The 72,089-nt window shown below is 38.4% G+C and overlaps 5 protein-coding genes across 8 annotated transcripts; 4 read left to right on the top strand and 1 right to left on the bottom strand.

Annotated features, from left to right (window-relative positions):
- Window positions 1-2,290: 2,290 nt before the first annotated feature.
- Window positions 2,291-12,681, bottom strand: LOC107826921 (DEAD-box ATP-dependent RNA helicase 13). 2 transcript variants are annotated; one of them, XM_016653967.2, is made up of 15 exons: window positions 12,396-12,681; window positions 11,181-11,468; window positions 10,111-10,254; window positions 9,831-10,025; window positions 8,743-8,919; window positions 7,813-8,195; window positions 7,335-7,515; window positions 5,819-5,941; window positions 5,626-5,742; window positions 5,047-5,151; window positions 3,955-4,095; window positions 3,729-3,794; window positions 2,995-3,147; window positions 2,798-2,879; window positions 2,291-2,703 (listed from the first exon to the last, which is right to left on the bottom strand). In XM_016653967.2, the coding sequence occupies exons 2-15, from the start codon at window positions 11,196-11,198 to the stop codon at window positions 2,648-2,650; spliced, it is 1,941 nt and encodes a 646-aa protein (XP_016509453.1). In that variant the 5' UTR covers window positions 11,199-11,468; window positions 12,396-12,681; the 3' UTR covers window positions 2,291-2,647. The 2 variants fall into 2 exon arrangements, with proteins under 2 accessions (XP_016509453.1, XP_016509451.1); XM_016653965.2 differs by having other exon boundaries at window positions 10,111-10,283; window positions 12,396-12,677.
- Window positions 12,682-16,538: 3,857 nt separating this feature from the next.
- Window positions 16,539-16,877, top strand: LOC142168843 (uncharacterized). The gene has a single exon (XM_075230004.1). The coding sequence runs from the start codon at window positions 16,539-16,541 to the stop codon at window positions 16,875-16,877; it is 339 nt and encodes a 112-aa protein (XP_075086105.1).
- Window positions 16,878-18,625: 1,748 nt separating this feature from the next.
- Window positions 18,626-25,374, top strand: LOC107826920 (haloacid dehalogenase-like hydrolase domain-containing protein At2g33255). Of its 2 annotated transcripts, none has more exons than XM_016653964.2 (5): window positions 18,626-19,088; window positions 19,221-19,263; window positions 21,110-21,158; window positions 24,046-24,180; window positions 24,602-25,374. In XM_016653964.2, exons 1-5 carry the CDS (start codon window positions 18,743-18,745, stop codon window positions 24,764-24,766), a joined length of 738 nt encoding a protein of 245 aa, XP_016509450.1. In that variant the 5' UTR covers window positions 18,626-18,742; the 3' UTR covers window positions 24,767-25,374. The 2 variants fall into 2 exon arrangements, with proteins under 2 accessions (XP_016509450.1, XP_016509449.1); XM_016653963.2 differs by having other exon boundaries at window positions 18,628-19,088; window positions 21,110-21,170.
- A 4,339-nt stretch (window positions 25,375-29,713) lies between these two features.
- Window positions 29,714-31,052, top strand: LOC107826918 (uncharacterized). The gene is made up of 3 exons (XM_016653961.2): window positions 29,714-30,333; window positions 30,430-30,516; window positions 30,823-31,052. Exons 1-3 carry the CDS (start codon window positions 29,749-29,751, stop codon window positions 30,895-30,897), a joined length of 747 nt encoding a protein of 248 aa, XP_016509447.1. The 5' UTR covers window positions 29,714-29,748; the 3' UTR covers window positions 30,898-31,052.
- A 14,624-nt stretch (window positions 31,053-45,676) lies between these two features.
- LOC107826919 (putative folate-biopterin transporter 8, chloroplastic) lies at window positions 45,677-49,762 on the top strand. 2 transcript variants are annotated; one of them, XM_016653962.2, is made up of 2 exons: window positions 45,677-46,429; window positions 47,566-49,762. In XM_016653962.2, exons 1-2 carry the CDS (start codon window positions 45,949-45,951, stop codon window positions 48,720-48,722), a joined length of 1,638 nt encoding a protein of 545 aa, XP_016509448.1. In that variant the 5' UTR covers window positions 45,677-45,948; the 3' UTR covers window positions 48,723-49,762. The 2 variants fall into 2 exon arrangements, with proteins under 2 accessions (XP_016509448.1, XP_075085508.1); XM_075229407.1 differs by having other exon boundaries at window positions 45,729-46,429; window positions 47,577-49,762.
- The last annotated feature ends 22,327 nt before the right edge of the window (window positions 49,763-72,089 follow it).

Here is a 72,089-nt window from a genome sequence, read left to right as displayed (position 1 = left end):
CGTGGCCTCCACAGGATATTTTACTAACAAAAGTAACACGCAATTACAATAATTTGTATCCCCGAAAAGTCGTTGTGTCCATATTTTCTTTTTCATGATTTCATTTCCTGCCCATGACAAAAATATGTTAACAAATATACGATGTGTAAATTCCCTTTTCAGGGTAGAACCTAGAGTTTGAGAAACCACTTAATAAATCTTGCAACATGCAAATTACGTTTTGTAAAAAAATATTTTTAATAAAAGTTACTCTTCAAAATGGAAGAATAAAAAATTTAAGAAAATTTTGAAGACGATAAGAAAGAAAGATTGTCAAAATAAAGGAGACAAGTGAAGACTTTGCCAAAGCAAGAAGAAAATCTTAAAATAACTCCAAAAAAGATCTTTATAATTGAAAGGTAGAATTGTCAAAGCATGCAGACAATAATGACCTCTAGTAGTTATTTATTTATTTTTTATCTCCTTGAATTGTAAATTTAACCTTCTGTTATTCATAAATTTCGAATCTTATCTATCCATCAAAAGGATAATTATTTGCTATGTGTCATTTTCCTCTGGACTCAGGAGAAGCAATGAGCAACATGATTTTCCTTTATTTCTTTGTTATTTTTATTTTCTTCCTTTCTAAATTAAAACATAAATGTTTTCAAGTGGCTCATTTAAAGCTGACATTAGCTTCTTATCCAAGTTTTATTTCTGTTTTATGTTTAATTGTCTGCCAATAGTTTTATATAATCTTCGTGTCCAAATATGCATGACGGATCTTTATGTCTACTTCTCTCATATTTTATTTATGTTTTATTCTTAATTTACTGTCAATAGCCACTTCTAAGTCCGCTATATAAAATATATTCACAATTTACAATGTATTTAAAAATTAGCCAATTCACCCAAACTTAAGGACTAAGTATCCTGAATTTGGAAATTCAATTCAGGACTTAGTGTCTTAATTTTTAAGCTACTAATTTGAAACTCAGGACTAAGTGTCCTGAATTTCTGAACTAGTAATTTAAAATTCAGAACATAAGATTCGAACGTCTGGACATAATTTTCTAACTTTAGAATTCGATGTCATGAAGTTTGAACTTTGAGGTTTAAACTCTAGGACGTCGTGTCCTGAAGTTTGAGCGAAACTGGCTAATCTTTAAATACATTATAAACTGTAGATATATTTTAAACATGCTTAAAAGTGACTGCTTGGTAGGTAGCCATTCTAGAGGGCTGTTATTTAAAAATTAGCCCGTGTGTCATGAATTTTAGTTTTTCCGTTCAACTTTTCAGGACATAAAATCATGAAGTTAAGATTTTTAGTTTAAATTTTCGGTTAAATCTTAAATAGCAATCCTAAAAATTGCTATTTGCGTATTTCCCCCCTTTATTAAATCATAGTGTCCAAAAAAACTACATCACATAAAAACCGAAAGCAAATAATTCGTAAAACTACTAGTGAAACGCACTAGAGTTTTCCTTTTTGGTTGATAACCCATCGGAGGTGGCTGAATTTTACAAATAAGAAGTAGAAACAAAATGAATAAAAATGGAAGGGAACTAGGCTAAAGCCCTTTTAAAAATTAGTAGAGCTAGAGAGAAAAATGAGATATTATTAATTATGTAAATAAAAATGTGGATGCATGTTTACGTTCAAATTTTCGTATCTGAGTCTCAGCCGTCATCTTAATTAATCTTGATCTTCTGAGAACTTCTCACATTATTCGAGAACATAATATCATCAAACAATAATACTAATATCAACAAGTTCGGGATTTTCTGGGAACGTTTCACATAATTCGAGAACATATTATCACCCTTTCTATGCAAATTGAAAGTTGAATTTGTCTTCTAAACTTGGTAAGCATAATCCAACCAATAAAAATAATAATAGAAAACTTTAAATATCAAGCCCCTTGTTAGCTAAATTTTCTTATAAGACGACGAAGCATCACAAGATGGAAGAAGCTACCTTAAGAGTTGCGCAACAATTTTAACTTTTCCTTGTTCAATTCGAGACATGGTCACCTATAAAATATGAAAAACAAAAAAATATTGTATCTAATGTTCAATGAGAAAGAGATGTGGACCATAAGTTAGCCAAACGCAAATAAAAAAATCTAAGTATATAACCAAAAAGTTTATCAAAAAATATATTGGACATTTAACTGTGTGGAATATAACATGTTTGCAACTTGTCCTATTCTCGCAAGTTGATGTTTTACGAAAGGGTCAATAAGACAAGATAATCGACTTGAAGCGCGGAAATAAAATTGTAAGGAAATTTGTATAGCTAATGGTCTAAATTGTAATTTCATTTTTTGAAATAAATAAACACATACAAAGAAAACTTTTTACCTTGAGAAATACATTCAAGAATTTGACATGAGAATGAAGTTCCTCTTGAACATCTTACTGAGTATTGCTTCTATTGATGAATATCAAACTAAGCAAAATCAAAAGTGTAACGCTGCAAGAGCTTGCCCCTTTTAACTTGAGCTGTAACTACAAAATTTTGCTGATTGATCTACAGTTTCACTAATTTAGTCGCGGATGCTTATATGAGCATTGAGAATCTATACCTGCGTTCCACTGGGCTCCCGACAGGATAGATGAAGAATTACTCTGGATCTTCTTCTCTTTTTTTTACAAATCAATCCTACTCTTTTCCTGCTTGAAGCTTTTTCTTCTGTTTTCGCCGTTGTTCACGCAAACCTGTAAAACGGGAACAGGGCAAAAATAATGAGAATTAAGGTCAGAAGATTAAGGAAAATAAAAGACGTCAATAATAATTCTCAGAGGGAAATACGTTTTTTGGTTTCTTTTCTCTTTCTCCTTAACTCGTTTACATCTTTCCGCTTTTCAGCAATTCCCTTCAAGTTGAAGTTAGCCTGCGAGTGTAAAAGTGGATATTAGGCCTGAGTTTAGGAATGAAAGCAGCACATACAGAATATGCAAGAACATAATTAACGACTGTATTGTTGAGAAAATTCAGTAAACAACTACCTGTGGACCAGCACTTCTAAGTGCTTGGAGAGGCTCGACACAATCTTGACCAATAACCATCAACTTCTTCGTTTTAACATCTCCAGAATTATTTGGATTTTTCTGCTTAGCTAATTCCTCCAGTTGGTGCTGAAGGAGAGGTGAAACACCAGCCTGAAAAGAAACACAAAACCTATAAACTCACACACGAAGAGATGCAGGCGTCTCTAGATTAGAGCCATCAACCCCCCCCCCCCCCCAAGATAATGATTATGTTTTTCCACTACTTGAACTACAGTTACCATCATACTCGGTTATTCAGCAAAGAAAATCACACCTACCTTTTTTTAAAAATAATAAGTAGCTTGGAAAAGAATTTTTCCTGGACAAGTAGCTTAGAAAGAAATAATAGACAGTATATTTGTCTCATATCATCTTTTAGTTAAGAGAAGTGACGGGCTCTTTTCTGTTCCACTAAGCTTATATATGGAAGCATCGTGACGGGAGAAAAAAAAAGTAATTTCAGGAAACAACACATCCCCCCTCCCAAAAAAAAAAAAAGGGGGGGGGGGGGGGGGGGCACCCAAGAAAGAGAGTGAAAACTATTTGGAATAGAGGGTAAGGTGTCTGTTCTTCAATTTCAGTGGACATCCAGAGTTGAAGTCTTGTAACCAAGCAGAAAGATGATCAAACCACACCCTAAAGTATCGTCATATGGGATAAGCAACATATAAAGAGACAGAGAGAGAACTAACCCCAGCCAAGTAGCGTTTTGAAAATGTTTTAGGTTGCAATGGCCGTGAAAGAAGAATTTTGAGCTCCTGCAGTTTCAAATAAAAAGTTCAATATTATCAAAACATACATAAGACATAAGCGCAATGTGGTCCAGCCCTTCTCCGGACCCTGCACATAGCGGGACCTTAGTGCACTAGACTACGCTTTTTTAGATAAAAATATCAGAAATTTCATAATCAGAATGACCCCTTGTAGCTTGTTTAGTTGAGCAGACGTGGCTTTCTTTCGCTTATGGTTGTTCACCCTTTCCTCCTCACTATCATTATCTTCCAAAACTAGTCCCATTGATTCAGCATTTCGCTGAAGCCAATTGTTCTTGGCCTTGTCCTGAAAAAGGGAAATTAACGATGAACCAAATGTATAAATCTGAACTCATGTTACAAGCAGGAAACAGATGAAACAATATTCTGGAACTTTAAAATTAAGTTACTAGCCGGATACAGAGAAAATTTTGCTAAACAGGTTTTTTTTTCCCTAATTGTGAACCCCATCTATTAAATAGTAAGAATTCGCAAAGCACCCCTCCCCCCCCAAAAAAAAATCCTACCCAGGGGCGGGGCCCATCAGTGGCGCTTTCCCACTTTGCTATGGTGACCCGAAATCCCAACCATAAGGTTAGAGGTGGAGGGTCCTTACCAAAGCTATCCCTCTTTTTGCTTTTTGGTTGATGTAAACAAGTTAGTGAACACTTCTTTGTAAGGAAGAACCAACAAGGGTAGAAGTTTTCATAGTAAAAGAATTAAGAATGAAGAATTAAGAGTGTTATTTGTCTCCTAACTATTATGGTATGTCCCAAAAGAAAGTAAATGTATTTCACTGCACTCTAGCAAAAAAATCCTTCTTTTGAAGCCTCTATGGGAATTTAAAGTAGAATGCAACGCAATAAGATTCCTAAAAGGAAAATACCATGTTAATTTGTCCCAAAAGAAAAAGATAAAAGATAAACCAATGAGGTAGAAGTTTAAATTAAGTTTGCTGGATTCTTAGCAAAACAATTATAAAGGAAGAATATTAGTGTCTAATTAATTTGGTGGAGTATTTCCTAAAGGAAAAAATTACATATTTTCTGAGCATAATATCCTCCAACGCTAGCCATTCTATGAAAATTCAAAACAGTATGCAACCATGCTGGTATGTCCAAAAAAAATAGGAAAATGCATCTGAAGTGTAAATTAAAGTGCATTATAATCATCAGGAGTTAGATTGGTCACACATACTCGTGACAACGACATCGTAAGAAGCATTTAACACCAAAAGATATATGGACCGGAAAATCACCTGAGAGTCCTTTCGCGAAATCTTGTCTATTTGACGTGCAAGGGATAATCGCTTCATAACTTCTGGCATGTATGACATTTCTAAAGGAAATCGCTGAAAGTTTTCCTGGAAAATACAACATTATTCATTAGTGCAAAATAACACAAAGAGTTGCTACTCTAATAGCGCTCTCTCCAAAGTATAAATGTAAAGACAGGAGGGAGACAAATTATATTCCTTGAAATGGGTGTCAATCAAGCTAAGCATATAGCTACAGTTAACCAACAGAAAAAGATAGAAGCAAGAAACTGTAAAACGACGGAACAAGAGAAGCAGCAGAAGTAGTCTGCTTAGAGAAACATAATGTCACTATTTCATCTAATCATTTTGTAAAATAATCATAAAAATTAAAAACCAATTCTAAGTTGCATATGCTAAAAAATCTATACTTAATCGAGTTTACTTCCAAACTGAATGGTTTCCTCTCTCACGATGTACACCACTCAAAGCCAACACTTAGTATAGTTATTCTTTCATTTACAGAGGATATGTATCGATTTGATGAGTATCTGCTCCTTCCAATGGCTATTCAAAGATTACCTTCGAAAATGACTTGCATAAAGCAGCAAACTTTGACGTATCATTTGGTGTGATTAGAGCAATGCTACACCCATCAGAATGAGCCCTAGCGGTTCTTCCACTTCTATGAACGTAAACCTGCACAATAATTTTCATTGATTGAAATTGCAAACTTTTAACAAGCTATCAATAAGAAGGCACATTACAAACTTACTTCAGCTGAATGTGGTAGCTGATAGTGAATGACTGTTCGAACACCAGGAATATCCAGTCCTCTGGCTGCAACATCTGTAGCAATGAGTATACCATGCTCGTTTGTCCGAAACCGGTCAATTGCCTGCATTGAACAGAATGGCTAAGAAAAAAAGGCAGCAGAACATCGTGTAAAATACATGTTTAGTATTCAGTGTTCATGAAAAAGTAGGAGAGCAATTGATGTGATGATCGGAAAGAGGAACAAAATAACATATTTTCTCTTCTCAATTGGAGAATGAAACAATCTCATAGCAAGCGAATACATTGTCAAGACTGCAGATAGCAGGTTGTGATGCCTTTTTAGCGAGACAAAAAGAAAAACTGGTAACATAGGCACAACGATACAGCAACACGGATATCCCAGTTTTAGCACAATAAGGACTAGCAATCCATATTAACCTGATAACAATGTCTTAGCTTATTCCTGGTTTATTTTTGCTGATCGATATACAGATTCGCTATTGATTTTTATTAACTTGAATCATTTGATTTAGATTGATTTGATTCGATTCAAATAATCGCTGTAACTTGGCATAGATTAGGAGATTTTGATTCCACCAAATCAGCAACTTGACCAAGTTTAGTGAATAATCAAGCTTTCCCATTATTTCTCACTCTTTTCTCCCAGTCCTCGGTACAGATCCACGGAAGAACATACTCACTGGAAAAGCTATAGAGTCTTTGAAAAGCTACAGTGGTTGCCGAACTAAGTCACACTGACTACCAGAACCCTAGCTCTAATCATATGTCAACTTCTAGACCTCACCACCGCTCCAGGAAACTTGCAGTGCCCTGACAGCCCCATCTCCCATAACTCATCACCAGAAGCCTTCGCTGATCGCCATGCGCCATCAACCTCACCAGACCCGAAGTCATGTGCCAACGGCCTCTCTCGTGGGGTCTTTCACTTGACGACTTGCACGAGGTAGGTGAAGCCACTACACTGCACACCATTCTCTACTTCCTACTCTTCCTTCCCCAAACTTATCAGAAGAAACATTAGCTCTCACGATGTCAATTCCAGATGTAGCCCCATTAGCTCTCACGAGGGATTTTCTTTTTTGGAAGGAGGAAAATGAGAGCTTTTGAAGGAGTGGAAAATGGAAATGAGTTTGTACATCTGAGGAATAGACTCCGATATTGGTTACCTTTTTGTGCATCAACGAGGTCCCCATTTGTATAGATAATTTGGTGTATTTTTCGTCAAGGATCATAGTTTGTGTAGGTTCTCTGCACAAACTGCTAGTATATGGCAGTTGGTCCCAAATCAATAAAATTGTTACTTTATCCAAAAATATATTGCATTTTCCAATTCCGATTTTCTAACTAATTTGAGAGCAGATCTTTGGTGTACCAATCAAAAGACACTAGTCCAAACATGTCCTGCTTTTCTCCGCAAAAGATTTTAGCCAGTCAATTTCAAAGTAATGACCAAGGAGCATAACCTAATATGGAAAAGAAATCATGAAAGTGACCTTAAGTCGGGCTCTCTGCTGCATCTGGGCATGAAGTGTCCAAATATTGACGCCAAGGATGCGCAAGAGGGAGGAGATATGGCGTAAAGCTGCAATGGACGTACAAAAGACAATTGTCCGGCCTTGCCCGTGAACACTCAAGATGTAATATAAATAACCATCTTTATCTTCTTCGCTACAGCTGCAACCCATCAATGGACAATCAATTTCATACCAGGTTAGCATGCATGGTGAAAATAAGTATGCATTTACAGCAGCAGAATATGCACAATGCTATAAAACTATAAAAACAAAGGAAAATTATCTCAGACGAAATATATAAAAAGTTTGCAAATTTTGGCCAATGATAAAACTTCACCAGCACATAAGCATAAACAATCATTGAAAACATGTTCAGAGAGCTGAGTTGATGTTAGGTCAATGTCGGTAAAGTTGGACAAATTATTTTCAATAAAGAAAACAAGAAATACCGACTTACTCTATAAACGATTCCTCGAGCTTGTTTGCTAGAATTGATGCATTGGTCAGATCAATTATTGCAGCATCTGCCCTCATTCCTGCTCTCTCAGAAAGAGTTTCTATTGAATTCAACTCATCGTTTGCTTTTGATTTTTGTGATCCGCGCTTTAACTTCTTCCTGAAATCAGCAGACAAAGCAATGGTAGCAGAAAACACAAATGTTTGCCTTTTCTTTCTTTGGACACTGGAAACTGTTTCACAATTATGTGTTTTCTGCGAATCGCCATCAGTTGATTTACTAGCCATAGGAAGCATGTCAACTATAGACTGCAACTCATGGAAATGGCCATTTTCTATCATGCGATCCGCCTCGTCCAGCACAAAAAACGACAGTGAGTGTAACTGCAGAAGCAAAAAGAAACTAATATCATCCATTCTATAGAAAGAATAGAAACATGACAATGCATGTTTTGCCCTACCAACAACAAATGTGGAATAACTGGCAAGGACCATTAAGATTATCAGGTTTCACGAGACTTGACGGCCATAATTGACGGACAGTTAGTCTTAAGGACCACAAACCCTCAGTTTGAAGTTGTCCACACTTTTGCAATTATTAAGCAAACCAATTAATCTATACACCCAGTAAACAACCTTATTAGTATCCACATTCTACATTAGAGTTAAACCCCAACCAGTTTCAAAAGGGTTGTTTTTGAGGGGTGCGGAAACAGAAATAATTTTTATGAAAATAAAAGGCCATACAAAAATTTATTTCATAGAGTAAGAGGCACATTCAACTCTCTCTATCCTTTGCCTGCTTAGCCAACTGATAATTCTCTTATTTCTTTTTTCTCTTTCCATTTTCCTTTAGGCTGGGGAAGAAAGGAGGGAGGTTAGGAGTCGACTCGTGACAGAAGCCTGTTACATGTCATAAATTGCTACTAACCTCCACAAGATGAATTTCACCACCAGACATAAGTTCCCAGAGCCTCCCTGGAGTTCCAACAACAATTTCAGGCCTTGTTCTCAAAAGTCTTTCCTGCTTTTCACTTGACATTCCACCAACAATAGGGACAACCCTAAAATTGGAATGTCTTGCTGCTTCCTTCAAATGATCGGTGACCTGGAGCGAAGGAATTATTAAAAGATTAAAGGAAAAAAGGATAGAACAAGAAAGTGCAGATGAGAAGCCCCTCAGAATGGGCAATCAAAATGAGTTGTAGTGAACTAACCCACCAAGTCTAAACAGATAGATAGCACAGGCCAAGCAACATTATTGAATAACAAAAGGAAAAGCCAAGTGCATTAATAAGGACTGCAATGTAAATAAAGCATGAGGTCCACATTCCATTTTGAAGGATTTAAAACAGGAAAGTAACAGCAAATAGGAACACAGAAACTTAATGTGATACACCATTCTACTTGAGTTGAGCACATATCTTCTTATATCTCTATTTTTGTTCCCCTAGTGTTGATCGGTCAAGGGGGACAGGGACAAAATATCCTGAACTTAGTGCACCTCAGAGTAAGCCTCAGCATTAATACAATTTTATTTCTGTGACACCACCGCCGTCATCTGATGAAAGAAGATTTCCTTGGTGATTACTTGGCAATGCTTTTCTACTACCATACATATTTTGAACAAACATTTAGGGCAAGAAACATACATACCTATATATATGTATGTTTATATGTGGAGAAAACGACAAAAAAGATCCCTTATGTTTGGGGTAGGTGCAAAATAATCCCTTAAATATACCACTAAGCAGTTTCATCCTTTAAGTTTGCCAACAGTAAGCAGTTTTGGTCTCCCTCAAATATTTAACAGACTCTGGTTGTTATGTTTAACTGGAACTGTGAAAAAAGAAAAGATTCATGTACAAACATCACTTATCAGAAGAATCTTAAATAACAAACTTATGACAGATCCTCATACTACGTTGTTTAGAACAAGGCCTAAACAGCTGACAAAATATCAGCTTATTATTTTGAAATAATAAAGGAAAACAAGTTGTAAAATGAGAATTATCATACCTGAAGGGCGAGCTCTCTTGTAGGAGTAATAATTAGAGCACGGAGAAGACCTGTCGGAGCGACTTTTTCATCCATCTCTCCATTTTCTGTAAGCTGCCTTTCGGCCTTTTCTCGTTCCTCAAGCAGACGTTGAAGAATGGGCAGGCCAAAAGCTAGTGTTTTCCCTGATCCTGTCTCCGCAGCACCCACAACATCCTGGCACACAAACCAAGAGGCATAAATATCATTGAATATGACATTATCTCCAGCGAAATACTTTGAGTTTTATCACATAGCCGACCTTTCCTTGGTGAGCAGCTGCTGGAATACACATTTTCTGTATTGGTGTGGGTTCTTTGAACTTGAGTGCATATATTGATTTCATGAGCAGGGGATGAAGTCTCAGTTCATTCCATGCATAATATTCAGTTTCATCTACTGAATCCTGTTCTCGATCATCGTTTTCATCAGTGACTGTTTGAGTCAGATTTCAAAACCATAATTAATGCCAAACCAGAAGAGAAGTCTTTGATGTGACATCATGTTACAATGATAAAATCAATAGATGACGCACTAGACAGTCACTCTGAAAGATTAATTAACAATACTCTCGACTTACACCAGTTTATTGTCCAATAAGAATGGATTGGTCTACTCCAAACGCAAGTTAAGTAGTTAATGTTACCAATACATAAAAAAAGTTGAATGGAAATAGGTAAAAAAGCTTCTACTGGAATTTTTAAAAGGACTTGTAAAAATAGAAATATAGGAAAGTGTGCCTCTCTTTTTTCTTCATCGTTTTTCTTTAAATAATTAAAAGCATGATGAATGGCCAATACATTTAGCAAAAGACTCACATATTCTTCTGGCTCTGGCTTTTTGCATTTATCCAGCGTTCTCCCAACATTCAAGCAGAGGTAAAGTTTCTATTTTATAACCGAAATTGAATTAGACTGAAATAAAATCTATCACATAGACACATACAAAACCATTCGAGAACCCAAAACACAGAACTTTGCTTAGTAAAAAAGTAGGTCCAAATATTTTGTTTTGGAACAGGTAAAGTGGTAACAATAGGTCAAAATATTGATGCACCGCCAGTAAAATAACCAACAGCCAATGAAATTATCAAAAGGATACACAAATGTGATTAGCTGTTGTCTCTGCGTTGACCTTTGAACTTGAAGTTAAGTGACTGATATCAGAATTTTCTTTTTTCTTTTATTCGGATAAGGACTAGCATCAGAATTTCAGAAGTTATGAAAATATCCACAGGCGCAATGAACAAGTTAGCATTGAGTATTATACTAAAGTTGAAAAATGAGAAGCCTTTACAAAAAGGAAAATATCAGATTTTGATGCAGCACTAACCAGCTGATGACTCTTCATTTCCTTCAGCGTTATTTACAGCATCTTTATTGATCTTATCTTTCTTTTTCTTCTGCTTCTTCTTCTTGTTCTTCTTCTGTTTTGTGTCCTTTTCCACCTCCTCAATATCTTCTTTGCTCTCACCCTTAGCTTCATCATTCAATTCCTCATTCTTGGTATCTAATTTCTGTTTCTTCAGTGTTGTCTTCCCCTTTTTCTCACTTCCTCCACTTGGTTTGGCAATTTCTAAATTGTACTCTGATTCATCGATCTCTTCAAGAGATAGAAAACCTACACTCAAACACCAGAACCTGTATTAGTCCTTCGGACCAAAATTATTTTGTGCTCAACAATCCAAATCAACAAACAAACACAGGTTTTAACTAACAAAAGGGAAAAATCAAGAAAATACAATGAAGCTTAATGACTTAACACAAAAATAGCCAGAATTCAAGAAAGCTTACAAACCAAATAGTTATTGTTACATTAAGATTTGAAATCTCCTAGGATGTACAATTGTTTAAATAGCAAAAGTACCCTCAACAAAAGTTATTTTTTAGTAATAATTTCCAAAAGTAGAATAGGTGAAAAGATCAATCTTTTATCTCTGCCAAGAGAATACAACAACAATTATGCCTCAATCCCAAGCTAGTTGAGTTGGCGGTATGAATCCTCAATATCATAAATGCTCTATTCAGATACATAATATTGGCTAAAAATTCAATCGTTTAATATTTTCCAACAGAAAATATGCTAAAACTTAAATATTTTTATTTGTAGCTAAAAAATTCAACTTTATCCAATAAGAATTTGTATTAAACAGTGAGTTTTGTCTAAACCATAGGAAAACTTTCGAGTAAACTGATCCTAAAAGAAGTGAATGCAAAAAGGGGGAGAAACAAAGTGGCTTCCATCGAACTCGCTGGAGCCAATATAATTTAAATAATTATCTTTGCCAAGAATAAAACAGATAAAAATTCAATCTTTATATTATTGCTAAATGTTTAACTTTATTCAATAAGAATTTCTACCAAATAGTGGGTTTTCTCTAAAAACTATCAGAAATAATCAATACAACTGACACAACGCAAAGGGGAGAAACAGAGTGGCCTCTTTTAAATCATTTATCTTTGCCAATATGCTAAAATAGGCTAAAAGTTCAACTAAAAATCTAAATTTATACAATAAAAATTCAAAAATTGGGAGGAAAAAAGAAACCTCCTCCTTCGACGTCGTTAGAGCCAATGAGAAAGGAGAAAGCATCGTCCTCTTCGGATATTGTAGAGTTCCATGGCAGTGAGTTGATTCGTTCGAATTCTTCTGAGTCAACTCGGCTTCGTTTCTTTGATTTGTTTGGTCTCTTCTTATTTGAAGACTGAGAAGCCATTGCAAAGAAGGTTCAAATTTCTCTTACACGATGAAAAGGAAGACACGGGGCTTAAGGAGAATTTAGGGCTTTAGCCTTTTCAACATTTTCTTCAGTTTTCTCTTTCTTTTTTTCTTTTGTTTGGAAGTGATGATAACTTTTTAAATAAATTGCAGATACGTACACTTTGGTTTCTGATAGCTACAGATACATACTTTTAGTTTTCGGAATGAACAATAAGACTCTCTCACTAATAGCATGTTTGGCCAAGCTTCGTTTAGACCAATAGTATTTTTTTGGTCAATAGTATTTTTTTTTCTGATGTTAATGTATTTGGCCAAGCTTTTAGAAAGAAAAAAATACTTTTGAGTAGAAACATAAATAGTTTTTAACAAGCAAAAAAAAAACTTATTTCTAAAAGAATTTTTTTGAAAAATACTACTGAGAAAAATATACTTATAGTTTGTTTGGTCAATTTTCAAAAATAAACTTATCTTGAGAAGTATTTTTTTCTCAAAAGTATGTTTGGTGAGAAGCAGATTATGTTTGGCTAATTAATTTAGAAATTACTTTTGAGCACCAATTAGTGTTTGGCCAAGCTTTTCAAAAGTGCGTGTAAGTATATTTTTCTCAAAGTGCTTTTCAAAAAAGTGAGTTTTGAGCGAAGTTACATTTTTTATTTTCCATAATTGCTTCTGTTTCTACTCAAAAATATATTTTTGGCCACATACTTATACAGCCCCTTAAACTTGGCTCCAGTTTCCATTTTAACACCTCAACTTAAGCCAATACCTATTGAACGCTCCAATTTCAATAACAGTGTGTCTATTAAACACAAACCCTGATGTGGAAAAACTAGTGTTCATCACCTCTCACACGCGCGCGCAAAGTGGTCTCAAATTAATGTTTTCTTGTTTTTCAACAAAAGAAAATCACATTTCTCTTTCTCTCTCTTTCCTCATTTGTGCGCCACCAATTCAGTTTTCTCTTTCACCATATTCTCTCCCTACCATGCTACCACCTTTACTCCTTAAATTATTCACCGATCAATTATACCAATAGCAACAATTTTTTAATCGATAAAAAATGATAAATATAATAGAAAAAGATTTGCCTATGGATTACATGAACATAACATCGGCAGCCAAATCAATGTTCACTGGTAATGAAAATTACGGTGAATTCTAAAATTTAACTACCATTTACTTTAATTTTCACAATTATCATCCCTTCTTTTTCATAATCCTTGTGGCATTCTCCGTAAGATCTGGCTCAGAACTTCTTTACTGAATATAATAGCATTTTGGCTTATCAATTTTTAATTTATTATTTGTTTTTCTATTTATCCCTTTACGTTAGATTGAAAAATAGTTATTGATTGTACTGGTAAAAGGATCTAATAATTGTGTGTGTGAGGGGAAGGGAATAATAAGGTGGGTCTAGCAAGAAGAAGACATGGGGTATAGCAAGGGACGGCGAAAAAAAGATTTGAAAATTGTGAGTAGTGGTGGAGTATTGAAGGTTATGGTCGGAGACTGACAACGGTTGTAATGGGTTTGTGGGATGTTATTTAGTTTTCTTGTTTTTTTTTCCTTTTGTTTTGTTTCTTTTTTGGTTTTTTATTTTCTCTAAGGTCTTTTAAAATTCAAAAGCCATGTGGCAATTTGTGCTTAGTGCATTTTGCCATGTCATTGTGCGTGCACTTCACGCGACTAGACTTACTTAAGCATATTATATGAGGTGTTTAATAGACACATTATTATTAGAGTTAGAGTATTCAATAGGTATTGACTTAAGTTGAAGTGTTAAAATGAAAAGTGGAGCCAAGTTTAAGGGGACGCATATGTATTTGACCTACATTTTTTCTTCTAAAGCTTGGCCAAACTGGCTATTAATAAGATAATTTATCCACACAAAAATCTAAAACTTGTTTTAAACCACAAGTTGCAACTGTTTAATTCTTTTTTATATTCCGTGCCAAATCAAATGGTACCACATAAATCAAAACGGTAGAAGTAATATTTATTTTATGACCAAGGTATACATTGGGATTATTGGGACTACCCCTTTTTTGCTAATAAAGATAGTTATATTAGATTAAACAAAAAGAGTAACAGAAATACAAAGAGGAATCGTTCGAGTTGTAACTATGTCAGAAGAGTCCTTATTGAAAGCACGTAAAACAAAGGGTGGGGGAAACATAAAACATAGGGGATGCCATAACTATTGGCCATCGACGTGAGCTAAGGTCATGCCAAACTTGGCCATGAAATTAGTCACATAATTTGCCTCCCAATAGATATGCTTAAGTTCCACATGTTGCAGTTGTCGCAGTAATGACTTGCAGTCCAAAATAAGGTGTGAGTAGAGAGCATTATCATGTCGAATCATCGAGAGTAGAACCTGCAAGTCAGTTTCAATAATTAACGGACGAAAATTATAAAAGAGAGCAAGCTGCAAGCCTGATAGTAATGTCATAAGTTCAACTTCAATAGCGGAAAAGGAAAGTAGAGGCAATGTGTAACCACAAACCCAATGACCATGAGTACTACGAAAAATGCCAGCTGCAGCCGCTTGATTGTTAAGACTATGGAATGCACCATCAATATTAAGCTTAAAATGAGTAGTGATGAGGGGTATCATCAACCAATGAATGGCTTGATTCAATGCCTTAATGCAAAGCAATGTTTCTTCCTTAAGGTATTAGTGATCATTGTCCAGTGAAAGTTGTGTTGAACAATGAGAGACCTAATGGTAAGAAATCTTTCAAGTTTTGCAATATATGGACTCAACATCCACAATTCCTGGAGCAGGTTGGGAGGGGTTGGAATATAGAGATCGACATACGCAATATGCTAAGGGTGGTGAGAAAATTGAAGCAATTAAAGAAAGTTTTGCGAGGCTTTAAAAAAAAAAATCTCCAAGAACATTGAATTTGAAGCCAAGGAGGATAATGATACTTTATTACAAGTCCAGAAGTAGTTACAACTTAATCCAACAAATCTAAACTTGCAGCAGAAAGAACATGAGAAGTACCAAAAGTTTAGGCACTCATTTTATTCAAAAAAGTAAAACAACATGGATAAAGTTAGGGGATATTAATACAAGATACTTTTATTCAGTCATTAAACATAAAAGATTCCATGAGGTAATTACTCAATTGAAGGATGAACATGATGATTGGCAGACAGGTCTAGAGAGTATAACTCAGGTATTTGTCACATACTATGAATAAATATTGGGAAAGAAATCAAGTAGTAGAACTAAAGCAGCTAAAGCATTCATAAAGAATGGACATGTTTTAACAATTACACAGTAGGTGGACCTTTTGAAATCATTTGAGAGGAAAGAGGTGGAAGCTGTTATGATCCAAATTGACAGTAATAAAAGCCCAATAACTGATGGATATGATAGTGACTTCTTTAAGTCAGTCTGACATATTACAATTCTGGAGTGTTTCAATAATGGAAAGTTTTTGAATAATTTGAATTCAACTAGCATTGCACTGATTCCTAAACTAAACAACCTAGAGTATGCAAGCCAATTTAGGCCAATATCATGTTGTAATGTATTGTACAAGTGAATTTCAAAGATGTTGTGTAGCAGATTCAAAGTGGCTCTTCAACTTATGGTAACAGATAACCAATCAACATTAATATCTGACAGATATATGATGCATAATGTTTTTATTTGCCATGATATATTAAGGCACTATAATAGGAAAACTACTCCTAGGTGCCTTATAAAAATAGATATGAGGAAAGCATATGACACGGTAAATTAAAAATTCTTAAATGAGGTCATGATTGGTTATGGCTATCCAACCAAATTCACAGAATTGATTATGGCATGTGTAACGTCTACCAAGTTCTCTATTAATGTAAATGGAGAAAGTCATATTTTTTTTTAGGGAAAATGGTCTTAGACAAGGTGATCCCATCTCACCCCTATTATTTATTCTTGTTGTGGAGTATCTGTCTAGGATATAGGGAAGTATGAGTGCTCTACCAGATTTCAAATTTCATCTTATGTGCAAGCAATTGAAGCTGACACATCTAGTATTTGCTGATGATCTCATGATGTTTTCCAAGGGGGAAACTGGTTTAATGAATAGAGTTATAGAGGCTTTGGCACATTTCAGTGGTGTATCAGGATTGGTGGCCAACATGGACGAATCTAGCATGTTTATGACATACATTGATGATCAAATGAAGGAAACTCTTCTAAGTAATACATGTTTCTCCCTAGGTACTTTTCCTATAAGGTACCTTGGTTTACCACTGTCATCTAAGAATGGAGCAAGTTGGATTGTTACCAGCTTGTTGAGAAGATAACTAACAAAATCAAGTTCTGATATGCTAAGCAGTTGTTTTATGCATGGAAACTTCAGGTGATTACTGCAGTGTTATTCTCATTTCATAGCTTATAGTGGCAGTCTTTATTCTACCTCAGAGTATTATGAATAAAATTGACAAAAAGTATAGAGAGTAGTTGTAGGGTGGTTCAGGTGAGAAGAAGAAACTTTCACTAGTAGCTTGGGAGAAAGTGTGTCTGCCAAACAAGTATAGAGATCTCAACATTAAAAGTTGTAGGAATGGAACAAAGCTTATGTCGGGAAGTTACTATGGAAACTATTCATGAAAAAGGACTCCCTATGGGTCAAATGGGTTCATGGGATCTATATGAAGTCTGATGTCAATATTTGGACTCATAAAGTTCCACAGGATTGTAGTTGATATTGGAGAAAACTCAACTCTCTTAAGGAGGAGATGAAGAGCTGTTATCAAGGTGACACCTGTAAGTTGAGTGTCAATTGGAACTACTTTATCACAAGGAGTTATATAGCCGTTAAAGGTCCTCACAGGAGATGGCCAACAACTGGTCTTCTCTGGAGTGCAATAGCTCAACCAAAACATAGGATCATCATGTAGTTAGCTACTCAAGGAAGACTGCTCACTAAGGCCATGATAAGTACTCGTCACATACATGTGGATGAAGATAAATATGTGTTATCTGATAATTAAGCAGTGGAAACAAACCAACACTTGTTTGTGGAGTGTCCATGGTCTAAAGATGTTCGAGATACTCTAATGCACTGGGCAGGAATTCAAATGCAAACTGAGAGATATACAAAGAGTTCTGTATACAATTACAAGGAAGAAATGGCAACTGGTAAAGGAGGTTGTAGCTGCATTATGGGCAACAATAGTATACCATATTTGGAAGGACAGGAACTAGAAATTTTCAAGAATATAATTGTAAATGCGGAGAGTTTTGTAACGCATATAAAAAAGAGTTAGATGATAGGATTGACTTTCTCACACATATTAAGAAAGGGCAGAGATGTAGTGTACCGATACAAAGTTTGATGTGTAATTAATAATATTTTAATGCACGATCCAAAGCTATCCAAATAAGGTAGTTAGTAATCCATCTATTTCAATTGATGTGAACCTATTTGATTGGGTACGGAGTTTAAGAAAAGAGAGAAGACTTTTGAATTTGTGGTGTAGAATGAAGCACATATATTTTGTGTGGCTATAAATCATTGCATAAAAGTAAATTGTTTTCAAATAATGAAAGTGGTCATTCTTTTTGGCACGGATTAAAAAAGAAATAAGTTCACATAAATTGAAACAGACGTAGTAGGTAAGTTTTGGGTTTGAGGTGCTTTTATATGTATACTCTTATTGTTTGTTATCAATGGTAATTCACAGTGTTACCAATTTTTTAAAAAGATTTTAGCACATTATTAAAAAAAGATTAATAATTTTAAACATAAAAATATTTGCCTAAAATGTCTTCTATATCTTCTATATGTCTTACTTAATATATAAGACACTATTAAATGACGCACTAGGTGTGAATTTGACAAGAAAATAGAATGCTCTTATTTTTCTAACAAAATGTACTAACATTTTGAATTTAGGTTGGCAAAACAATGCACTAATATTTGAATTTGATAGCATGCAATATTTTTAGAGGGCGAATAAAAGGAGAGAATATTCTACATTTGTATTCACTAAAATCAGAAAACACACACTCATTTGCATCATTTGCTTTTATGACAATCTTGTCTTCACTTCCACTTATCACTGCCACTTGTCTTCTTCCTAATCACACACAACCCAACTAATAAAAGCTCTCTCTCTATTTCCATTTATTATCTGCAAAAAACCATTACATCATCTGTAAATAAATGCAGCTTCTACTTTCAAAAGCTTTCCTTTTTCTACATACAACAAGAACCTTTTCAACAATGGCCATATCTACATCCAGTTCAATTTCTCTTTCTTCAAAACCCCGTCTTAAGGGTGTAATATTTGACATGGACGGAACCCTAACGGTTCCCGTTATTGATTTTCAAGCCATGTATAAAGCTGTTCTTGGTCATGATGAGTACCTTGCCGTTAAATCCAAGAACCCATCTGGCATTGATATTTTGCACCACATTGAAAATTGGAGCCCCGATAAGCAACGTCGGGCTTATGAAATTATTACTGATTTTGAAAAGCAAGGCCAGGATCGCCTCCAAATTATGCCTGGTAATATTTTTTTTGGGGTAAAATTTGAGTCTTTTTTGAGTTATTTATTTATTTATTTATTTATTTATTATACATGTCGATTAATTGTTGTTTGTTTGCTTGTTGGTGTTTTGGGTTTTTTATTTTGGTCAGGTGCTACTGAACTTTGCAGTTTTCTTGATTCTAAGAATATTAGGTAAGATTTATGAGCTAGTTTGTTTTATACCTGCATGAAATATAATGATTTCAGTTAGTATCCAGTATCAGTGGCTGTATATTATTATATATTAACTCGAGATTGCTTTAGAAAACCATGAACTTCAAATCCTGGATCGGTCTCTGTATGGTGGATGCCTACCAATTTCACCATAGCGGCCTGTCTTGAACTCATAATAGCCTATGAATAAGCGATCGTCGAGATTGAGGAAGCTATTTTAGTTTAGTAATGATTCAAATGGATCAATAACAATAAAAAGTTGTTCAAATAGGAATTTGAAGTTGAAGGTTCATTATTTTAGATTTGAGTACAGTTGAACCCAACTGTAGATTCATTTGTTATTTGTTTTCATGGGGAGAAGAGGGGGGGGGGGGGGATTCTTCAGAGTAGGGGAATAGAAAGGGGAATAGAAAGGGGAGAGTCGGGCGAGAAGTAATGTTGCACCTTACGGATGGAAAGGGAGCTCCAAATTAACTTTTCATTTATGATGTTATGTTCCTTGTGAGCTATGGGAGCTTTTCTCTTCTTTGTTTCTTTTCATTATTTAGTTCCCCATTAACCACTTTGAGCATTTTCCTATTTCGGTGTAGTTATTTTCCCTTCTGTTTAGTAGTGTCTATGTCATGGCCTAAGGTATAATGTGCCTAGTTTTGCTTGCTCAATCCTTACCTTTTCTTATTCTTTAAAAAGTTTCCGTCTTGAGGTGTGGGTTGTAAGCTAGAGTTCTTCTTGAAAAGACTGCTTGAGGATGCAGGCATGCCTTTCTTTTTAGACCAAGAAATCTGGTATTTCCAACTTCAACTCGATGGATCATGGACCTGCTCCTCTGCCCTTCTTCACTTAAATGCCAGACCTGGTTCAGTAGTCAGGATCCTTACTCATGATGTACTCCTACTACACATTCCGCATTGTACCACCTTAGCTAGTGAACCAAAGCCCTGGGTATGAAAATTGACCAGATTTTCTTTTCCATTTTTTCGAGTATTTACAAATTAAACTTATTATTCCCCGGGTAGCTTGTTTGGCATTGCTCCCGTGCATAAACTTTTTCTCTCAATTTATTGGTCTTTTAGACTTGTTTTGTATTGTTTTAGGATGCATCACTTATTGTTTTCCTCCTTCTGACTGTCACGAGGATGTAGCCAAATTATATTCCAATGGATAATTTTTTTTTTTTTGATAACCGTGGTGTTCGGGCCAGCTTGCGCGCACCTCGACTAATTCCACGGGATACCTGCCACCTCCCACCAGCAACAGGTACCAGGTAACTCTATCCACCAAGGCTTGGATAGATGGGAAGAAATAACCTAGTATTTGCCTCCGCTGGGATTTGAACCTGAGATCTCATGGTTCTCAGTTCTCACCCACTTCATTGACCACTAGGCCACACCCTTGGGTGCTATTCCAATGGATAAATCTGTTGTAACAAAATGCTTTCTTTCTTTTGGGATACGTAAGTTGTAACGGAATGCTAATCTCATGAGATTTTTAAAATTTCTTATACCTGTCAAAGGCATCTTACATTATTTTATGCTCTTCACTGTCGATGGATTCCCGTTGACCACAGTTTTGATCACATAAGAGAAATGACATAATTCAAGTTAAGCTCCAGAAGCCGGATTATCATGACATTTTGATAAATTAGATAGAAGGAAACAGTTCACATTTCTGTGTCAGTGGTACTGGATAGATTTGATGTATGCTTCCCTCCTTTTGAAAAGTACTGACATTGACTCATTATACTAGTAGGACATGCTATTTGATAGTTAGATGTTTCTGGCACTTGGGAAGAAAATAATTTATTGGTTTTGTGATTCTATTTCAGAAGGGGATTAATCACTAGAAATGTCAAAGATGCAGTTGACTTGTTTCATGTACGCTTTGGAGTAAGTTTTCTTTTTTGACAATGGTTTGGAGTAAGTTTTTTCTCTTCACTTAAATATATTAAACAATTGTTTTGACACGAGTTATGTTTATATTGTATGCTGGAAGTTAGTGAATAAAGATAACTGGACTTCCAGAAAACAGAAGCAGAAGAAGAAACTGCTAGTTTTGTAAAGGGATGAAACAAGAATACACTGTACATGAGAAGGAAGAGGAAGAACATGCTAGTTTAAAGTAAAGGCAAATAGGAAAACAAAATGGATATCAAGCTTAATTTTTTCTTCTTCAATCATTAGCACAGTCAGAGGATAATGAACCTGCTAAAAGTCGTGACGGCCAGGATATTTGTGCAGATAGTATGGTGGCTAATCTGTAAGTTTTTGTAGTCAAACAGAGAAGATCTGCTAAACTAGAGGTTGTACGGTTTCCGTCACAATTATGCTGCTCTAAGCTCCAGTACCATCTGGGGAAGGAGGTAAAGGCAGTTGTTGAGCTAATAAGGAGCATGATATCATGCCCAATTCATTTCGTTACAGGACAGCCCTTGTGGCTGAACAAAGATTTAAAGGATAATTTAAGAAACTTTATGTAACATGATGCGGAATTCTATATAGCTGAAACATGTAACAAGAGAAAGAGGAAGAAAAGGTGGACAGTACACTCTTTCTTCTCTTTTAGCAAAATTGGATAAGGAAACTATAAGACTAAATCTGTAAATGATATTTAAAAGAAAAATAAGTCATCATTTTTTCATGAAAAAAACATGCAAACCTATTTAAAAGAAACGGAAATATGCATGGAGTTCATGTGAATTCAATTTCATCTTGTTTCGTCTTGGGTCCGCTGTAGGTAGCTCACAAGTTATAAACCAATAAATCGAATAGTCATAAGGAACAATCTGCAGACACCATTCACTCCGCAGCTCTTAAATCCATTTTTTTCTTGTATTTTAGTGGTCTTGCAGCAGCAAAACTTTCTAGGACGCTCTTGCATTTCTTTTGAGATGAAAAAATGCTACTTTTTGTGATGGAACACCTCCTCCCAGCATTTGGGTAACCATGCACTTTTTGAGATAATAGAATAGTTGGTTGATTCAACTGAGCTTGATTTGGCTTGTCAAAGCTCAACTACAGTACTGTGTCTGAGTAGATTATTACTGTACACCATGTAAAATCCTGACAATTAATAGGAAGCTCTTATCACTGCCAGTATGGATGTTCTCAAAGAAGGGTAGTGATATTGTTTACGAGTTCGCATTCTGGATAAGCTGTGCAAACACTGGGAATTTAGGAAAGAAAGCACCTCAAGGCCAAAACTGCACGGATTGAAAGGTAGAAGAAAGGAAATAATACTGAAAAAGTACAAAGCCTTCATTACATGGGTTTTATTACTTTAATAAAGCTGTCCTCCCTGTCTTATGTGTAGCACTTTACTTATTCTTTTAACGTTCAGAAGGACCCCCCCCCCCCCCGGGGGGGGGGGGGGGGGAGGAGGCGGGGGGGGGGAGTGCAAAGCGTGATGTGTGGATTAGGTACATGTCACGGATTCGAACCCTGCCACAAACAAAAGCATGGTATTTAAATGGAGAATGGTAGAGGGGCGGGCCATTATCTACCGATTTCCAAACCGTGCGCTGCTAGGCCCCCGAGTTTTCTCGGTTATAAAAAAAAATCAGAAGAAAAAGACCAGGCCTTCTAATCTTTTCTGTTTTCTATCTGCACTGACAAATATTGTGTCTCATTATTTGGAAATATAAGATGGTGTTTGGATTGGAAAACAGTTTAGGAGAATTTGTCTCGGGTTTGGTTTTCAGAGAACAGTTTAGGGAGAACTAGTCCCGTTCTGAACTGATCATATCTGAGAGGAGGAAATCTAGAATGCATTGTTGTGTCTGAGTCCAAGAGTGAGTGAACAAAATTCTCCTATCCATCCTATTGCTTAGTATCTTTTAGAATGAAAGAATAAAAACTTAAGATCGATTTAGTATCTGTTTTACACAATAAAATGTTAACTTTACTGATCAAAAAGAATGCAAGAATAAAAACTTATTTGCTTTAATATTCTGGCTCCTTAGAAGCTTGAAGTCTAACTTATTACGGGGGGGGGGCTGGAAGTCTGAGTGAAGTCTTCAGGTGTTTTAATGAAGCTTGAAGTGTGAGTGGAGTCTCCAGGTGTTTTACTTATGGATTTAAGTTTTTGAGAAAGGAATGTATGCATTTATTCTGCTCATTGTTCCGTTTGTTTTTGTACAAAATAGTCATAGGCTGGATGTATGGAGTGTAGTTCAATTGGATGTTAGTGTTTCCTCTTTGGTTCCTGCAAGACTAGTCTATTTACTCTAAAGGGTGTTTGCAATTTACTATTCCATGATTTAGCTCACAATTTACTCTTCCATGATTTAGCTCACAATTTATTCTTGCATGATTTAGCTCACAACTATGTTTAAAACACAATAAAACTAGACGTTTCCTGTTAGCAATACAGATTCTTGACATGTGATGATCAAAGAAGGGAAGATAAAAAATCACTTTGTAAAAGCAATCAGGTTTCATGTACTTATCAAAAAAAAAAAAAGTAATCAGGTTTCGTGTCTTTTTATTTGAAAAGGATATTTTATTCGTAACCTGTGCTTTGAGATAGTTCATTTCAATTGTCCTAAGCCACAAAAAAAGGATAAAAGGGCAAAAAGGCTAGTTTTGTTTTGCAATCCTATTTTTTGCAATAAATTTGCTCATTATTCTCATCTTTGGCTGGCAAATCTTTCCATGTCAGCTGTAATATATCTGTCACCTCAGTTCATGCCGTTCAGACTTAGTTCCCTTGTCCTTATTATGTGTACTATATAAAGTTTAAATTTAGCATCTCTTTTTGATACAGGTAAAATTTTCTCCTGCACTGAGTAGGGAATTTCGTCCTTATAAACCAGATCCAGCTCCATTGTTGCATATTTGTTCAACTTGGGGAGTTCAATCTAATGAAGTGATGATGATTGGGGACAGCCTTAAAGATGATGTGAGTTTCCTCTCAAGCTGACTGCTCCTTTTTCTCTTTCACATCTGCTCTTTTAAATAGGTGATTCAATGCATGTTTCCGAAAGATGACATTTCCCTTCACTTAGCTAGAATAAGTTTCAACTAATTCATATTGGTATTAATTACCATCTTGGTTTGACATAACTTTGTATTTGGTTTATGGGTAGGCAGAATAATGGTCACTTTAAAATAATTGATACTCGAGTTCTTCTTTGTCGATTTCCCTGTTTGATTCGCTTTTACCTTTACTTTATTCCTTGCTGTTCTTAATATACGAGCTTTGGCTCCTACATCTATGTAGTTACTTCTACCCAATTTACTTTCTTGCTCTTGTCATTTAGAGAGTGATGGCTAAAATATCTGCTTTGTGATAAAAAAGAATTATGGGGGTTTGATTACAGGTTGCTTGTGGCAAAAGAGCTGGAGCATTTACTTGCTTGCTCGACGAAACAGGAAGGTATGATGCTCCAGAATATGCAAACATTGAACACCAACCAGACTATAAGGTGTCTTCTCTTGTTGAGGTTCAGTCACTGTTAGAAAGACATTTTGAGCTGACATCTTGATTTCTCAAATCCTTGGAACCCCTACCTGGCTGAGCAGCGAGATATGGTTTACCTTCGTAAGCCTCCACATCATATTCCTGCACGTATGTTTCTTTAGGCTACTGTAAGCTTATAGTAATTGGATGCAGCTTTGCTCAAGTGAGCTGGATCTTTGAGATGACGACTAGTCACTTTTCAATCAGGAAAATTGGGAGGATAAGTTTTTGTTTGCTCTTGCTACAACTGGTGAGTTACAGAGGCGATAGTGTTTTATCGACTAACCAGTTTTGTTGGGGTGAATTAGGCAGGAGTCAGGATAGTCATGAGATCGTAAATGTATTTTGAATGTAGTGTTCTTGTCACCTCTTTGCTTACGACGGAAGCTCTAGCAACTTAGGTAGCACAGCTCTCACTCTCCTTTTTCTTCATCAAATTCGAACTATTTTTTTGTAGTAGCTGAATTTCTTAGGAATTAGTGTACTCGTTAATGTATTCTTATAAGGTAGGGGTAAGATCTACGTATACACTATCCTCTTCATACCCCATTTATGGGACTACATTGGGTTTGTCGTCGTTGTAGTGTACTGGAGAACTCTTGTAAGCCTCTAATGTAATTCCTCAATTTTAGTTTTTGTGTCTTTTATTTGTCATGCCCATCAGTTGTTTTGTGTGTACATATGGAAGCGTGAGCCTCTATCAGCCCTCATTGGTCATTGGCTTCTAGTTTGTGGCCAACAACAACAACCCAGTATAATTACACGTGTGAGGTGTGAGGAGGGTAGTTTGTGGCCAATGACACTCATTTATACGTATGCGTGTAAATTACTTTGCTCTCAAATATTACTCCTACTTTGTTCCCAAATTTTGGACAAATTCAAACTAAGTTAAGTTTGACTAAAATTTTAAATTTATAGTCAGACCTCACCCCTCTATAACATTCATCTCTGTAACAATATTTTATTATAATTGTCAAGTTTTCTTTGGAATTGATCTTTATTGTTATGTTATATTATAGTAAAACACTGTGCATCAAGTGCATGAATGTTATTGGGGCGTTGGTCAGTCCAAATGATATCACAAGGAACTCGTAGTGACCATACCGAGTCCTGAAAATAGTCTTTGGGATACCTGGCTCCTGGATCTTCAACTGATGATAGCTTCAACGCAAGTCAATCTTGGAAAACATCTGGCACCATATAACTGATCAAATAGGGCATCAATACGAGGCAAAAAATACTTGTTCTTCACTGTAACTTTGTTCAACTGGTGATAATCAATACACATGTGCATAAAACCATCGTTCTTCTTCACAAACAAGACTGGAGCACCCCAAGGAGACACACTGGGCCGAATGAATCCTTTGTCAAGAAACTCCTGCAAATGCTCCTTTAACTCTTTCAACTCTAGTGGGGCCATACGATATGGGGGAATAGAGATGGGTTGAGTGCCGGTAACAAATCAATACCAAAGTCGATATCCCTATCAGGCGGCATGCCCGGAATATCTGCTGGAAATAGATCTGGATAATCCCTCATTACCAGGACTAACTCAACGATTGGAGTATCAACACTGACATCTCTCACATAAGCTAGATACGCATCACACCCTTTCTCTACCATTCAATCAACCTTTAGATAAGAAATAACTCTGATATGAGTATAATTTAAGGTACCTCTCCACTCTAACCGTGGTAATCTTGGCATAGCCAGTGTCACGGGCTTGGCGTGGCAATCAAGAATAGGATAATAGGTAGACAACCAATCCATGCCCAAAATAATATCAATATCTACAATACTGAGTAATAATAAATCGGCTCTGGTTTTCAAACCACTAAGAACAATCAAACACGACTGATACACATAGTCAACAACAATAGAATCTCCCTCAAGTGTAGACATATAGACATGAGAACTAAAAGAATAACGGGATACACCCAAATATGAAGAAAAATAAGATGACACATAGGAATAAGTGGATCCTGGATCAAATAACATTGATGACAGACCGGGACAATACTTGTGAAGACTGAGTCGGATGCAACTGCCTCCGTCCTAGCATGAAGAGCATAATATCTGGCATGGCCTCCCCCTCTAGGGCGACCTCTACCTGCCCGACCTCCACCTCGAGCTGGCTGAGCAGGTGGAGTGGTAGTTGGTGCTGTAACCATAGCCTGAGGAATTGGTGGAGCACGCAGAGTCTGAGTAGTCTGTGGAGGTGCACCCCTCCTTAAATATGGGGAAATCCCTCACCATATGACGAGTGTCACCATACCTAAAACAAGCTCTCGGAGGACGTGGCTGCTGTGGCTGACTCGGTCCTGATCGGCTAGACTGATTACTGAAAGCACCCCGTGCAGGAGGTGCGATACATACTGGCGGGCCATGCTAATCTGATACTTTCAAATCAATACCAAAGTCGATATCCATGTCGGGCGGCATGCCCGGAATATCTGATGGAAATACATATTGATAATCCCTCACTACTGGGACTGACTCAATGGTAGGAGTATCAACACTGACATCTACCACATAAGCTAGATACGCATCACACCCCTTCTCAACATTCGATGAGCCTTTAGAAATGAAATAACTCTACTAGGAGTATAACATAAGGTACCTCTCCACTCTAACCGTTGTAATCGTGGCATAGCTAGTGTCACAGTCTTGGAGTGACAATCAAGCATAACATAATATGGTGACAACTAGTCCATACCCAAAATAATATCAAAGTCTACCATACCGAGCAATAATAAATCAGCTCTGGTCTCAAAACCACTAAGAACAACCAAACACGACCGATACACATGGTCAACAAAAATAGAATCTCCCACATGTGTATACACAGAGACATGAGAACTCAGAATCATGAGATACACCCAAATACAGAGCAAAATAAGGCGACACATAGGAATAAGTGGAGTCTGGATCAAATAAGACTGATGCATCTCTATGACAGACCGAAACAATACCTGTAATGACAGAGTCAGATGCAACTGCCTCTGTTCGAGCAGGAAAAACATAATATCTGGCATGGCCTCCCCCTCTAAGGCAACCTCTACTTGCCCGACCTCCACCTCGAGCTGGCTGAGCAGGTGGAGTGGTAGTTGGTGCTGTACCCATAGCCTGAGGACTCGGTGGAGCACGCGGGGCCTGAGTAGTATGTGGAGGTGCACCCGTCGTATGTATGGGTCAATCCCTCACCATATGACGAGTGTCACCATACTTAAAACAACCTCTCGGAGGACATGGCTGATGTGGCTGGCTCGGGCCTGATCAACTGGACTCATCGCTGAAAGCATCTCGTGCAAGAGGTCCGCTACACACTGGTGATGCATAATAGGGAGCCTGGGGCCTAGGAGTGGCCGGAATACCACTGGCGGCTGGAAGTGCTGAATGAACAGAGCGATTCACATAGCCCCAACCATTACGAGTTGCAGCTGGGGCACAATTACCACTGTATGTGCCAGACTCTCGAGACCTCTTGGCCTCTCTCTCCTCCCTATCCCGAGTCATCATACCTACCAATCTCCTAGAAATCCCCACTACCTGCTGGTATGCGATGTCCATCTTCAACTCTCGGGCCATGCTAAATCTGATACTAGGGTTGAGCCCCTCGATAAATCGACGGACCCACTCTCTAACAGTAGCAATCAAGGCTGGTGCATGCCAAGCCAAATCACAACCTGACCGCATACTCCGACACGATCATAGAACCCTGGCGCAACTGCTGAAACTCTGCGCGCCATATGCATCTCTATGACTCTGGGGAACATACTCCCTCAAGAACATATCCGAGAACTGAGTCCAAGTGAGTGAAGCTGTCTCGGTTGGACTACCCAACTCATATGCACGCCACCACTGATATGCTGCTCCCCTAAGCTGGAACGCAAGGAAAGAAACCCCACTACACTCCGCTACACCAATTATTTTCTATAACAATATTTTACTATAACAATCAAAAAATATCTAGACAAACAATATTATTATAGAGAGATTTTATTGTATTATATTTGTCATTTTGATATGAGAAAAACTAACTAGTTACTTTTTATGTAGTTCTAGAGTCCAGACTATCCAAGTTTTAAGAAAAAAAGACGTTATTTTAGTAAAATTGGAATATGAAAAGGTAGGCTCCAGTTCCAGATTGAGTCACGTGAAGGAGGTGGGGAAGATAAAATGGAAATATAAAGAAAACGATTACTCCCAAGTAAATTTATTCACTTTTGGTTTCAACTCTCGAAAGAAAAAGAAGAATAATTTACAAAAAAAAAAGTGAAGCTAATTTCTTAAATAACCACACATGATACTGTTAGAAAAATACTCATAGTAATATCTTTTCACAATAAAAGAAAACTAAGGGTGTGTTTGGTATGACGGAAAATATTTTTCGAAAAATAATTTTTCATTTTTCATGGTTTGGTTGCACAAAATAATTTTTTTCGTTTTTCTACGCCACTCACCCACCCCAACCCTCCTGCCATACACAATTTTTTTTTTTCTTTTCAATTTATAGGTTCAAAATTTTGCGAGTTTCAAATTTATGTGTTTGGAAGTTTGCGGGTTTAGAAATTATAGAGTTTACGAGTTTGAAAGTTTGCGGGTTCGAAAGTTTAGCGGTTCAGAAGTTTATGAAATTTGTGGGTTCGAAAGATTGTTGGATCGAAAGTTTATGATTCACGTTTGTTGTATCTAAATTATAATTTATGAATATGAGAAATTATTTTTCTTAATTTACTTGCCAAACACAAAAAAAATAAGTAAGAATACGAGTTGTTTTCCGAGAAAACATTTTACACAAAAAAACATTTTTAATTATACCCGACACAACCTAAATGACATCCAAATATCCCGGTGTTTCCACTATCGTTTGCTACGTGTCAATTACCTATTGGTTAAATTCAACTGCTAGCAGCAAAAGCTCGTTATATATTGGCGCGCTCTTCAGCTTCAAGAAATCAGTTGAAAGAAAAATTTTACTTCCAAGAAACAAAAACAGAGCAAAATATGACTTCAACCATTCATAGCTCCTCCGCCGCCCTCCACCACCCCTCTGCCACCACCGCCGCCGCCTGCAGCTTGAAGAGTGTCTCTCTAAAGAGAAAATCTCCACCACCACCCTCTTCTCCTTCTGATGAACCCTCCCTCAAAAAGATCACTCTCCATCCACCACCGTCCGCCGCCGCCGAAAGGGTACCGGAAAAAACACCATCCCCTGCTTTTTCACCCTTCTCCTCCAAAAGGGTATCTGACAAATCACCATTTTCCATGTGTTCAATTACCCCAACTAATCCGGCCATTTCTCTACTCCCATTTTCAAGATTCACAGCAGCGCAGCCGCATAACAACAGTCTGCGGCGGACACTCTCAGAACCACCCGTTTTTAATTCTTTTACTGCTTATGTTACGTACATGAATTCTCAGTCACCGGAAAATGCTAAGAACAGTAATATCTCTGCCTTTAAATGGCAACGTCCTCTTCGTAGATCAATTTCTGTTCCTACTGATGCAGATATTCTTGCTCCGGCAGCTGTGAACCCGCTTTTACCATCAAATCCATCACTTAATTCTGAAAAGACTACGAAAAGAAAGGTGAAATGCAATGTATTACTTATATATTTTACAATATTATTTATTGTCTCTGTAGTAAAATTCATATTTAATTTTGTTTTTGAATTGATTTTGCAGATTTTAAATCAGTTTCTGAATGAAGGAGATGATACAGAAGACACTTGTCCTGAATATAAGGATGAGAATAACATTAACAATTCTGAGGCCAGTCTTTTATTTATTTGTTTCTTTTTACATTTTTTTCCATGTTTTCTAAACTTTACTATCTTAATACCTATTCTAAAATTATTTTCTTGATTAGGATAAGTTGTTGCATGTCGAGATCAAAGCTTTTCTTGGTTAATTATAGTTCAGAGTTCAATGAGATAATTGCAATTTTGTTTAAACATGAATCTATCATCTAGATTTTACTAATATTTTCTTGTTTCTCAATTTTTTTATTTTTTATTTTTTTGTATTTGGCGAAATGTAACTACTAATATTTAGTTTTGTTTGGATTAAAATTTGCAGGGCTCAAAACAGTTTGTGAATGAAAATGAAAGTGACCATAAGGGGCACAGTACTGCTTCTGATAAAGAAGACTAGTCGGGTTGAAAAGTATCTGTTTAATTTCCTTGAACCAAGAGCGAACTGCTGTTAATAATTAGTACTACCTATTTTTCTGTATATTTTCATTATAGGTGAGAACCTTTGGTATCAAATAGTATTTCGTAACAGCATAAAGACCAGCTATATAATGTAAATGAAGAATATAATTCATATATAATCGTACATGTTAGTTCTAATGAAATGATTGCTCTTCTAATAATTGTTTAATTAATATCATCTTATAGTAGTTTGTATAGTGTTCCTATTTCTTGTTTTATATAAATGTGATGCATGTGTGGACGACACAGAGGTCATCTATTGCATCAAATAATGAAGTACGTTAATTAGGACTTCCATAACATCTCTTAAGTTGCATTTATATGAATGATTTTTTTTTCATGATAGTCTGACTTATTACCTAGAAAATTGTAGTAAATAAGAATGGAAAAATAAAAATAATAATACTGCTATATTATTTATAAGAGGATACACAAATTGACTTGAGGATAGAGTTTCTTATCATTCATACTATTCCTATTAATTATTGAGGATAGAGTTCTCCCTTTATTCTTGCTTCAATTTTTACGAGGAAGTTGTCCCCTCTCAATTGTGTATACAAATTTTTTATTAGATTAAACTATAAGTAACATAGAGAAAACGTGCTTAATTATAAAACGGTGTTCGTGTCTATTCTCAATTTAAAAAATAAAAAATTCCATTGTTGTGCTTATTAAACAAAGGTATCATATCATACCCTAGTGTGCAGCAATAACAGTGCTTTTGACAGGAGAGTAATTGAAGTTTCAATCGTACGTGAAGAGCACGTTTGCAAAAAAAGCGTTTGATAACGATGAGATTAATTAGTGAAATTAATTAATGTTTCACAATCAAGAACATGCTAAGCCAGGCCAGTGGTCACATATCAGATATCGAATTCCTCTTCCTTTGATTGCTTACTACTATTTGTTACTCCCTTAAATCACAATAAATGACCAATTTGTTTGGTCACACCATTAAGAAAATACAAAATTCTAGACAAAAATAGTTGGTGTGATTAAACTACCCTTAATTAAATGTTGCAACATAGTTAATGTGAGGAGTAAAATACTTTTTACGGATACATACATAAGGGTAATTTTGGAAAAACAAATTGAATTTTTCTTGATTATATAAATTGATACTTATTTTGGACCAAAATAAAAAAAGTAAAGTGGTCACCTATTGTGGACCGGAGGGAGTACTAATAAGATAATTTGGTGAAATATCAAGCTTCTTTTTTCTTTTTCTTTTTCTTTTCTTTTTTATATATAAATGAATATGTATGGCTGGTCTTCCCTAAGAAATCCAGGAGCAATAATTAGTTGCCGGTGCAAGAGGAATCGTAAGGAATAACGAAGGGGATGATTTATTTGCTTATTTTGTTTTTGTTTACGTAGTTTTTAGGTTGGAAGTAGTAATAATATTAAACTAATATAATAACATAGAGAAGACGTGCATATAAGGGGGTATTCATGTCTAAGCTTATAGGATCTCATCATATTCAGTCTTAGTGTTTCTCATACTTCATATTAATGTATTTATAGAGTCTCCTTCATTAAATTTTACAAGGAAGTCTCCTCTCAATTATATAAACAATTTTTTGATTGATAAATGTATCTCATCTATGTAGTTTCTATGAGTTCGAGTTAGTAACTATATTAAGCTCATACAATAATAATTAATATAGAGAAAACGTGTAATTATTGCAAAGTTGATATAAGAGGGTATTCACTATTCACGTCTACTCTCAACTCTCAATTTAAAAGTTAGTATTCCATTATTTTGCTTAAACAAAGGTTTCATACCTTAGTAGTCGATTAATTAGAGATATAGCAACACGTTTGCGAGAACTAGAAGAGCGTTTGATGAGATTAGTGAAATTAATTAGTCTCAGAATGAAGAATATACCACCCATATTAAGCCAGATGTCCAAGTCTACTTTCGTCAGTAGTACTACAGTATATTTTGTTTTTATTCTTTCGCACCCCTAGATCCCAAGTCTCTCTGTAAACCACACGCTATTTCCACAAATTAGGAATACTAAAATCCACAGCTCCATATTTTTTATTACAAAAAAAGAAGAAGAAATAATGCAGTTACACACACTCTCTCTTTGATTATTTTAAGTTGATATGCGCGATTATCAAAGGTGAATGTATGAAAATGCAACTAGTATAGTATTAGCCAAAAAAAAAAAAAACTTGTATATTTATTCAAAAATGGATACAAGATTTAAAGGACATAATATAAATTTAATTGAGAGTGTCAAAATATAAAAATAAATAAAAGCACACACACAGAAAAAAGTGGGAGTCAACACACACACATATTTTGACTTAGCTAAACAATATAGTTTTATGACATATCTTGGCATAAGGCGGCTCCACCACTGGTCATAAGTGGTTCATTATTTATTGATAATATAGGGTATACTATTTGATTAGTTTGCTAGTTAATTTCGTCTTGTACTATTGATTAATTGTGTATAAATAACTAAATAGATTAGTATAAGTATTCACACGATATACGAATATTGTTTATATACGGTCGAAATAGATTTTGACCTTCGCACGCAGACCGAGTTCGAACGATGATCTATCGAAGTAATATCCCGAAGGTGGAACAAACTAACCTCGAACCCGGGGAGGGGGGGAGGGATCCGTGTCGAGTTCGATATCATTATCAAGCTCGAATCCAAATCGAACCATGATGCAGAGTAGATCTATCATGTTTATAATCCAGAAACCAACCAACATTGACCTCGAATCAATTCGAGGGCTCGAGCTAGGATCGGGCTCGAACCAAGATCAAGAGTTCGAGTCGAAATCAAGCTCAAACCAAAATCGAGGGCTCTAAGCAAGATCTAGCTCGCAGACATAAGCCGTTGCAATCCCACTAGAGAGAATCTTGGCAGAAATTGTGGAAAAGCTGATTTATCATGGGTCTCCCACTGAATGTTTATTTTATTATGCTTAGAGCCAAATCCCTCCACTATAAAAGGGCTTGGTTACCATTTCTGTAGGACAGGTTTTTCTCAGGCTTACATTGTAATAAAAACGCTATATTCTTCTACAGTAAAGAATCGTTCTTTCAGATTTCTTAAATTGATTCTATTTGTTGAGTCCTAAGATTCATTGTTCCTTACAACCTTATCTATTTCGTATTCTCTGCAATCCATATTTACATTTCTACTTATCCTTACAATTTGTGTTAAGTTACGCCACATATCCTCGGAACTACGTATAAATTCAACTCTATCCATTTTTCGGGTAAACAGTTTGGCGCCCACCGTGGGACCGAGGATAACGGTGGTAATTTGATACAAATCTGAAAAACACGCCATTGTGCTTTGCGCTTATTTCCGAAAATATCTTGAATTTCGGATCAACTATGAATAACCATCAATCAAATGGCTTCACCGATCAATAACGGGGCCGGTCTTCAAGACGAAAATAACAACTTGACACCCAGTACAGAAAAATCACTTGTGAACACTGTTGGAGCTCGAATCGGAGCGCCAATTGATATCAATTCGCATGTAGCCATTGAGGCGAACCTACATGCTGAACTCGAGAATAACATCCATGGTGAAACTCGGTCTGCGGTTCGAGATACTTATAACATCGACGAAAACGGTGTTAGCTTGCGTATGATTTTCGAAATATTGCAAGCCCAACAGGCAGCAATAGCCCAGTTGCAAAGCTAAACCCAGCTACAAAGCAGGCCGGAGCCCAATCCACCCCGAGAAATCACCCACAGAACGGAACCAGCCATAGTGAGGTTAAATGAGCAAGAATCGGGGACTACTCCCAAAATTTCTAAATTGCTCGAGGAACTCACAATGCGAGTCGAAGCCAACGATACAAAAGTAGAAACTTATAATTCTAGGGTCGATCAGATCTCGGGAGCTCCACCTATGATAAAAGGGTTGGATTCGAAAAATTTCATACAAAAGCCTTTTCCCTCGAGTGCGGCCCCAAAACCAATCCCCAAAAAATTTCGTATGCCCGAAATTACCAAATATAACGGTACGACCGATCCTAACGAACACGTCACCTCTTACACATGCGCCATCAAGGGTAATGATTTGGAGGACGATAAGATAGAATCCGTGTTGTTGAAAAAGTTCGGGGAGACCCTCTCGAAGGGAGCAATGATCTGGTATCACAATCTAGTGCCAAATTCCATCGATTCTTTTGCCATGTTAGCAGATTCGTTCGTAAAGGCACATGCTGGTACCATAAAGGTTGCAACAAGGAAATCAGACCTCATCAAAGTAAAGCAAATGGGTAATGAAATTCTAAGGGAATTCGTATCCCGATTTCAAATGGAACGCATGGACCTGCCACCGGTCACAGACGATTGGGCCGTAAAAGCTTTCACCTAAGGGTTGAACGAGCAAAGTTCGACAGCATCACGTCGGCTGAAGCGAAATTAGATCGAGTATCCAGCAATAACTTGGGCAGATATACACAACCGATATCAATCAAAAATTAGGGTCGAAGATGACCAGTTGGGAGCTCCGTATGGACCCGTGCATCAGAACATGACAACTACTAAAAACCAAAGGGAGATCGACAGAGAACAAAGGTCGAACAGAGACTGATATCAACCGTACGTCACAAATCGGATGAATAACGGTTCAACATACAATACAATTCGGAACAATCGAAGGATCGATCGAGGGCAAAATTCTCGGGGATTTATGAGCAAGAGCGGCTTTGATAAATATGCCGATCCTATAGAAGCACCTCGGTTATCAGAGTATAACTTCAGCGTTGATGCATCCGCCATCGTGTCGGCTATCGGACGCATCAAAGATACTAAATGGCTTAGACCCATACAGACCGATCCTGCCCAAAGGAATCCCAATCAAATGTGCGAATATCATGGCACCCATGGCCACAGAACGGAAGATTGCAGGCAACTAAGAGAGGGAGTAGCCCGCTTATTTAACAAAGGGCACCTTCGGGAATTTCTGAGTGATAGGGCGAAGAACCATTTTAAAAACAGGGATTTCGGCAAGCAAAACAGGCAAGAGGAACCGCAGCACGTCATTCACATGATCATCGGCGGTGCCGATAACCCTCAGCGACTAGTGCTTAAACGCACTAAAACATCGATTGTGAGGGAAAAACAATCTCGAACTCAAGATTACGCACCCATAGGGACTTTGTCCTTCGATGATGAAGATGCAGGAGGAGTCATCCAACCTCATAACGACGCACTGGTAATATTCGTACTCATGAATAAAACTAAAGTTAAGCGTGTGTTAATCGATCCAGGTAGCTCGGCCAACATCATCAGATTGAAGGTCGTAGAACAGCTCGGCCTGCAGGACCAGATCGTACCCACAACTTTGGTTCTAAACGGATTCAATATGGCATGTGAAACTACCAAAGGCGAGATAATCCTGCCAATAAATGTGGCCGGAACCATCCAGGAAATGAAGTTTCACGTGATCGAAGGCGACATGATATACAACGCCCTTTTCGGAAGGCCATGGATCCGCAACATGAGAGTTGTACCTTCGACCCTACAACAGGTCCTCAAATTCCCGACATCGAGAGGTGTCAAAACAGTGTACGAAGAACAACCATCCACAAAAGAAATGTTCGTCGTCTAGGAAGCGAAATCAATATCCTCGCCTTCGCCGATAAAGGGATCGGGCTCAGAAGGAGAACGGGACACCAAATAGCAATCACAGATGTTGGCTTCGACCCAGCCATATAACTAGAAGATTGAAGAAGATGATGATCAAAGGGTCCCTCGATCTTTCATGATTCCCGATGACTCCGACGCCACCAAATCAACAATTGAGGAACTAGAGCAAGTCATACTAATCGAGCACTGGCCCGAGCGAAAGGTATACTTAGGAATGGGGTTGAGCCCAGAACTCAGGAAGAAACTTGTTTAATTTTTTATCGATAACATTGATTGTTTTGCCTGGTCCCATTTAGATATAATAGGGATCCCACAGGACATAACGACGCATCGGCTAAGCTTGGACCCTAGGTTCAGACCGGTGAAGCAAAAGAGAAGACCCCAGTCCGAGGAAAAGCACGCATTCATAAAGGACGAGATAACCAAACTTCTCAAGATAGGGTCCATTCGGGAGGTGAAATATCCCGAATGGTTAGCCAATGTAGTTGAGTGCATAAAAAAGGGAACACACTTAGAATGTGTGTGGACTATAAGGATTTGAACAAAGTATGCCCCAAAGATTCCTTTTCGCTGCCCAACATTGATCGCATGATCGATGCCACGACCGACCACGAGATCCTCACTTTTTTCGATGCCTATTCCGGGTATAATCAAATCCAGATGAACCCGGAGGACCAGGAAAAGACTTCATTTGTCACTAAATATGGAACATATTGTTACAATGTGATGCCCGTTAGGCTAAAAAATGCAGGGTCTACTTACCAACGCCTAGTAAATAAAATGTTCGAAGAACAAATAGATAAATCAATGGAAGTTTATATTGATGACATGGTAATTAAGTCTCTGCGCGCAGAGGACCATTTGACCCATTTGCAGGAAACGTTCGAGATTTTGAGGAAATATAACATGAAGCTCAACCCCGAAAAATGTGCTTTTGGGGTCGGTTCGGGAAAGTTCATCGGCTTCATGGTGTCAAATCGGGGAATCGAGATTAACCCCGATAAAATCAAGGCCATCGAAGACATCACCATCGTGGACAGCGTGAAAGCTGTACAAAGGCTAACGGGATGGATTGCAGCCTTAGGTAGATTCATTTCGAGATCATCAGATCGAAGTCACAAATTTTTCTCTCTACTAAAAAAGAAGAACGATTTCGCTTGGACCCCGGAAATGCCAACAAGCATTAGGGGAACTAAAACGATATCTATCGAGCCCACCACTACTTCACACTCCAAAAACAGACGAAAAACTTTGCTTGTACTTAGCAGTATCGAAAATTACCGTAAGCGGTGTCCTAGTTCGAGAAGAGCAAGGTACGCAATTTCCCGTTTATTATATAAGTCGGACCTTAGGAGAAGCAGAAACTAGATATCTGCACCTAGAAAAATTGTCACTTGCACTGATAAGCGCCTCTAGAAAGTTAAGACCGTACTTTCAATGTCACCCCATATGCGTATTAATCACTTACTCGCTTCGTAATATTTTGCACAAGCCCGAACTATCAGGCCGATTGACCAAATGGGCCGTCGAACTCAGTGGGTACGATATCAAATGTCAACCCCGTACGGCCATCAAGTCTCAAATTTTAGCAGACTTCATGGCCGATTTCATGCCAACCCTCGTACCCGAAGTCGAAAAAGAACTTCTGTTAAAATCAGGTACATCATCGGGGGTATGAATCCTTTTTATGGATGGGGCTTCGAACGTGAAGGGGTCCGGGCTAGGCATAGTTTTGAAACCACCCACGGATAACACTATTAAGCAATCTATTAAAACTACCAGGTTGACCAACAACGAGGCCGAGTATGAGGCCATGATTGCAGGTCTCGAGTTAGCTAAAAACTTGGGAGCAGAAGTCATTGAAGCCAAATGTGACTCCTTGCTGATGGTAAGTCAAGTAAACAAAACCTTCGAAGTTCGAGAAGATAGAATGCAATGGTATTTGGATAAACTATATGTCACTTTGCACCATTTCAAACAATGGGCTTTACAGCATATTCCACGAGAGCAAAACAGTGAGGCTGATGCACTTACAAATTTGGGATCATCGGTTGAGGAATGTGACTTGAGCTCGGGGACTGTCGTTCAACTCTCAAGATCAGTAATCGAAGAAGGTCACGCCAAGATAAATTCTACAAGCTTAACCTGGGATTGGAGAAATAAGTATATTGAATATTTAAAGAGCGGAAAGCTCCCATCGGACCGTAAAGATTCTAGGGCCCTACGGACTAAAGCTGCTCAATTCACGTTGGCTTCGGATGGAATGCTATATCGAAGGACATTCGACGGACCGTTGGCAGTATGCTTGGGTCCGAGAGATACCGATTACATCCTACGGGAAGTGCACGAGGGCACTTGTGGGAATCACTCCGGTGCCGATACATTAGTTCAAAAAATAATCAAAGCAGGGTATTATTGGATCGATATGGGCAAAGATGCGAAGGAGTTTGTTCGAAAATATGACAAATGTCAAAGGTTTGCGCCAATGATCCATCAACCCGGAGAGCAACTTCACTCAGTCCTATCCCCATGGCCGTTCATGAAATGGGGAATGGATATCGTCGCCCCTCTGCCATCGACCCCAGGTAAAGCCAAATTTATTTTATTTATGACTGACTATTTTTCTAAATGGGTTGAAGCACAAGTGTTCGAGAAAATAAGAGAGAAAGAAGTTATAGATTTTATCTGGGATCTTATCGTATGCCGGTTCGGGATACCCGCCGAAATAGTATGTGACAATGGGAAACAATTCGTTGGCAGCAAAATAACAAAATTCTTCGAAGATCACAAAATAAGAAGGATACTATCAATACCATACCACCCCAGTTAGAACGGACAGGCCGAATCAACGAACAAAACTATCACTCAAAACCTAAAGAAGAGGTTGAACGACGCTAAAGGAAAGTGGAGAGAAATCCTGCCCGAAGTCCTTTGGGCATATCGGACAACGTCAAAATCCAGTACGGGGGAGACCCTATTCTCCTTAGTATATGGGTCCGAAGCATTGATACCAGTCGAAGTCGGTGAACCCAGTACCAGATTTCGATTCACGATGGAAGAATCAAATAACGAGGCTATGAATACCAGTCTCGAATTATCGGACGAAAGACGAGAAGCTGCTCTCGTCCAATTGGTCGCCCAAAAGCAGCGAATCAAAAGATATTATAATCGAAGAACCAAGCTTGGCCATTTCAAGCCCGGGGACTTAGTATTAAGGAAAGTCACCATCAATACCCGAAATCCGAATGAAGGAAAACTGGGACCAAATTGGGAAGGACCATATCAGGTTCTCGAGAACGTCGGAAAGGGATCATACATGCTCGACATTATAAACGGCAAACAACTATCAAGCAATTGGAATGTGTCACATCTAAAACGATACTGCTGCTAAGGTACGACCCTTCCATATTCATTTACATTTCAAAACTGACCCCTGCAGAAGTCCGAACAAGAGTTAAGATGGATCCTTCGCCTGAAAGCACGCGTTGCACTCTTTTTCCCTTAGACCGATTTTATCCCAAATGGATTTTTCGGCAAAGTTTTTAATGAGGCAACCAATGATCGTGCTGCACTTACAACAATATCCGAGGCCTCTGTACAATCGACCTCGAATATTTGGGGGGGCATTAGCCCTTAAATATATCAAGTTCTGATGCAAGTCCTCCTCTTTACCGATGTCTTATATCCAAAAAAAAATCCTCTATTTGGAGATTTATTATGCAATCAGAATTAAGATAAACTTGACCATTAAGCCTACGAGCTACTTTTATTTCGAGTTCGAGCAAACACTCACTCGACCATCACGCTTACAGGCTACATTACTTCGAGTTCAAATCATTCACTCGACTAAGCCTACTGGCTACTTTTATTTCGAGTTCGAGCAAACACTCACTCGACCATTACGCCTACGGGCTACATTACTTCGAGTTCGAATCATTCACTCGACTAAGCCTACGTGCTACTTTTATTTCAAGTTCGAGCAAACACTAACTCGACCATCACGCCTACGGGCTACATTACTTCGAGTTCGAATCATTCACTCGACTAAGTCTACGAGCTAATTTTATTTCGAGTTCGAGCAAACACTCACTCGACCATTACGCCTACGGGCTACATTACTTCGAGTTCGAATCATTCACTCGACTAAGCCTACGAGATACTTTTATTTTGAGTTCGAGCAAACACTCACTCAACCATCGCGCCTACGGGCTACATTACTTCGAGTTCGAATCATTCACTCGACTAAGTCTACGAGCTACTTTTATTTCGAGTTCGAGCAAACACTCACTCGACCATTACGCCTACGGGCTACATTACTTCGAGTTCGAATCATTCACTTCGACTAAGCCTACGGGCTACTTTTATTTCGAGTTCGAGCAAACACTCACTCGACCATTACGCCTACGGGCTACATTACTTCGAGTTCGAATCATTCACTCGACTAAGCCTACGGGCTACTTTTATTTCGAGTTCGAGAAAACACTCACTCGACCATTACGCCTACGGGCTACATTACTTCGTGTTCGAATCATTCACTCGACTAAGCCTACGAGCTACTTTTATTTTGAGTTCGAGCAAACACTCACACGACCATTACGCCTATGGGCTACATTACTTCGAGTTCGAATCATTCACTCGACTAAGCCTACGAGATACTTTTATTTCGAGTTCGAGTTCGAATCATTCACTCGACTACTAAGCCTATGGGCTACTTTTATTTTGAGTTCGAGAAAGCACTTACTCGACCATTATGCCTACGGGCTATATTTCTTCGAGCTCGAATCATTGACTCAACTAATAAGCCTAAGGGCTACATCGCTCCAAGTTTGAGTAAGCGCTCGCTCGGTTACAGAGGCTACGAATTCCAAATTTGATTAAGTTGTTTAAATCCTTGTGAAAACATTCATAAGGCATGAATAAAGTCCTCACAAAACAGGAAACAAAACAGAAGCAAGTCGGCAAAAAAGGGGGATATATCTATATACAAATTTATCTGCATGGTTGATTATAACGTAAAAACTAAGAACTAAAATTCTCGGTCATGAGTGGTCTCTTCTTCATCAGCCCCCCCCTCCCGGATCCGCTCTTGCTCCCATCATCATCGTCATCATAATCGCCATCAGAAATCAGAGCTTCAGCATCGGCTTTGAGTTCTTTGGCCCTTTTTATCTCTTCAGCGAGATCGAAACCACGAACATGGATCTCCTCGAGGGTTTCCCTTCGGGAATGACACTTAGCAAGTTCGGCGACCCAATGTACTTGAGTATCGGCGGACTCAGCCACCTCTCTTGCTTGGACTTGGGCAGTTTCAGCATCGGCCTGATAGATGGCCACGAGTGCATCCGCATCGTCCTTTGCCTTTTCGGCACCAGATTCGGCCTTGGCAAGTACAGAGGCCAACCGAGCCTCAAGCTCCTCTATTCTTCTTGCTTGAACCAGGCATTTTTCCTTTCATTTTCTGAAGTTGGGTTTCGGACGATGATAACTGGGCTCGAGCAGTTTCTTTCTCTGCAGCAAAGCGGTCCATACCTTCTTTCCACCGCAAAGACTCTGTTTTTATCACGTCGACCTCCTCATGAAGCTTCCCGATCATCTCGATTTTTTGCTGCAGTTGTGAGACCGAAATGTTAGCTATCATTCTGGTATCAAGCCCATAGGCTTTCAAAAGTATCATTACCTGCTCAGACAAATCGGTCTGATCTCAATAAGCCTTGGCCAGCTCAGCTCGAAGGTCTTTTATTTCCTCTTCTCTCTGCCCTAAGGAAAGTCTAAGAGAGTTCCTCTCATCAGTAGCCCATTGTAGGTCGGCCTCGTATCGATGCAACTCATTTTAGGATCGAGAACATTGTTCTCGATGAACTGCCGCTGCCTACAAAGAAACAAGAAGCGAAGTTAACGAAAAGTAAACTTAAAGGTAGTACCGACAAAATAATTTTAAAAGCTCACCTGATTCAAAGCTTGCCGCAATCCGTGAAAAAGATCCAATTCATCACCAGCACCGGCAACGTCCTCAATGCCGATAAACAGGTCACGAAAGGGATCTTCTTCATCGTGAGGCCTGTCTAGATCGAGGGCTCCCAGAGCTTGGGCTTCCCGAATCACCCCTGTGGAAAAAAATGGGAAAGGTAGGCGAATCCTCGGTTGATGCTTCCCCAAATGAATTGCCTGGAGCATTCTCCTCGGTTCGAAGGGGTTTGAGGGCCCCTTCGGTCATATCCCCTGCCCGTTGACTCCGATGAGATGCGTCTTCGATATCCGACAGTTTGGGGATACTACCCGAATCTTTCTCCGATATATCCTCAGTTCAAGGCGGAGCCTCATGGAGCATCATAGATCCAGCCGCCGATGAGGCATCAATGGTTCTCTTCATTCGGACCGCCAGCGCGGACTCATCGTTTTCTTCTTCTTCATCCCTTAGACGCAAAACGGATTCCACGGTCAAAGGAATGACATTCTTGTTTTGGCTTACGAGCCATCCTATTCTTCGGTTTTGGATCTTCAGGAACAGAGTCTCTTTTCCTTTTATTTTCCTTCACCGGCTTTGGGATAGAGGCCGAAATTTCCTCCTCGTTGGACAAGGGCCGCAAAATTACGTCTTTACCCAAACCTGCATATGGAAAACCTTAATAAAATATTTTGAAAACCACCTCGTTCGAATCATCAAAGAGTATGAGAAATGGGCTTACCATGATTTTTGGCCTCCTACCGACCCTTTGACAAATCACGCCATGAGCGCTCGGCGTATATGGAGGTCAAAACAAGAGCTCGTACCTCAGTTCTTGAGATCAGGAACTGCTCCGGGCATCCAGGGAACCGCTACATCACAAAAGGAGGAGTGTCGATGAGAGAAGAAATGAAAGAACAAAGTAGAAGTAACAGTAGGGTCACACTTATGTTTCATATTCCACTCCTCGGGAAAGGGCATCTTTTCAGTCGGAATCAGGTCCGAAGTCCTTACTCGAACGAACCTGCTCATCCAACTCCGGTCCCTGTCCTCGTCAATACTCGAGAACAGAGCTTTGGTAGCCCGACGCTAAAGTTTTATTAACCCTCCTCGAAAAAGTCGAGGACGGTATAATCGGATAAGATGGTCGAGGGTGAACGACATCCCCTCGATTTTGCTCACGAAATATCGGATCAGGATAACGATCCGCCAAAAAGAAGGGTGGAACTGGCCTAGGGTTATTTGGTATTGACGACAGAAATCAATGATAACGGAATCGAGGGGACCCAACGTGAAAGGATAAGAATACACATTCAAAAACCCTCTCACGTGCGAAGTGATATCTTCGTTAGAAGAAGGAATCATTATTTCTTTTTTATCCCAATTGCAATCTTTCTTTTGCTGCTAGAGGTGCTTCTCGGTTATCGAACATTTATACCACGATACCAGTTCACATCGACCAGGGACCGATGAGCCTTTATCGACCTTGAAATCAGAAGTAAGGACGCACGCCCCGGGAACGCACTCCTCAGGCCGTGGTTCTGCCGGCGTATCATCGGCGGCACACTGTGAAGATGAAGCTTTCTCTTTCTGAGGGATGGTTTGTGATGTTTTCGCCATTTTCGAGTTCAGAAGTAAGGAATAGAGAAAAGTGACAAGGGTTTGGTAGAATTGAAGAGGGACTTTTGCAAAAAGAAATCACAGATTTACTGATAAGTTGGAGAATACGAAGAAGGACTTGGTAAATTTGGAAGATAGAAGATGTAAAAGTGGTAAAGGATAAAAGAAAGGGTTATTTATAGGTTCAAGCGATGGCGGTTCAGTATCAGCGGTGGCCGACCACCACCTGACATGCATTAAATGCCTTGAAAGAATAAACCGACGGGACAGCTACTAGATGCGTCATTGTCGAACCCGATGGAAACTTCAAGTTATAATCCGATCGAGCCGTTAAAAAATCATATCGTTTCTCACCACATTCTTTTTGAGAAACGAGGGGACTATCTGTATACGGTCGAAATAGATTTCGGCCTTCGCACGCCCGACCGAGTTCGAACGATGATCTATCAAAGTAAGATCCCGAAGGTGGAACAAACTAACCTCGAACCCGGGGGAGGGGGGGGGGGATCCGTGTTGAGTTCGATATCATTATCAAGCTCGAATACAAATCGAACCATGATGCAGAGTAGATCTATCATGTTTATAATCTAGAGACCAACCAACATTTACCTCGAATCAATTCGAGGGCTCGAGCCAGGATCGGGCTCGAACCAAGATCAAGAGCTCGAGTCGAAATCAAGCTCAAGCCAAAATCGAACTCGCAGACAAAAGCCGTTGCAATCCCACTAGAGAGAATCTTGGCAGAAATTGTGGAAAAACTCACTTATCATGGGTCTCCCACTGAATGTTTATTTTATTATGTTTTGAGTCAAATCCCTCCACTATAAAAGAGCTTGGTTATTATTTCTGTGGGACAGATTTTTCCCAGGCTTACATTGTAATAAAAACGCTATATTCTTCTACAGTAAAGAATCGTTCTTTCAGATTTCTTAAATTTATTCTATTTGTTGAGTCCTAAGATTCATTGTTACTTACAACCTTATCTATTTCGTATTATCTGCAATCCATATTTACATTTCTACTTATCCTTACAATTTGTGTTAAGTTACGCCACATATCCTCGAAACTACGTATAAATTCAACTCTATCCATTTTTCGGGTAAACATTGTTAAAGAATATTGATTATATCAAAGTATAAGCGGTTCCTTGTTTATCGATAACATAAGATAGATTTGATTAGTTCGCCTGGGTTAATTTTGTTATGTATCATTGATTACTTATTTATAAATAGCTAAACTGATCAGTGTCGAATTAGTTCAGTTCATTAAGTTTTTTCTCCCTCGAAAAGAAACTATATAAAACTATATCAAGCCCGTAAGAGTTGGCTGAGTTGTTTCCCACATGGGAGATCTGGGATCGATATATTCTCTTCTTCTCGTTCACTTATTTTAACTCTTTTCCTTTTCCAATATATAGAAGGAAACAAGATCTAAATTAATGTGTGTGCCGACACGTGTAAAACAAATACCCAATGGGGTTAGTGATTGGGTCCCTTCAAATCTGCATAGAAAAGAACAGGCCGAGTAAATTTAAAACTAGTATCAAAGCTGTTGTCTGTCCAAGGTATCAGCTGGAACCCTCTTCTTCTTTCTTTAAACTAACTAAATAATCCTTCTCCCACACTACTTTAGATTAAAAAAGAAAAACATATAAGTAACAAAATATGTTTTCTATTCCTTATTATCTTCTAGATTTCTCCCTTCCTTTCTGAAATATTCAGAAAAAACACCCCAAATCAAGAATCAAACCCTGAGCTTAATACACCCTTTTGCTCAAAATAATGGTTTGTTCAGTAGTTTCCAGTGGATACCCTTTATTCTCCAATGTCCAAATTATTAGAAAAAACCAATCTTTATCATGTTTGAACAAATCTATTTCATGTTGTCAGCAGCAAAATCTTTGTTCCAAAACACATCTGATAAAGATAATAGGCCCTCAGAAAAAAGTTAAGCAAGTTTCTCTTCCTAATAATGTCAAGAAAAAAGGTTTTTTTGAGGAAAAGATTGGGTTTTCTCAAATGGGGAGTCAACAAAATATGGCAATATTATGTGGGGTTGGGTATTGGGTACAGGGTTTTAGGTGTTTTCCTTGGTTGGCTCTTAATTTTCACATGGCAGATGGATTAAATATGCTTCCATCTACATTACAACTTGTGCAGTATTCTGGGAATTTACCTATGGTTGCTAAGCCTATTTATGGTATTTTGTCTGATGCTGTTTATATTGGTGGTGCTCATAGAATACCTTATATTTCTATTGGAGGTAATATTTTCTCCCCCTTTACTTTGGTTTATTTGATTTGTCATATCTTTGGCCTTTGCTGGTATATTTGAGTTTCAAGATTTAGTAGTTTTCTTTGTTTTTGTATTCTGTGTTAGTGTTGTTTTTTTAAGGTCCTTTTTACACTTTTGGTTGTTTTTGATTTTGGTGACTTCAATAGGAAATAAGTTCTTAACGTGTAAAGGTTGTTAGAATAAAGTTAGCTGCAGCTTTTAGTTTCCTCTCATAGTAGGGAAAGGTCTCTACATTAGTGGTGGAGGCAGGATTTCCGCTAAGGGTTACCAAAAAGGAAAAAAGTTAAAAAATTAAAAGAGACTATGGCCGGTGGGAATTGAAACAACCACCTCACAAAGGTTTTGAACCCCCTTGACCACTGAGATATGCTTTTGGGCTGTGTCGAGGGGATTCAAAATATAATATATAGAGACACATAACAGATTTTGCCTTATATGTACGGTGTAATTTTTCGGCGAAGGGGGTTCGGGTGAACCCTTCCGCTTCCCTAAATCCTCCCCCGCTCTATAGGTAAGATACTGATCTTTAGTGTAAAACAAGGGATACCCTTTCAAATTCATTGTTTGGAAGTAGAAAATCATGAGATTCAAGAGCACAATTTAAAAACCTCGCTTTGTGGGGAGGACTGATTACAATGGACATAATTTAGTGTAGCAAAGTCAAAATTTAAGTAATAGAACCTTTGAAACAAGTTCTAATATTAGTTTTAAAGTGCACTGTTTTAATTCTGACGCTAAATTATTACCAGGATTTATGAACAACAAATATCATTGGTAGGTTTGAGAGGTCACCTATTGCAATCCAATATGCATTAAAGTTTTCTTTAGTTGAATTACTTCTTTAGCAAATTCAACTTATCTTGTTCTTCGCTATCGGCTATGTTTTCCTTCTCTTGTTTTTTCTTTGTTGTTGTGTGTGTGTGTGCGCACTCGTGCGTGTGAAGAAATTGAGGTGGGCACGCGTGCGTGTGAAGTTGAGGTGGCCAAAGGCAATTGTTGGCTTAATTATTCATCCGTTTTATATAAATAACGGTATATAGTGACAGTAAAAAGTAGAATCTCTTTGTAGAAATATTGTTCAAGTACTAATATGTACTCTTTCAGTTTTCCTCCAGGTTTTGGCTTGGGGTCAATTAGCATTAATCTCCGCTGCAAGTGAAGCACTTCCTGCTATTATGGCTTGTGTTCTTCTTAGCAACGTCGGAGCATCCATTACAGAAGTTGCCAAAGATGCGCTAGTGGCTGAATATGGTCAAAGAAACAGAATGGCTGGTCTACAATCTTACGCATTTATGGCCTCAGCTGCCGGTGGAATTTTAGGCAACTTTATCGGAGGATATTTCCTACTCAAAACACAGCAACCTAAGTTAATGTTTCTAGCCTTTTCCGCTCTGCTTGCTCTTCAACTAGCAGTAACTTCAGGTACCAGAGAAGCGTCCCTTGGTTTAGCTCAATCATTAAAATATTCTGCTGTTAGGGAACCAATCACGGAAATATTTCGAAAACAGTATTCGGATCTTCTGATAGCAGTTAGAGAAGAAAGTATTGCTCGTCCTCTTATATGGATTGTTGTGTCCATTTTAGCAGTCCCAGCCCTCTCTGGATCTATCTTTTGCTATCAGACACAATGCCTAAATCTTGATCCGTCTGTTATAGGGATGTCAAAGGTGATAGGCCATATGATGCTTCTATCTTTGACAGTCTTGTATGATCGATTTGGCAAAAGGGTTCCAATGAGAAAACTGATTAGCATCGTTCAGATTACATATGCTGCTTCTCTTCTGCTTGACCTTGTACTTGTAAAGCAGCTTAATCTCAAAATGGGAATTCCAAATGAATGGTTTGCTCTTTGCTTCTCGGGTCTAGCAGAAACTATTGCAATTTTTAAGCTCTTGCCGTTCCATGTGCTGTTTGCAAGTTTGGCTCCATCTGGCTTTGAAGGATCTCTCATGTCTTTCTTGGCGTCGGCTCTGTGTTTGTCTTCAATATTTAGTGGGTTTCTAGGTGTTGCCCTGGCTACTTTCCTTGGTATAACGTCCGGTGACTACTCAAATCTGCATATTGGGATACTTATCCAGTTTATTGCAGCATTACTGCCGCTGGGATGGCTCAGTTGTGTCCCTATGGCTCAACCTGAATCTGAAAAGGAAAGGAAGAGAAGTGTAAGTAAAAGAACGAGAAAAAACAGAAGGGTAGGAAGAGTAGTTGTTGATTCATTCTATTCTTATAGACGCAAAAGAGAATCTGATTTACTGAGATGAGAATTTTGTAGCTAGCTGGCTAAATAATCAGAGTTCAAGAAAATTTGAGTTGTATCTTAGTCTACCGATGAGGAATTGATGATGAGGACAGACGACTTATGACCAGTCCCTAGTACTTTATGAAATTCACCTCTTCCGATGATTTTGATATAATGTTTCTTGGCGAGTTATAACCATGCAGCTGATTTCTTGGATTATTTCTGGACTCTGCTAAGAAGCGGATTTTTTACTTGAATCGAAGAAAGAAAATGTAGCCTAGCGACATTGCGTAAATGTTACTTCCATGATCTATTAATCATCTGAGTTACACAGAGTCTAGTGGGAGTCGTTTCCAGATCCGTATAGGCACTCCTCACTGATCCGAAGGCCGGTTTTGACTTTTGAGTAGGATTCCTCGCACTCTATTGCTGTTTGCAGATGATGGCAGCCTCTGAATTTTGTTATTCGACATGCCTATTTGTTAAAGTTAAGCTTCTGAAAGAAAAGGTGAAGAATTTTTGTTGGTTGCTTCCGCTTCACTGTTCCTTGAGCCGGAGGTCTATCAGAAATAGTATTTCTACCTTCACAAGGTAGGAGTAAAGTCTGCGTACACATTACTCTCTCCAGACCCCACTTGTGGGAGTACACTGGGTTTTTTGTTGTAAAAGGTGAAGAATTTGAATGTGGTCACTGACACAATCAAGAGCAACTAGTCTGTTACTCTTTTTGCATTGGAGGGCTAGCTGTTCAGTTCATTGAGCTTGTCCAAAGAACTAAAAGAGGAAAGGAACTACCAGTAGAGAAAGTTGCAAGGATTTTCTCAACTCGGAAAAATATTAATGTTTGGTGATTTCTTTTCATCTACCTTAACCTTGGTGTACAGAGTTACTCGATACTTGTGCTAGTGGAGGTAGCAGATACTTGGTGAACCAGTCGAGCTGTGCACATGTTTTTTTTCCGGATGCGACCCTTATAATAAAAAGGGAGAAAAAGGGTGCTAGGATGGGGAAGGGTGCTTGTAAAGCTAATAATCATTGAATATATTACTTTCTTTAACTTTCCATTGTTATGAACTGTGTGTTGGTGGAAGATTTGCTACTTGTTTCTCTTGCCTGCATTTGGTAGAGGAAAATATTACTAGCATATGAAAGAATAAATCATTACTTTTACGAAATAGTATAAAGGGCAGTTCGGTGCACAAGGCATCTTGCATTCACGTAGGGTCCGGGAAATGGTCGCAGCCCAAGTAGTGTGATATAGACCGCCCGCCTCTAACAAGCATTAATGGTTGATTCCATGACTTGAACTCGTGATTTGTAGTGAGTACCAAAATGCTCAAAGTGGTTGAATGAGTTCCAAAATGCTCAAAGTGGTTGAATAAGGAGAATAAAAGATGAGTCGAACCACCACAAGCTAATCTTCTTTGATTAGTTATTAATCAAAGCGTACCGACATTAAAAAGAAATCGAGATAATTGAAACTGTTTTAAAAAAATACCATTTTCTTCATACACAATAGAGTAATGAACCAAAAATTTATACGATATAAATATCTTAAGATAACTGGGTGAGCCGAACCATTAACAACTCTACATAAGATCTTTGTAACATTGAAAAATAATTTTATACCATACCATGTCCAAGTTTTGGTGAGTACTACTACCACGCTCGTTCAACTCATCATCACCAAATCGACGTATCTCAGATATCAAATTATGGATGAGAGCGTTAACAACTCTCAAACTGATTACCATCACCCTAGTTGTTGAGATTTCTTTGCATGACATGGTAGAACATGACAACTTTAAAAAGAAAAAAAAACACAAAACAAAACTAAAGTAAATAGAAGGCAAAATAGCCTCCTGACCACTTAAACTTGTACCTGATTGTCAACCCGGTAAAGGAACTTATAACTTTTTCATTTGAACACCTCAACTCATACATTTGTGAACTAATAAACCTTTCAAATGGAGCGTGTATATCAAATGCGCTAACATTATAACACGTCATATTCTAGGACTAGTTGTGGCTTGACATGTATAATTTATGGGTCTCACTTATTTTAACAAATTTATTAAATAATTTCATGATTTTCCTTTTCTTCTTCATGGCCTTCTACAGATAAGCCAACCCTACCATTTTTTCCCACCCAAACACACCACATCAACTCGTCACTCACATCTCTATCGCCAACACCACCACACCACCACAAATAAGTCAAAATCACTAGAATTTATCTACGCATAGATCAGAAAAAAGGAAAAAATAAGCAACAAAGATAACTCGATTAGTTGTTCTCTCTCTAAAACCACAAGCTCACTACTCCCTTCCCACCTATGGGCCACCACAAAACTACACCAGAATGCTCCCCCACTTTGAAGCCATCGTTGATCTTCTTTTGGAATTCCAAATTTGATTTTTGTTTTGTTTTTGCCTAATTCAAAAATTGGCATACAAGTTTTAGATTCTTAATCTCCCTCTCAACTATAATCTTGACTTTTAGTGGAAGAATAGCCTGGGAGAAAATTAAAGGGTGCTTGTGACAGTAAAATTGTTACGTTTGATTTGGAAGTAAGAGAAAGAAAATGGATGTATAGGTTGGGGGTTGGCGTACAATGGCAGAAGAAGAAGAGGGAACTGGTGTAATGGTAAAGAAAGGGATGGGATGTGGGCCTTTCTTTCTTTTTCATTTATTATTATTTTTTGATTTAAAATTTTTTTTAATCCAAAATTATTGTACTCACGCGCGCTAATTATGTGAGCTGCACGCACTTTGTCCATGTCACATGTGCTCTTGCCACATAAGTATAGTCAATATTCAAAGGTGTTTATTGGTTTACATATGTACTAGTTGAGGTGTTCAAATGGGAAAGTTATAAGTTCCTTTACCGGATTGGCAATCAGGTGCAAATTTAAGTGGTCATGAGGCTATTTTGCCTAAATAGAATGATACAAATGATAGTTGGGTGTCACGACCTAAAATTTCCTACTGACGAGACCGTGATGACGCCTAACATTTCACTTGCTAGGCAAGCCAACGTTAAACTAATTTCTTATTCCCATTCAGTAATTAACAATAATTAATTAAGATAAAATATAATAAGTGCGAAATATCATAAAACTGTATTAATTACTACCACCCGGATCTGGAGTCACAATTCACAAGCATTTTAGAATTCACTACAAGTAATAGTCTGAAAGAAATACAACTGTCTGAATGAAAGAAAACAGTAGGACATAAAAGATAGACGGGGACTTTAAGGTCTGTGAACGCCGACAGATCTACCTTGAGTCTTCGGACAGCGGACCAATAGCAAAATCTCGATCAACCTGAGCCGGTATCAAAAACTGCACAGAAAGTGCAGAGTGCAGTATCAGTACAATCGACCTCATGTACTGGCAAGTGTCGAGCCTAACCTCGACGAAGTAGTGAGGAGGCTGAGGCAAGGCACCTACAAATCAACCTGTACAATTTAATAATGTATATACAAATAACAAAAATAAAAAACTAAACAGGAAAAGTCGGGAGGGGAACATACTGAGGGGAATACAAGATAAAGAACTACAACAGAATAATCACCGGAGCAGTCAATATACCATGAATCAACAGGAATAGTGAGTACAGTAAGGAAAAATGCACGACATCACCCTTCGTGTTTTTACTCTCAATCTCACCATAAAATCAATAGAAATGGCATGGCATCACCCTTCGTGCATTAACTCCCATATCATGGCACGGTATCACCCTTCGTGCATTAACACTCACAATGTAACACGACATCACCCTTCTTGCATTAACACTCACAATATGACATGGCATCACCCTACGTGCATTAACACTCACAATATGGAACAGCATCACCCTTCGTGCAGTAATACTCACAACGTGGCACGACATCACCCTTCGTGCATTAACACTATCCCTTATCATAATGTAATGCATAAATAACAACAGGGAGATATAATAACAAGTACAAACCTTACTTCAACATTTGGTTCCATAATATTAATCTCAACTTTGAAATAAATACTCAATTATCACCAGAAAATCCGTAAATATGATAAGACCGATAAATTGAACAACACTAGTATAACACGTAGCAATTAGGCATAGGAAAGAGACAATATAAGAAAAATAGAGAAATATGAAAAACAGGTAAATTGGCGGCGCATAAGTACTCGTCACCTCACATATACGCCGCTCACATGAATTTCACTTAACAAGTAATCTAAGGTTCCTAATTCCTTCAAGTCAGGGTTAGACACAACACTTACCTCGCTCCGAAGTCCACTTAATTCTCAATCACAACTTTTCCTTTGGAATTCACCTCCAAACCACTCGTATCTCTTTAAAAATGACTCAATAATATCAAATATTGCTAAAGGAATCAATTATATTGCGTAAATTAAATTCCCCAAATTTTCCTCAAAAAATCGACCCTGGACCCGCTTGGTCAAAACCCGAGGTTCGGACCAAAATTCATTTACCCATTCACCCCCGAGCCCGAATATATAATTGGTTTTGGAATCCGACCTCAAGTTGATGTCTAAATCCCCAAATTTCCGAAATTCTTAGTTTTTACCCTAACTCCTAATTCTACCATGAAAACTCTAGATTTTAGGTTGATAATTCAAGAAATGTAATGGGTAATTGAAAGAAAATGGTTTAGTATCACTTACCAACACTTAGGGGAAGAAAATGACTCTTGAAAATCGCCTCTACCCGTTTGGTTCTTGAAAAATGTTGAAGAAATGGGTTAAGCCTGTGTTTGATTCTATTTTATGCACTGAGCGACAGTGTGCATCGCGTTCGCGAGGCCACTGTCACGTTCGCCAGAGGTACTGGCTGCCAAGACTTCGCGTTTGCGAGACCCTCGCGTTCGCGATGGTTACTCCCCTCTGGCCTTCACATTCGCGAGACATTGCTCGCGTTCGCGATGAAGGAACGACCAACCCTCCCCCAGGTGTGCCTAACACTACGCGTTCGCGAGGAGCTGGTCGCATTCGCGAAGGGTAACGCCCCCATCGCTTCGCGTTCACGACTAAGCCTTCGCGTTCGCGAAGAAGAAAACTTCAGCTGCCCAGTTTACTCTTCGCGTTCGCGAGAATACCTTCGCGAACGCGAAGAAGGACATGCCAGAACACCTGCTACAACAAAATACTAAAATTTCTAAGTCCAAAACATCACGTGGCCTATCCGAAACTCACCCGAGCCCTCGGGGCTCCAAACAAAACATGCACACAAGTCTAAAAATATCATACGAACTTGCTCGTGCGATAACATCTCCGAAATAACACCTAGAACTACGAATTTAGCACCAAATCAAATGAAATTCTCAAGAACACTTTAAAATTTCTATTTTCTCAATTGGACGTCCGAATCACGTCAAATCAACTCCGTTGCTCACCAAATTTCACAGACACGTCTTAAATATCATAATGAACCTGTACCGGGCTACGGAACTAAAATACAGACCCGATACTAACAATGCCAAATATCAATCAATTCTTAAAAATAAATAATTTCAGACTTTTAATTTTCATCAAAAATTTATAACTCAAGCTAGGGACCTCCGAATTCGATTCTTGGCATACGCCCAGGTCCCATAATTCGATACGGACTTATCGGGACCGTCAAAGCACATATCCGGGCCCGTTTACAAAAAATGTTGACCGAAGTCAACTAAAATCAACTTTTAAGGCAAAAATTCTTATTTTCATTAGTTTTCAACATAAAAGCTTTTCGAAAACCTGCTCGGACTGTGCACGCAAATCGAAGAGGGTAAAAATGCGATTTCTAAGGCTTAAGAACGCAGATTCGAGTTCTAAAATATAAGATGACCTTTTGAATCATCATATTCTCCACCTCTAAAATAACCGTTCGTCCTCGAACGGACATAGAAAAGTACCCGGGCTGGTAAAAAGGTGGGGATATCTACTCTGCATATCAGACTCGGACTCCCAAGTAGCTATCTCAATAGGCTGACCGCTCCACTACACTCGAACTGAAGGGTAACTCTTTGATCTCAACAGGCGAACTTGCCGGGCTAAAATTGCCACCGGCTCCTCCTCGTAAGTCAAATCCTTGTCCAATTGGACAGAGCTGAAATCTAACACATGGGAAGGATCACCGTGATACTTTCAAAGCATGGACATATGGAATACCGGATGAACATCTGCTAAACTAGGTGGCAACGCAAGCCTGTAAGCCACTTCTCCCACTCTCTCTAGAATCTCAAAAGGTCCGATATACCTAAGGCTCAACTTACCCTTCTTTCCGAACCTCATTACACCCTTCATGGGTGATACCCGAAGTAACACTCTCTCTCCGACCATGAATGCAACATCACGAACTCTACGGTTGGCATAAATATTCTGCCTGGACTGAGCTGTGCGAAGTCGATCCTGAATAATCTTGACCTTGTCCAAGGCCTCCTGTACTAAATCTGTACCCAACAACCGAGCCTCCCCCGGCTCAAACCACCCAAATGGCGACCTACACCGTCTACCATATAATGCCTCATAGGGAGCCATCTGAATGCTCGACTGGTAGCTATTATTGTAGGCGAACTCTACAAGGGGTAAAAACTGATCCAACGATCCTCCGATGTCTATAACACAAGCGCGTAGCATATCCTCCAACATCTGAATAGTATGCTCGGATTGCCCGTCCGTCTGAGGATGAAATGCTATGCTCAACTCAACCCGCCTACCCAACTCACGCCGTACTGCCCTCTAAAAGTGCGAGGTCAACTGCGTACCTCGATCAGAAATGATAGACACGGGCACACCGTGAAGATGGACAATCTCCCGAATTTAAATCTCTGCTAACCGCTCCGAGGAATAGGTAACTGCCATAAGAATGAAGTGTGCTGACTTAGTCAGCCTATCCACAATAACCCACACAGCGTCGAACTTCCTCTGAGTTTATGGGAGTCCAACAACAAAGTCCATAGTGATACGCTCCCACTTTCACTCAGGAATCTCCATCTGCTGAAACAAACCACCGGGTCTCTGATGCTCATATTTCACCTGTTGACAATTCAAGCACTGAGCCACGTAAGAAACTATATCTCTATTCATCCTCCTCCACTAATAATGCTGCCGCAGGTCCTGGTACATCTTGGCAATGCCCGAGTGAATAGAATACCGAGAACTGTGAGCCTCCTCAAGGATCAACTCACGAAACCCATCCACATTAGGCACACAAATACGACCCTGCATCCTCAAAACTCCGTCATCTCCAACAGTAACCTGCTTGGCACCACCGTGCCACACTATATCTCTAAGGACAAGTAAATGAGGATCGTCATCCTGCCGATCTCTGATGTGCTCAAACATAGAAGACCGAGCAACTGTACAAGCTAGAACACGGCTGGGCTCAGAAATATCTAACTTCACGAATTGGTTGGCCAGGGCCTGAACCTCCAATGCTAGTGGTCTCTCACCAACTGGAATATAAGCAAGGCTGCCCATACTCACTGCTTTTCTACTCAATGCATCGGCCACCACATTGGCCTTTCCCGGATGGTACAATATAGTGATATCATAGTCTTTCAATAGCTCCAGCCACCTCATCTGCCTTAAATTGAGTTCCTTCTGCTTGAACAAATACTGCAAGCTCCGATGATCATTGAATACCTCACATGGCACGCCGTAAAGATAGTGCCTCCAAATCTTCAGCGCGTGAACAATGGCTGCCAACTCTAGATCATGAATATGGTAATTCTTCTCGTGAACCTTCAGCTGCCGCGAAGCATATGTAATAACCTTGCCACCCTGCATCAACACCACACCCAGACCAATACGAGATGCGTCATAATATACTGTATAAGATTCTGAACCTATGGGTAACACCAATACCAGTGCCGTAGTCAAAGTAGTCTTAAGCTTCTAAAAGCTCGCTTCACACTCGTCTGACCACCTGAACGGGGCACCCTTCTGGGTCAATCTGGTCAATGGGGCTGCTATGGATGAAAACCCCTCCACAAATCGACGATAATAGCCCCCCAAACCTAGGAAACTACAGATCTCTGTAGTTGATGTAGGTTTAGGCCAGTTCTGAACTGTCTCAATCTTCTTAGAATCCACCTGAATACCCTCTGCTGATACAACGTGACCCAAGAAAGCAACTGAACTCAACCAAAACTCGCATTTTGAGAACTTAGCATATAACTGGCTGTCTTTCAGAGTCTGAAGAATGATCCGAAGGTGCTGCTCATGCTCCTCTTGACTGTGGGAGTAGATCAAGATATTATCAATAAACACAACCACAAAGGAATCCAAGTAGGGTTTGAACACCCGATTCATCAAATCCATGAATGCTGCTGGGGCATTTGTCAGCCCAAATGACATCACTAGAAACTCAAAATGCCCGTACCGAGTCCGAAAAGCTACCTTAGGGATATCGGATGCCCTAATACTCAACTGATGGTAGCCACATCTCAAATCAATCTTCGAAAACACCTGGACACCCTGAAGCTGATCAAATAAATCATCAATTCTCGGCAATGGATACTTATTTTTGATAGTGACTTTGTTTAATTGCTGATAGTCTATACACATTCTCATCGATCCATCTTTATTCTTCACAAACAACACAGGTGCACCTCAGGGTGAGACACTAGGTCTAATGAAGCCCTTATCAAGCAAATCTTACAACTGCTCCTTCAATTCTTTCAACTCTGGCGGGGCCATGCGATATGGCAAAATGGAAATAGGTTAAGTGCCCGGAGCCAAATCTATGCAGAAATCAATATCCCTGTCGGGTGGCATCCCCGGCAGGTCTACAGGAAACACCTCTGGAAACTCACGAACAACCGACACCGAATCTATGGAAGAAACCTCCGCACTAGAATCGCGGACATAAGCCAAATAAGCTAGACACCTCTTCTCGACCATATGCCGAGCCTTCACATAAGAGATAACCCTGATGGTAAAATGGTCAAGATTCCCTCTCCACTCTAATCGAGGCAACCACTGCAAGGCTAAGGTCACCATCTTGGCGTGACAATCTAATATAGCATGATAAGGTGACAGCCAATCCATACCTAGTATGACATCAAAATCAACCATGTCGAGAAGTAGAAGATCTACACGAGTCTCAAGACTCCCAATGGTGACCACACATGAACGATAAACACGATCTACAACAATAGCATCTCCCACAAGTGTGGACACATACACAGGATCACTCAAAGAATCACGGGGCACAACCAAATAGAAAGCAAAATAGGATAACACATAGGAGTAAGTAGATCCTGGATCAAATAGAACAGAAGCATCTCTACTGCAAACTGAAACAGTACCTGTGATAACATCGTCAGATGACTCAGCCTCAGGCCTGGCTGGGAAAGCATAACACCGGGGCTGGGCCCCACCACCCTGAACTACGTCCCTAGGACTACCTCTAGCTGGCTAGTCTCCACCTCTAACTACCTGACCTCCACCTCTAACTGTCTGGCCCCTACCTCTGGCTGCCTGACCCCTGCCTCTGGCTGGCTGAGCAGGTGGTGCAGCAACTGGTGCCGGAACTATGACACGAGAACTCTGATGCTATGAGTTGCTCGTTGCCTGAGAGCAAAATCTAGCAATGTGCCTCGGATCACCACAAGTATAACATAACCTCAGTTGCTGTGACTGCTGACCTTGAAACTGACCTTGTCGACCTGAATAACCACCCTGATAACTCTGGAGTGGAGATGCACTAATAGGAGCTGGTGGTGTATTGTAGACTAGCTGGTCGGAATAATGCATCTGAGGGCCATGACCACCTGAGGTACCGTGGGATGCCTGAAGCGCTGAATGAAACGGCCTGGGAGGATGGCCTCTACCAAAAGTACTCCTGCCTCTAGATGAGGCACCGCTGAACTCACCGGAATGACGAGGTCTCTTGTCAGACCCCTGACATCCCTGAGTAAGAACCATTTCGACTCGTCTGGAGACATTAGCAGCCGTCTGAAAAGAAATCTCACTCCCAGTCTCCTTAGCCATCTGCAATCTGATAGGCTGAGCAAGTCTATCAATAAACCTCCTCACCGTCTCTCTCTCGATGGGAAGCAGAAGAATGGCATGACGGGCCAAATCCACAAAACGGTTCTCATACTGAGTAAAAGTCATATTGCCCTGCTGGAGATGCTCAAACTGACGTCGACGCTCCTATCTCAATGTGATAGGCAGAAACTTCTCTATGAATAACTGAGAGAACTTGTCCCAAGTAAGAGCATGCGACCCAGCTGGTCTAGTCAACAAGTAATCTCTCCACCATTTCTTGGCGGAACCAGTCATCTGAAATGCAATAAAATCGACTCCATTGGTCTCCACTATACACATGTTCCATAGAACCTCGTGACAACTGTCAAGATATTCCTGGGGGTCCTCTGAAGGAGCACCACTGAAGTGAATAGGAAAGAGCTTGGTAAACCTGTCCTATCTCCATAAAGCCTCAGAAGACATAGCTGGCCCATCTCCGACCTGTGCCGCAATAACCGGCTGAACTAATCCGATTGGCTGAGCTGCTGGAGCCTGATACTAGGGAGCTATCTGCTCCGGAGCGGGAGTGGTGGGAGTCTGGGCTCCTCCTCCGTCCTAAGAGACTGCTGGTGCCATGGGAAATGCGCTAGTCTGGGCCACACTATCCATAAGGCCCACTAAACGAACCAAAGCGTCCTGAAGTACTGGGGTAGCAATGAACCCCTCCGGAACCTGGGCTGATCCGGCAGGGACAGTCTGGGCTGGAACCTCCTCGTCAAGCTCTATCTGAGGCTCCAGTGCTGGGGTTGCTGCTCGGGCTCTAGGCTGAGCCCTGCCCCTGCCTCGGCCTCTGGCACGGCCTCGGCCTCGACCTCTGCCCAGCATATGAGCTGTCACTGGAGGCTCTGGTTGTTGCTCAGTTGAGCAAGCGGTACGTATTCTCGCCATCTGCGAGAGAATAAGAGTAGAAGAGTTCAATCAGTATTGAAAAAGCAAAATCGCACGACAGAGAAGAATAGAAGTGAAACTTGTTCCTAAACTTCATAGCCTTTAGAAGATAAGCATAGACGTCTCCGTACCGATCCTCCAGACTCTACTAAGCTTGCTCATGACTCGTGAGACCTAGGCAACCTAGTGCTCTGGTACCAACTGTCACGACCCAAAATTTCCCACCGACGGGACCGTGATGGCGCCTAACATTTCACTTGCTAGGCAAGCCAATGTTACAGAATCATTAAACCAATTCCTTATTTCCATTCAGTAATTAACAATAATTAACTAAGATGAAATATAATAAGTGCAGAATATCATAAAACTGTATTAATTACTACCACCCGAATCTGGAGTCACAATTCACGAGCCTTCTAGAATTTACTATAAGAAATAGTCTGAAAGAAATACAACTGTCTGAATGAAAGAAAACAGTAGGACATAAAGATAGACGGGGACTTCAAGGTCTATGAACGCCGACAGATCTACCTTGAGTCTCCGGACAACGGACCAATAGCAAAATCTCGATCAATCCGAGCCGGTATCAAAATCTATACAGAAAGTGTAGAGTGCAGTATCAGTACAACCGACTCCATGTACTGGTAAGTGTCGAGCCTAACCTCAACGAAATAGTGACGAGGCTAAGGCAAGGCACCTACAATCAACCTGTACAATTTAAGAGTGTATACGCAAATAAGAGGAATGAAGACTTAAATAGGAAATGTCGGGAGGGGAGACATACTGAGGGGAATACAAGATAAAGAACTACAATAGAATGATCACCGGAGCAGTCAATATACCATGAATCAACAGGAATAGTGAATACAGTAAGGGAAAATGCACGACATCACCCTTCGTGCTTTTACTCTCAATCTCACCATAAAATTAATAGAAATGGCACGGCATCACCCTTCGTGCATTAACTCCCATATCATGGCACGGTATCACCCTTCGTGCATTAACACTCACAATGTGACACGACATCACCCTTCTTGCATTAACACTCACAATCTGACACGGCATCACCCTACATGCATTAACACTCACAATATGGAATGGCATCACCCTTCGTGCATTAATACTCACAATATGGCACGACATCACCCTTTGTGCATTAACACTATCCCTTACCATAATGCAATGCATAAATAACAGGGAGATATAATAACAAGTACAAATCTTACTTCAACATTTTGTTCCATAATATTAATCTCAACTTTGAAATAAATACTCAATTATCACCAGAAAATCCGTAAACATAAAAAGAACGATAAATTGAACAACACTAGTATAACACGTAGCAATTAGGCATAATAAAGAGACAATATAAGAAAAATAGAAAATAGGTAAATTGGCGGCGCATAAGTACTCGTCACCTCACATATGCGCCGCTCACATGGATTTCACTTAGCAAGTAATCTAAGGTTCCTAATTCCTTCAATTCAGGGTTAAGACACAACACTTATCTCGCTCCGAAGGCCACTTAGTTCTCAATCACAGCTTTTCCTTTGGAATTCACATCCAAACCATTCGTATCTATTCAAAAATGACTCAATAATATCAAATATTTCTAAAGGAATCAATTATATTGCGTAAATGAAATTTCCCAAATTTACGTCGAAAAAGTCAAAAAATCGACCCGAGGCCCACTTGGTCAAAACCCGAGGTTCGGACCAAAATCCATTTACCCATTCACCCCCGAGCCCGAATATATAATTGGTTTTGTAATCCGACCTCAAGTTGAGGTCTAAATCCCCAAATTTTCGAAATTCCTAGTTTCTACCCTAACCCCTAATTCTACCATGAAAACTCTAGATTTTAGGTTGAAAATTCAAGAAATGTAATGGGTAATTGAAAGAAAATGGTTTAGAATCACTTATCAACACTTTGAAAAAGAAAATGACTCTAGAAAATCGCCTCAAAACATCTCGTGGCCTATCCGAAACTCACCCGAGCCCTCGGGGCTCCAAACCAAACATGCACACAAGTCTAAAAATATCATACGAACTTGCTCGCGCGATCAAATCGCCAAAATAACACCTAGAACTTTGAATTTAGCGCCAAATCAAATGAAGTTCTCAAGAACACTTTAAAATTTCTATTTTCTCAACTGGACGTCCGAATCACGTCAAATCAACTCCGTTTCTCACAGAATTTCACAGACAGGTCTTAAATATCATAATGAACATGTACCGGGCACCGAAACCAAAATATGGACCCGATACTAACAATGCCAAATATCAATCAATTCTTAAAAATAGATAATTTCCAGACTTTTAATTTTCATCAAAAATTTATAACTCAAGTTAGGGACCTCCGAATTCGATTCCGGGCATACGTCCAGGTCCCATAATTTGATACGGGCCTACCGGGACTGTCAAAGTACGGATCCAGGTCCGTTTACCAAAAATGTTGACCGGAGTCAATTAAAATCAACTTTTAAGGAGAAATTCTTATTTTCATTAGTTTTCAACATAAAAACTTCCGGAAATCTTTTCGAACTATGCACGCAAATCGAAGAGGGTAAAAATATAATTTTTAAGGCTTAAGAGCGCATATTCGAGTTCTAAAATATAAGATGACCTTTTGGGTCATTACATTGGGAGAGAACCAATACATATAGATCAGTTCAAAAAATCTGTACACATGGAACTTGTGGGCAGTGGCTGAGGCAGGATCACCGCTAAGGAGGTTCAAAAAGAAAAAAAGTTTAAGAAGATTGTAGTTAGTAGGAATTGAACCTATGACCTTACAAAGGTTTTGAACCCCTTGACCACTAAGCTACACTTTTGAGCAATGTCTTGAGGATTCAAAACTTAATATATAGAGGTAAAAAAATAGATTTTGCCTTATATATACAGTGTAATTGTTCGGCGAAGGAGGTTCGGATGAACTCTTCCGCCCCCTAAATCCGCCCCTGCTTATGGGATTATGGAAAAAGAAGTTTAATAAACAGAAAACTCAATAACGATGCCAGTAAATAAAGTATATATTTATGAAACCATTCGTTTAGTAACTTAGAGGAACTTATTATTATTCTCAGTTCAGGAGGGCAGAAAAGACCGAAGAGAAACAACGGAGAGAGGAAAATATAGCTACTTTGTAATAAGACTAGTAAGGATAGTTCGTGTTGCGCACGAGCCCAATAACAATATGCTCGGGAGTAGAGTTAGAGTGTTGTATGGGTTTGATCGAATCATATGGGTTTGATTCAAATTATGTATTTGAATATGTATAAAATATATTCAAATCATGTATTTGAATATGTATAAAATATTAGTTTAGTCAGTAAATTAAAGAGATTAGAATCTAATTCCATAACTATAAATTTCAAATTCTGGTTCTGCCTCCAAGTATGCTAAATACTCTAGTATAATTTCTTTTTGTTATGGAAAAAACTTCTATTAAACTCCATCTTCAAAGGATCCTAGAGTTAATCTTATATTGCTTGAAATCATTTAAAATGAAAGAGTATCATAATTTTGTTGGTCCCTACTGTCAAGTGAAAATCAAATTGTAAAAGTAGCTTGCTTCATGATCGAGTTCACTAATTAGCATAAGTAAAATTTTTGCCTAACTTATATATAGTTATTTAAAATGGTCGTGCGTAGGTTCTCGGGTAATAATGTTACCCGTTCAAAACGTATCATATAATATTTCTGACACATATAATTAAGAAAATTGTTTAATAGCATTAATATAAGATTATTTAACTAAGTGGTCCTTTGTATCTTCACTTTGGGATTTATAAATTCTATTTCTTTCTGATAAACCAATGGATACGTGCATTCGGTTGTTGACTTTAACAATTCATCTCTAACCATAGGAGCCCAAAGGAAATGAGTAACATGACAAGCATCTTTAGTTTTTTCATGTTCAAAACATACAGTGAACTCCATAGTAGCTACTTTGTCCTTTGGATATTTTCACAATACAAATTTTAGCATTGAAAAAGTAGTTAAAAGCTGTTAGCTCATTAATTAAACTGAAAAATACAAATTAATCTTAGTTGCTCACATGGCCTAAGAAAGTAATATAATTTTCAATTGATTACAAATGGAGCGCCTGAACTTAGAATTCAAGGAGGACGACCTTGTGTTCCTTATGTTATCCTTGGGATAAACTTATGTTGCGCCTGATCGAAATTTGAATTTCGGTATTGCTAATCGCAGGATATGACAACAAAATGATATATTTATCCTCTCCAAAGTTTTTTTTAACGGCTTAAAAAAATAAGGTTAAAATTTGAGTTAACAGTTTGTTCAAATTTATCTAGTATAAAAGCAAATATATATTTGAAATATACGATGATATTTCATTTTTAGTCTAATAGAATGATGACATCTACTAACAAAAATATATTCACTAAATAATCTCGTTATTATTTAATCCCCATATTATAATTCATGTAGTATAATTTCCATATAACTATGTGAACCGACTCCTAAGATTACACTTTTTTAAAATCATATGAGCAGCAGTTGAATAAAATTACATAATGCGGTATTTATGTAGAATTTAATTTTAAATCGTCTTAGTGTTAATTGGTCAAGCAATTTATGTGTTTCCCTTGAAATTTCTATCTATAAGTTTAGTTTTCTTAATTTATTATAGATTTTCTGCATTTATGATTCAACGTTATTTATTAAAATAATAAATACTAAACAATTTGTGAAATTCTTCAAATAAAATTAGTTAATTTGCAAAAAATGAGTTGCCAGCCTATCAATTCTTTCACTAATAAAATCATAGTAGTATATTACATTAGAGTAGCATGTAGTAAAAGAATTAGTTAGAAACGGAGAGAGTACACGTTGGTGCAATAAAAGTAATGGTAATATTTGGAGTTTGATTTTTAAAAAGTACTTGCCATCGTTACTTTTTATTTGTTTGTAGCTATAATAGGCAAGAGAAGCCTAGAGAGAAGATAGTTCTCTCGGTGTGACCACGTGTCCACTATAAAAATCAAATACATAATGAGATGGGGTCTATGCCAGGCAGGCATGTTGACGTAGAGCTCCTTGCTTTCCCTCCTAATAGATAGTAGTAATTTAGGGCTAAATTTGATAGTATTTTATAAGTGAGGCTAATATTGCTAATTTTATAACCACTTGTTTAATCGAGCGACCAAATATATAACTTCTAATTTTTTTTTTGCTTTGGCCTACTAAACCAAAAAAATTTCGGGAAAATAATCTGAAATAGCCTTATTTACAACTGGTTAATTAAAAAATAGTCACAGCTTCTAAAGTGATCGAAATTTAGCTAATTTTCATGTAAAGATAAAATATGAACAAAAATCACCCTTAAAAATCCAAAAATAAATCCATTATAATATGCTGGAGTTCGAATTTTTTATATATGAGATTCCAGCATAATGTGCTGGAATTTCATAAAGTGCTGGATATCCAACACAATACAGTAGAACCTCTCTAAATTAATACTTGGTAAATTAATAAACTTTCTAAGATAATATTTTTCTCCGGTCCCGATTTGGGCCAGTGGAAAAAATCACCAATTTCGATAAGATAATATATTTTTGGAAGACCCATATTGTTACACCCTGTGCGTCCCAATGTGACGTAATGAATATGAGACTTATTAATCAGAATTTAAATAATTTTAAAGTTATAATATGGCTATATATGATGTTTGGATAAAACAATATGAAGTTTGGGAAAAATCGGATTAAAGTTGCGGAAAAACCGACTAAAGATTTTTCTTGTAACATATCTTTTTGAGAAATAAATTTCGTGTGATATATGAGGTCTTTTTTGGACATATTATATACTAAATTAAAGGTCTTGTAATGTAGTTTCCAACGCTCATAATCGTACATTCATATGACACCCTGATAAAAAGTTATAAGCGTTGGAAGAAGTACCAATGCTAGAGTGCCAAGTAACACCTTTTGACTTTTCAAACAAAATAGATATTTATATTCTTATCTCGTTTCTTTCTTCAATTTTCCAGAACACACAACCAAATAAGACCCCTAACTTTACTCTTAAGCTCTCTGCAAGAGCTTCAAATAAGATTATCATCCCGAGCACGGAATCAAGAAACGATAACATTAAAACGGTCCCTACGACGTAAGTATTGCTATATCGCTTCTCTTTTTCTTTGTAGTTGTCACGACCCGAATTTTCCACCTTCGGGACCGTGATGATGCCTAACATTTTACTTGCTAGGCAAGCCAACGTTAGAATATAATTAGCTATTTTAAAAAAAATGAATTAATTAATAATAAGAAAACAAATACGGAAATAAAGTTTGAAATAAAGTGAGTATTCCATAATAATCGTGATATCTAAATACCATCCCAGAACTGGAGTCACAAGTGCACGAACTTCTAGAATAATACAAATAAAGGTCTGAATACGATTCAAGCTGTTTGAAATATAATACACAACAGAGATAATATAGAAGGGGACTTCAGAGCTACGAACGTCGTGCAGCTATACCTCAAGTGTCACGACCCAAAATCCCACCACAAGCGTCGTGATGACACCTAGTCTCTAAGACTAGGTAAGTCGATTTCTATTACATTTTGAAGCTATTTTTTTTGAATTAAATAAGTAACCAAAACTAACAGCAGAATAAATATGAATATACAACCTCCCAAGACTGGTAGTACTGAGTCAAGAACTCTAACTGAATATATAAAATGATCACGAAGACCGAATATACAATACTGTTTGATTAAAAATTAACAGTATAATAAAATAAAAAGACTTCAAGGGACTGCAACGGCTAAGCAGCTCTTCCTTGAATCCTTACGGTCCCGCTTTAACTCTGCTCAAGTCCGATATCTTCAATACCCGGCTTTGCACAAAAATGTGCAGAAGTGTAGTATGAGTACATCACGGTCAATACCCAGTAAGTATCAAGACTAACCTCAATGGAGTAGAGACGAGGTACAGTCAAGACACTCACTAGTCTAATAGCCCGTGCAGTATAATGTACAAGATAGTAGGAAACAGGTAACAATAAGGATATCATAAAACAACCAGTGATATGCACAGCAAGACAACACAACACCATTTAATATCGCTCAACAAATAATAATACAAGTACACCCAACTAAATCAAATTCTTCAAACAAATGTCCTTCGCATATAATTCTACCAAATATACTCTTTCAAATAAAATTTTCCTCAAATAAATATCTTTCAAATATAATTCTTTCATAATAAAAATCCTTCCAAATAAATATTTTGAATATAATTCTTCAATTTAAAAGTCACCATGTGACACCTCATTTCATAATCATAAAAATACGGGTCTTAGCCCATTTTCATATTTTTCATAAACACGGGTCTCAGCCCATTTTTTATATCTCAACGGCACTTCGTTCCCATAATTAAATCATCATATTTTCCAGGCACCTCGTGCCCTCATTTCATATCATAACTGCACGGATAATTCACATGCCAATATCCTCAATGTATATAAGATCCACATGATCAATTTATTTCCATTAAAGTGAGTTTAAAATTTTTAAATCAAGTAAGAAATCAACAAAGAATTGAATTTATTTTTAGAAATTATTTGGGTGAATAAAATAACATTGCACTTAAATTAAAGCATCTGATAAACTACTGGTTTGGTTGTAAAAATATTTAATTTAAAACATAATAATAATTTCTTTTATTTAAATCAACTTAATCATCGAAAATTAGTAAGAAAAACCAGAAATATACTTCTTCAGAATCTCGTGCTAAAAAGCCAAAGCCAACACAATACAACTAGGAGCACAAAATACATAATAATAAAGTCAACTAGTACATCACGGAAGAAGACAAGAATTTACATATTAAATGAAACAAAATCACCCAAGGCAAGAACATAAATAAAGAAATATTAACAGGGCACTCCCGAGGTACCGTCTCGTAGTCCCAAATCATAAATAAATTCACAATATCTCATTTCTTATATTACCGCGGGAGCCTTCACATTTAATTTTAAAGAAATTATTTTTTTCCCGAAATAGCATCCCGCGTTTTAGCCATCCTTATCACACCGCATGACTTCTAGTAGTTTCCCTACTAGCCACGCGTTTCAAGCCACCCTTATCTCACTGTATGCGTTTCAACACCCTGACCTTATATCACCACATGACTTCTAGTAGTTTCCCTACTAGCCACGCGTTTCAAGACACCCTTATCTCACCGCATGCGTGTCAATATCACAATATTTCACAAATCGCACCTCAAGTGTCCAAATATCACAGCATAATACAACTTGCACCTCAAGTGCCCAAATATTACAGCATTTCACAAATTGCACATCAAGTGCTCAAATCTTACAACATATCACAGATTGCACATCAAGTGCTCAAATCTTACAATATATCACAAATTGCACAGCAGGTGCTCAAATCTTATAACATATCACAAATTGCACATCAAGTGCTCAAATCTTACAACATATCACAAATTGCACATCACGTGCTCAAATCTTACAACATATCACAAATTACACATCAAGTGCCCAAATATTACAACTTGCCACATAAATCAACAATACATTATTTTCCACAATAAGGAGCCCATGGCTCGACCATAATGTGCACAACAACCAAAAACAATCAATAGAGATAGAAATTACTCAACATAAAATAAAGTATTCATTAAATTCAAATTTTTAATAATTATATAAACACCTCTTCTTAAGCTCATTTAATTAATTATTTGCAGAGGCAAAATCCATAATGAAATTAAATTTCAATAATTATCAAACCAATAAATTCACGGAATTACATAATTAATCAAGTAAAAATCACATCAAATTGTTATATAACAACAGATTCAACAACAACAAGAATTTAGGCACGGCAAATAGATGATTAAATATATACGAACAATTATCCAATTTACCACACAATATGCTCAAGACTTTAACTCAATAAAATTTACACATATAAGCCCGAGTACGTACTCGTCACCTCGCGTACACGGCTTTTTACATTTCACAAATGGCACATATGACTCGATGTCTAAGGGGTAATTCCCCCACTCGAGGTTAAGCAAGACACTTACTTTTTTTGAAGTTTGGCCAATATTCCAAAATAGCCTTCTTTCTTGAATTGGCCTCCGGACAGCTCAAATCTATCCAAATTAATTGTATAACTCCATTAAAATTCGTCGAAAACAGTTCCGGATAATAATACGTCGGCTTAAAAATTTATTCCAAAAAGTCAACAAAAGTCAATGCGGGGCCCGTCCCTCGGAACCCGACATAATTTTTACGAAATCAGAACACCCATTCCGATACGAGTTTAACCATATCAATTTTATCGAATTCCAATAACAACTCAACCTCCAAATCTCAAATTTTTGTTTTTGAAAAATTTTACAAAAATCTTGATTTCTTTCATTTAAATCCGAATTAAATGATGAATATAATCATAGATTCATGAAATATAATCACTTTAGGATATAGAACACTTACCCCAACCAAACTTGTGAAGAATTCCTCCAGAATCGCTCAAATCCGAGCTCCAAAAATTCCAAAATGAAATGCCAAAAATGACCAAGTTCAATCCTTATGTTTGTGCCCAGTTTCGCACCTGCGGACTGATTTTTTGCACCTGCGTGCTCGCTTTTGCGAACGAATGCACGCTTCTGCGAGGTCACTGCCCAGCCACAAAGCTCGCACCTGCGGAGCCATTTTCGCTTCTGCACTGATCGCAGGTGCTCAGCATTTCCGCTTCTGCGCTGCCTCGTCGCTTTTGCGACGAAATCCTCGCTTCTGCGAGGTCGCACCTGCGCCCAAATTTTCGCAGGTGCGATCCCAACAGGTCTGCCCAGAAACAACAGAAATCCCAGCATTTTCAACAAGTCCAAATTCGATTTGAACCTCGTCCGAAACTCATCCGAGCTACTCGGGACCTCGTCCGAATTTACCAATAAGTCTCGTAACACAACACCGACCTACTCGGGGTTTCAAATTACATCACACAACACCAACATTATGAATCGCACGTTGAATCGAATTATAAGTTTTTAAATCTTTCAACTTCTATATTTTGCGCCGAAACGTATCAAATCAATTCGGAATGACTTCAAATTTTGCACACAAGTCATAATTGATGTAATTGAGCTATTCCCCTTTCCGGAATCAAAATCCGACCTTGTTATCAAAAATTCATCCTTCGGTAGGATTTTTCAAAATCTTCTATTTTCCAACTTTCGCCAAAATACATCGAATTGCCCTACAGACTTCCAAATAATTTTCCGGTCACGCTCCTAAGTCCAAAATCACCATACGGAGCTATTGACATCATCAAAATTTCATTCCGGAGTCGTTTGCTCAAAAGTCAACTCTCCGGTCAACTCTTTCCATTTAAGCTTCAAAATAAGAATATTTCTTTAAATTAAATTTTGAATCTTCCGAAAACCAAACTCAACCACACACGCGGGTCATAATACATATTGCGAAGCATCTCGAGACCTTAAGTCACTGAAGGGGGTGTAAATTCTTAAAACGACAAGTCGGGTCGTTACATGTACTCAACTTAACTCGCGTGCCTAACTCATGCTGTACAGCTCTCCAGAAGTGTGAGGTAAACTGTGTACCTCGATCTGAAATAATAGACACGTGCACACCGTGAAGGCGGACAATCTCACGAATGTAAATTTTAGCTAACCGCTCGGAAGAATAGGTAACTGCCACTGGAATGAAATTTGCTGACTTGGGCAACCTGTCCACAATGACCCAAACTGCGTCAAATTTTCTATGAGTCCTTGGGAGCCCAACAACAAAATCCATAGTGATACGCTCTCACTTCCACTCAGGAATTTCTAACTTCTGAAGTAAACCACTAGGTCTCTGATGCTCGTACTTAACTTGCTGACAATTCAGACATCGAGCTACATATGTAACTATATCCTTCTTCATTCTCCTCTACCAATAAGCCACAAATCTTGATACATTTTGGCGACACCTGGATGAATAGAATACCTGGAACTGTGGGCCTCTTCCAGAATTAATTCACAAAGTGCATCCACATTAGGCACACAAATACGACCCTGCATTCGCAGAACTCCATCTTCCCCTACAACAACCTGTTTGGCATCACCGTGCCGCACTGTGTCCTTGAGGACAAGTAAATGAGGATCATAATATTGCCTCCCTATGATGCGCTCATATAAAGAATACCGAGCGACTGTGCAAGCTAAAACCTGACTGGGCTCCGAAATATCTAACCTCACAAACTGATTAGCCAAAGTCTGGACGTCTACATCTAATGATCTCTCACCAACCGGAATATAAGTAAGGCTTCCCATACTCACAACCTTTCTATTCAAAGCATCGGTCACCACATTAGCCTTTCCGGGGTGATACAAAATGGAGATATCATAGTCTTTCAACAACTCCAACCATCTTCTCTGTCTCAAATTGAGATCTTTTTATTTGAACAGATACTGAAGGCTACGATGATCAGTATATACCTCACACGAGACACCGTAGAGGTAATGCCTCCAAATCTTCAGCGCGTGAATAATGGCTGCCAATTCTAAGTCATGAACATGATAATTCTTCTCGTGAACTTTCAATTGCCCCGATGCGTATGCAATCACCCTGCCATCTTGCATTAATACTGCACCAAGCCCAATATAAGATGCATCACAATACATAGTATAAGATCTTGAACCTGTGGGTAATACCAACACTAGCGCCGTAGTCAAAGTAGTCTTGAGCTTCTGAAAGCTCAACTCACACTCGTCTGATCATCTAAATGGGACACCTTTATGGGTCAGTCTAGTCAATGGGCTTGTTATAGATGAAAACCCTTACACAAACCGACGATAATAACCTGCCAAACCCAGGAAACTCCGGATCTCTGTAACTGAAGTAGGTCTAGGGCAATTCTGAACAGCCTCAATCTTCTTAGAATCCACCTTTATGCCTTCTGCCGATACAACATGCCCCAAAAAGGCAACTGAGTTTAACCAAAACTGCCCATGCTCCTCTCGACTGCTGGAGTAAATCAAGATATCATCAATGAACACAACTACAAAGAAATCCAAATAAGGCTTGAACACCCGATTCATCAAATCCATAAATGTTGCTAGAGCATTTGTCAACCCAAATAACATCACTAGGAATTCGTAATGCCCATACTGAGTCCGAAAAGCTGTCTTAGGGACATCAGATGCCCTAATCTTCAACTGATGGTAACCAAAACTCAAGTCGATCTTTGAAAACACCTTGTCACCCTGAAGCTGATCAAATAAGTCATCAATTCTTGGCAACAGATATTTGTTTTTGATAGTGGCCTTGTTCAACTGCCGATAATCTATACACATCCGCATAGATCCATCCTTCTTCTTTACAAATAGTATTGGTGCACCCCAGGGCGAGACACCGGTCTAATGAATCCCTGATCAAGCAAGTCTTGTAACTGCTCCTTCAATTCTAT

The sequence above is a fragment of the Nicotiana tabacum genome, chromosome 14 (assembly GCF_000715075.1).
Source record: "Nicotiana tabacum cultivar K326 chromosome 14, ASM71507v2, whole genome shotgun sequence".
Taxonomy (NCBI): Eukaryota; Viridiplantae; Streptophyta; class Magnoliopsida; order Solanales; family Solanaceae; genus Nicotiana; species Nicotiana tabacum.
The sequence above is the reverse complement of the archived record's forward strand: the minus strand, read 5'-3'. Positions and strand labels throughout refer to the sequence as shown.

Excerpts from the sequence above, each read along its gene's own strand:
- LOC107826921 (XM_016653965.2), bottom strand. The coding sequence starts at position 12,564 with ATGGCTTCTCAGTCTTCAAATAAGAAGAGACCAAACAAATCAAAGAAA. Across the intron at positions 8,196-8,742 it reads GTGAAATTCATCTTGTGGAG|TTACACTCACTGTCGTTTTT; the intron begins GTTAGTAGCAAT and ends TTGCTTCTGCAG. Across the intron at positions 2,704-2,797 it reads GAGAAAAGAAACCAAAAAAC|GTTTGCGTGAACAACGGCGA; the intron begins GTATTTCCCTCT and ends CCCGTTTTACAG.
- LOC142168843 (XM_075230004.1), top strand. The coding sequence starts at position 16,539 with ATGAGTGCTCTACCAGATTTCAAATTTCATCTTATGTGCAAGCAATTG.
- LOC107826918 (XM_016653961.2), top strand. The coding sequence starts at position 29,749 with ATGACTTCAACCATTCATAGCTCCTCCGCCGCCCTCCACCACCCCTCT. Across the intron at positions 30,334-30,429 it reads AAAAGACTACGAAAAGAAAG|ATTTTAAATCAGTTTCTGAA; the intron begins GTGAAATGCAAT and ends TTGATTTTGCAG. Across the intron at positions 30,517-30,822 it reads ATAACATTAACAATTCTGAG|GGCTCAAAACAGTTTGTGAA; the intron begins GCCAGTCTTTTA and ends TAAAATTTGCAG.
- LOC107826919 (XM_016653962.2), top strand. The coding sequence starts at position 45,949 with ATGGTTTGTTCAGTAGTTTCCAGTGGATACCCTTTATTCTCCAATGTC. Across the intron at positions 46,430-47,565 it reads ACCTTATATTTCTATTGGAG|TTTTCCTCCAGGTTTTGGCT; the intron begins GTAATATTTTCT and ends GTACTCTTTCAG.
- LOC107826920 (XM_016653963.2), top strand. The coding sequence starts at position 18,743 with ATGCAGCTTCTACTTTCAAAAGCTTTCCTTTTTCTACATACAACAAGA. Across the intron at positions 19,089-19,220 it reads TCGCCTCCAAATTATGCCTG|GTGCTACTGAACTTTGCAGT; the intron begins GTAATATTTTTT and ends TATTTTGGTCAG. Across the intron at positions 19,264-21,109 it reads CTTGATTCTAAGAATATTAG|AAGGGGATTAATCACTAGAA; the intron begins GTAAGATTTATG and ends ATTCTATTTCAG.